Raw genomic sequence first — 72,089 nt, forward strand, 5'->3', positions numbered from 1 at the left:
TCTTACTTATTTTTTTTTCTTTGCAGGCCTTTCCAATGTCTTCACCATGAGGCCTCCATCTAGTGACAAGGATTTCCCCTCCGAGTCCCCTGCTCCGAGGCAGGGTGAGGAAAAGAAGAGAAGAAGGGCTCAGAGTTCTCCGAACTCGAAGAAGAAAAAAATGAAAATGAGCCTAGTGTGCAAATCCAAGGAAAGCACTCCCTCTATCGTCTGAGGGATGAGTCCGAAGAACTAGAAGAAGCTTCAGAACTGGTGACCCACGTGCAAGGCGACACCGAGCTGCCTCAAACCAGGGGGGCCAATTAGGAGGCAGTGGCCGAGGACTCCGAACCGGAGAGGGGTGAGGCTGTTTTTCCCCAAGCTAGGGAGGCCGACAAAGAGACCGCGACCGGTGCTTCTCGGGTAGAAGACAATGCCCTGAAGGACGTACTTGGAGTGATAGATCTCTCCAAGTCACCTTCGTTTACTAATTCCATGATCCATGAGGCATAGATGCTGAAAGGATGCCCCAACGAGGGAACCCAAGGGGTGGCAGACCCTTTTCATAATTGTTTTGATGGTTTAGACTCCACCGCCTCGGAGGACATCACCGGGTTGGGCGACTGACCTGTGCCAAGGAAGAGTCCATATTCGGGAACCAGCGGGCCTTCTTTTAGTTCGAAACTAGTCAATTGGTTCCTAGTCTATTCCAGAGGATGCCCGGGTCCTCTCCACCCCCGTAGGGGTTGCCAGTTATCTTCGGTGCCTGTTGACCGAAAGGGATCAAGCCAAGATGAACAAGTTGGACGCGCCCTGCCTGTTTAACGAAGCCCAACAAGCGTTAAATAGGGTAAGTTAGAATGCCTCCTGATGACTTCTATTATGTACTTAGATTAATTCATAAATAATCGTAGATTTTTTCCTTTATGTTTGTAGGCCTTAGTGCTCCATCACGAGACTTTTCTCCGATATCGGGAAAAGTTAACTCAATATGAGACCGAGACTCAACGGCTCACTTATAAGAGGGATTCTTACAAACTTCTTAGTGAGAAACGTGAGGGGGTGGTTAAGAAACTCCAAGCTGAGCTAGAGGCGGCTCGGAAGGAGCATGTCGACCTGGTCGAGCAGGTAAGAAGAGTATTTGAGGTTAGTAACGATGAGTCAGATACTGTGGCAAATGTTCCGAACCTGTAGGTCCAATAGAAGCTTGACCATATCGGACAGCTCCGGGCAGATGTGGATGCGGTAAAGGCCAAGGTCGAAGAATGGAAAAAGAACATGGGCCGTTTGGCCTCGAGAAAGGAGACCGTCCGAGCACAACTGGCTTCGGCTGAGGTCTAGCTTCGAGCTGTAAAGGAGAAGTCCTTTGTGCAGGCCAATAAGATGGAGGAGCTCCAGTCCCAGCTGAATTTGGCCGTCTCCGATCGAGAAAATCTGGCTAAGGAGCTTGAAACGGTCAAGTCGGAGGCCAAAGTAATTAAATTTGATGCTGATGAGATTGTGGCCGTTTATAAGGCCGATGCCGAGGTGTCTCAGGTTCGAGCAAAAGATATCTTCGAGCACGTGAAGTGGAAATCTTGAAGGGAGGACCTCGAGGAAATTCATGCTCGGGGGTTCGACTTATCGGTGGAGATTGAGAGTGACAATGAGCTCAAAAGCTGAGGCTAAAATATTGGCCTATCCCGAATATGATGAGGAGTCCAAGGGTGGCGGAGACCCCGAAGGTGATGATGCTACCCCCGACGAAGATTAGGTTACTAAGGCCTTTATTTAGATGTTTTTTTTTGTATTATCCTTTTGTTGAGGCCGTTTGTCCTCTGTACAAATTTGCATCGGGGCTGTTTGGTCCTTGTAAAAAGCATTTTTGATTATGTATATAAGGCTTTTTCCCTTCAATAGCTTTTGAATTTTCTCTTTGCTTTATTACTTATATTTGCAAAGATCTAAATGCCTTAGTATGAAATAGTTAGGTTATGCTCGAAGGTTCGAACAAATCTTGCCTTCAACTTTATTTTGTTTTAAGGCATCGCGGGGGTTCGGTGTGACCCAAAATTGTTCCCCCAAAGTACTTATACCTTTTTAGATCATAATCTGCTGAGGGTAGCCTTTAGAACCGGTTGAGAAATTTTAAGGCCTTGTTGTTTTTGTTACGGGTCTCGGACGTCTCTGAGCCATGTTCGTATGGCCGTAGCCTTTTTAGTTTGGGTGTTGCCCCGTGTTAATATCGTTATCCCTAGTTATCCGGGCTTGCCTAAGAATAAAGTCCCTGAGTGGGGGTGGCTGTAGCCATTAAATTTCAGGCGTTGCCTTATAGGTCTTATCCCCCCAGCTCTGATATCTCGGACCGTCCGAGTTTGGTTTCTGACGGCAATCCCCGGGTGGGAGCGATCGTTTGAACCCGAACTAAGGTGGCCCCTAGGCTCGATACCTATAGGGGGTCGGAAGTAAGAAATTACTTAAGAAATGCAAGAAAAATTTAAAAAGACACTATATTTATCCGCAAGGAAGAGACTGTTTTTTATTATTGTGCGTCATAATTACACATGTGTATACGATTTGTGTCAAGGCTCGAGCAATTTATTTGGGGACGGTTCATTTGCCGTTTGGACCTTACAATAAATCCTATCGATTGAAACCCCTCTATCAAGAAGTTTCTTCCCTTGCTAAAGTCTATATCCAAAGGTAATGTCCCACAGTATTGATGTCGCCCAAATTCACACCACTTATTGGAATTGTGAAACGGTCGATACAATTATAATTACCCAACTTTGAGTTGGGGTCGATTCCTTAGAGAGCTTATATTGGATTAAGTATATACTTAGACTAGGTGTATGACGTGCCTAAAATGTAGTTCCACATACTTGGTTGTTTCTTTATACTTCTAAAATTTATGCTATTGTTTGTAAATGTAAAGCTACAGAACGATATTTTTGATGTTGTTATTTTTCAAGTTTATAAAAGATCTAGGGTTGTGGCTTCCACCTAGGTGGTTACCTAACGGGTTGTGGGCTATAGGGCATGTTTCGTTAGTAGGGGTGTAATATAGCAATCAACACGCGATTACCCACTCGATACCTCTCGGTAAATAGAGTGGTTTTGCCCAATTTGGCCTTCGCATGTCCAAATGGGTAATTCACAAAACCGTTGATATATGCTCAAGTCGGGTCTTACTATCTCTAGATTCAACCCTTTAATTGGGGCTATCAAATTCTTGAGTTCACCCCAATTTCTTGTTAGCAAAGTTTTTCTAGACTTAGTCTCTCTTTTGCAACTAGAGACTAAGTCAATTAAGCATGAATCAATATTTGTAACCATTAATTCCTAAATTCAAGCAAGAACTAGGGTAAATATCATACACCCAACCTTAAACAAGCCCTAAATTAAACACCCATTAGGTACCCACACTAGGGTTGGGTCACAACCCTAGCTGGAGATTTAGCTACTCATAGGCAAAAATGAAGAAACTAAGGAAGAAAATAAGATTAAACTCATAATAGATGATAAAGGGATGAAAATCCGATGTTAAAATGATAAACTAATACAATATTTCCCAAAGCAATAAACGTAAAACGGCTATCTACTTTCTAAAGTTCAAACTTAGCCTAAATTTGACAAAAATGACTATTTATACAGAGCTGAAGTTATCGAACAAAATTGCCCCTGTGGAGGTTCTGCGGCCGCACAATTCTGTGTGCGGTCCGCACTTTGAAGCTGGGCTTAACAGGATGGACTTCTGCGGCCGCACAATTCTGGGTTGCGGCCGCACGTCTTCAGATTTGGCGGGCTGCATGTTTCTGAGTGCGGCCGCACTCTAGAATTTGAGCTTGACAGGAGGGACTTCTGTGGACCGCATATTTTTGAGTGTAGTCACATTCTTGAATTCTGCGGCCGCACAATAATAGTGCGGTCCGCACTTCTTTATGGACTCGGAACTCCATCTCTCTGAACCTCATCTTCTGCGATTGCACAATAATTATGCGGTCTGCACTTTGCAAAGGAATTCTGTCAGAAGTCCTTCATAGTCTGCAGCCGCACTCAATATTGTGTGGTCCGCACTTTGATATTTTTTCTTGGTTTTAGTCCTTGTCCAAAAATACTCCTTCTTGAGTTGAATTTGATCATTTTGGCTCTTTTTCAAATGCTCCTGCAAGTAAGCACATTTTATCAGTTTTCGGGAATACCTTTTAACATTTTTGAGCTAAAACTAAAGTAAAAGAGTGCAAATAAATAGTCAAAATCCCTACTTATCACCTCCCCCAAATTTAAGATTTTGCTTGTCCTCAAGCCAATAAGGTAATTCCCACCTTCACAAGAAAAGAGCTATTTCAGTAGGCCTAAGTTGAATCAAACACACATCAATTGGGACCAACAATTACCCACACACTCATGAATTATCAACAAGGCCATGTTTTGAATGTTAAAGCACAAATAGCTCTAATGTGACACTTGAGCATAAAGAGTTGACTTTACTCATCAAGGAAGTTCTCACTTTCATGTATGTCACTGTGGATCCCAAACTCCTCCTCCTATACTCTCCGTAAGCTCATCTCACTCAAGAATGTAGCACTCAATTCAATGATCGTGAAAGGTTCGCTCATCACTCTCAAAAGAATGCCACAAGTACGGCTCCAAGTACCATATGTTTGCCCTTCATGTAGATTACCACTAATGTAAGCTTACTCAGCTTGAAATCACGTGGGGATTTTTCGGCATATATTGAAGGCTTTTGGACTAAGGAGGGAAATGTTGGAATGGAATGGGTTCATCTTTCCTTTAGCACTCCATTTTCTCTTTTTGGCTCACACTTTGCCGAGTCTTTGAGTCATTTTCATTTTCCTTAGGATAACTACAGAGACTTGACATCAATCTTTCTTGGTCATGATATTCATATTCTCCTTCTTTGTTTTCTCCATGCTTTGCACTTTTTCTTTCTTTTGGATCCCTTTAACCGTTCACATTATTCAATTTCTTTTTGTGTTTTTGTTTTGTTCTTTCTTTCTTTTTCTTTGCCTTTCCTTTTCTTTATTTCTCTTATCTTTTTGTGCCTTGATACCACTTTCAAACTCCTCATCTCTCCCCCAAACTTTTGTTTTCTCCATTTGTTTCTCATGATGCTAAGGAAAGCTCAGGTGCCAAGAGAGGGTCACTATAAAATGGGTAAAGGATTGTACCGTCGTTATCGGATGAAAAAGGCTTTATTCTCAAAAGGGTTGAATACGGATAACATCATTGATGGGACATGGAAGGTTTCAAAATGGGTCAAGAAGAGCCTACAATCACTTCTCAAGCCAAGCAAACTTAGAATTTCGCCTAGAAACACATTCGGGGCAAGTTCTAGACCATTCGCACGAGTACTTGGACTTATAACAAAATATCTCACCTCTCACACAACCGGATTGTCAAAGAGGATAGAGTCGAGGGCCCACAACAACCGTATTCAAAATTGATAATTGCTAATGGTTCAACTAAACCACCCGATGATTGCCTAAGTCAACACAAGAGTCACAAGGTCACTAACTAGAGCCATTTCTTTCCAAAAGCTTATTTTTAACCATAAGCGTGTAGTTAAGTGTGTTGGTACCAAGTGGATCATGCTTGACCCTATTTTATTCATTAACACTATTGTTTCTACCTAAACATCAAAACAGACTCAATCCCTTAATAAGGTTGTCATGCCATCCATCGTTGGGAAGAGCCATCCGGTTCACACAAAACCCACCTTTGGAAAGAACTGTGGAGTTAAGAAAACCGAAGGCATATTGCTCACTTAAACATAAAAAGAAGCTATTAACATAAATGAGAAGCTAGACTACTAAGAAAACAAAATAAAGAAGCTATGAAATAAACTACTGAATGTAAGATAAATGAATATACAAACCGAGGGGAATAGAATATATACATCAAAAGAGAGGGAGGAATATATATACATAATGAAAGAGAAAATAAAGATAAAAGAAAAATAGTATTAAAGTTATCACAGGCCAATGTCATCAAATCAAACTCACCAAAATAGATCACCCCCCTGAATAAAAATAATCATTGTCCTCAATGCTTAGCAAAATCAAAATAAGGGAGGGTAAAGAGTAAAGAAAACTCCCTATGCGGTCTTAGGGTGCATGGAAGCATCACCACCCTCGCGCTCCTCCAACTAGATCTAATCATCCTCTGCTCGGGAAACAACGGGGTTAGTGAAAATTTGAAGCACCCACTCGGCAGTATGGGCAGCAAGGTCTGGCTCGTTAGACTAGCCAGCTGGTGCCTCTGCTGATGGTGCTGCTGGGTCTGCTGGTACTGATGGATCTGTCTCCATCAGTAGGTCAAATGGTAAATCACCAGCTGTTGCAATCTTTGTCACCTCATTTCTAAATATCTCCACTGATTTCTTTGAGGCCTGGGATTTTCTCATCTTCTTCACCTATTTGCCCAACTCCTCAATAACTCCCCCATGTGCCACCAGTGTATCCATAATGGTCTTCTAGTTGTGCAGGATATTCTTTAATGTTTCCTCCAGTGACGGAGGAACCTGTGGTGCTGCTGGTGTAGACGATTATGCTGCAACAACACTGGATATATCAGATAGCTTTGAGGTAGCTGTCTACATCTAGTTGTTGAGACTCGCCAATGTCTGGGAGACTCGCAGTGCAGTGAGTGGATATGTGGATGAGGAAGGTACTGGTGTTGATGCGATGGTCTAGAAGATGAAGGTGGTGTCATGTCAGCTATCTCGATGGAAGGACCGGCTGCTGTGGAAGGCATGGGAGCTGTAGATAGCTCAGCAGTAGAATCTGTAACCACCAACGATGGCTCATCAGACTGGCCAACGGTGGCAGTTGCCTTACCCTTGAACTTTGGGTTTCCCGGACCTTGCAAGGAGTGCCATGAGAAAGGCTTCTTGGCCCGCACTTTTGTATCAAAACTCCTCGACTCCACCTTTGCATCCGTGAGATATTCTGTAAGGGTGTTGGGATATGGGTAGGAGCTTTCACCTTTCCAAAAAACCACTGACATGTTGGCCTACATGATACCACCCACATTGATTTCTTACCCGGCCATGATAGATGCCACCAAAATTGCTCGAGGAATTGGAAGATTGTTCTCATTCTGGCTTGGGTCAATACGGCTAAACACAAAAGTTTGCCACCCCTTTGCTTCAAAGTTGAGGGTTCCCCGTGCATTTTTCTGCCAACATCTCTTCTAGCCAAGGATGAGATGCATCACCCATAGCAAGCTTCTCCAAGTACTGGATTGCCTCTACCTTCTCGAATCCCAGGTAAGTGTTCAAAGTGCTTGGGTCGAATCTGACTTTAAAATTTCTCACTTTGGTCACTTTGGTACCCTTCTTGATGTGTGCCACATTGGCATAAAACTCCCGTACCAAGTGCTCTTTGGCATCCATAACACTCTGGATGAACCAAATCCACCCCTTGCGCTCCCTAAACTATTTAAGGACATTTGGATTGTATTTATCCAAATCCTTCAACAAGAATTGTCGCTCAAATGTGAGCGATCTCTTGGGACACCACTCTCTGAACTTTGTGAAGGTAGTCAAACTCGCGAACCTGTCTTTCCACACTTCCTGCTTCTTCGACCTCTCTAGGATGCCCACTGTAGTGACACCTCCCCTACCATCATCAAGAACATCATCATCATCTGCTGCAATTGGTGCAGAGGGAGTGTGTATAGAGGAGGGCTCTGAACCATGGTTACCTGCATAGGAACCCTCAGAAGAACTTGCTATGTTGGAAGGTTCATTGCGCAGTTGGTATCTCCCAGTGAATTGTGGTGGTTGGGACTGAGCCTCAGGTTGTACCTCCACTGAGTGACCCTCGGAGGCTTCCCTAGACGGGACATAATAGCTTGATTATGAGGGCTATGTGGCCCTACCTCTCCCAGTGGTCGGTTTTTGGCTATTGCTTTTGATTGCACTTCCAGAGGTTGAGTTCCCTTTCCTCGGCCTTGGGAGGGTTCACCCCTTCCTTTAGATGTATCACCTCTGCCTTGTGATCGAACCATTGTCTGCAATACAAAGCACATAAGTAAGTTAAAGTTCAGAAGCATGTTAATAGTTGCAAGAAATCAGTTGTACAATAGAGACAGTGTGGACCGCACAGTATTGAGTACGTCCGTAGACTGTTTTGTGCGGACTACACAATTTCAAAGTGTGGTCCCACATGCTGAAGTGTAGACCGCACAATTTTGTGTGCGGCCGCACAAAACCAGGTTCAGACTACTGGTTCTCTAAAGTTCCAAAGTGCGGTCGCACACATTTTTCCGCGGATCGCACAATTTTGAGTGCGGTCCGCACTTTTCATGTATCGCATTTTGCCCTCACTCAAGATCTGTGGATCACACAATTTTGTGTGCGACCGCACAATTCAAAAATAAAATGGCACTGACTTAGGTTTTGTAATTTTTGCACAATTTAGACATGGTATTTGCAAATTAAACATAATGAATGATCTACCCAGTCCCCAATGAGTACACATGAAATTACCCGCACAATTTCAAGCCCACATGAAGAACATTTGGCAATTTAGGCCTAAAAATAACTATATTAATTATGAACAAAAAAAATTGAAAAATATAAACATAAATTGAACATACCAGTGATGAAGGATGCAGGTAAGAATCTACAATGATGAAATAAATGTGGAGTGTGAGGTACTTTGTGTGCACTATGCTTGCTTAGGTCTCAAAAGTTTAGAGTGTGTAAAGTTGTGAATAGTACAATGAGGTCATATTTATAGGTTGACCAAAATCGGTCAAAATTGAAGTTGAGTGCGGCCGCACAATTTTGAGTGCGGTCCGCACTCTTTCCCTACACATTGCTAGAGTTCTACGGTCTGCACAAAAGTGAGTGCGACCGTAGAAATTTGTGCGGTTAGCACAATTTTGTGTGCGGCCACAGAATGGCCATTTCTCTGCAATTCAAAACTTCAGAGAGTTGGATTTTTGGGTATCCAGTTGTGCGGCCGCACAAAGAATTGTGCGGCCGTATATTCATCTCTGTTGTGGCATAGAAAATTATGCGGTCCGCATAATAAATGTGTTGTCCGCATTTTGTCAACACTTGGCTAATGTTTTCAAACACAGTTCCTGTGATGCACACTCATTCCTGCAATTCACTTCAAAACCAGTTAGCTTAATACAAAACCTATATAAAAAAGAAAAAAATAGAAAATGAAAAGAAACTTGGGTTGCATCCCAAGAAGCACCTGATTTAACGTCGCGGAATGACGCATATTACCATCAATCACTTGAAATGAATTAACACCACGACGTGGCCATCAACATCTTTGCCAAGATAATGCTTCACCCGATGACCATTGACTCTAAACACTTCATCATTTTTGTTCTTCAAGTCGAATGCAACAAAGGGTGTCACATTCACAACCTCAAACGGACCACTCCACTTAGACTTCAACTTTCTCTGGAACATTCGTAACTGAGAATTGAACAATAACACAAAATCACCCTCTTTGAACTCCTTGTTCTGGATGTACTTGTCATGGAGGTACTTCATCTTGTCCTTATATAAGGACGAACTTGTATAAGCATGGTACCAGAATTCATTAAGCTCATTCAAATGTGTCACCCTTAAGTTGGCGACGACATCCCATTCAAGATTAAGCTTCTTTAATGCCCACATAGCCTTGTGCTCAAGTTCCTCCGGAAGGTGACAAGCTTTCCCGAACACTAACCGGTATGGAGGCATACCAATCGGTATTTTGTAAGCCGTCCTATAAGCCCAAAGGCCATCATCAAGTTTCTTTGACCAATCCGTCTGATTGGCATTCACTATCTTTGACAAAATACTCTTGATCTCCCGGTCGGAGACTTCCACTTGACCGCTTGCTTGAGGATGATAGGGGGTCGAGACATTGTGAGTGACACCATACTTGGTGAGTAAGGTATCAAAAGCTTTATTGCAAAAGTGTGATCCCCCATCACTAATAATGGCCCTTAGAGTACCGAATCTTGTAAAGATGTTCTTTTTTATAAATGCCACCACACTTCGAGCTTCATTGTTTGGTAAAGCCACGGCTTCAACGCACTTTAACACATAATCCATAGCTACCAAAATGTAAGTGTTCCCACAAGAACTCACGAACGGACCCATAAAATCAATGCCCCACACATCAAAAATGTCAATCTCTAAGATGGTGGTGAGGGGCATCTCATTTTTATTAAAAATCCCACCGGCCCTTTGTCATTCATCACATCACTTGACGAGATCTCTAGCGTCCTTGTAAAGAGTAGGCCAATAGAATCCACAACTGAACACTTTTGTTGTCATTCTAGCTCTACCATGGTAACCACCATATGGTGAAGAGTGGCAAGACTCAAGAATTTTCACTTGTTCTTCCTCTGATACACATCGTCTAATCACACCATCAGTACAAATCCGGAAGAGATACGGCTCATCCCAATAATAATCAAGGCAATCTCGTTTGAGCTTCTTCCTTTAGTTTGAAGAGAACTCATTCGGTACAATACCACTCACAAGATAATTTTCTAAGTCGGCAAACCATGGCATCCCGGTCATTGAAATGGCTAGAAGTTTCTCGTAGGGGAAGGAATAATTTATCTCAAGGCCGTCATGTGGCCTCCTCTCCTCCTCCAAATGAGACAAGTGGCCTGCCACTTGGTTTTCTCTACCTTTGCGGTCTTGAATCTTTAGATCAAACTCTTGCAATAGAAGCACCCACATCATTAACCTTTCCTTTGAATCCTTTCTGCTCATTAAGTACCGAAGTGCCCCATGATCGGTGTGGACAATCACCTTTGTACCCATCAAGTACGGGAGGAACTTCTCCATAACAAAGACAATAGCAAGTAGCTCTTTTTCTATCACTATGTTGTTAACTTGGGCATGTTTCATGGTCTTGCTAGCATAGTAGAGCGGATGGAATATTTTGTTGATACGTTGCCCTGAAACTTCTCTAACCACCACATCACTTGCAACACACATGAGCTCGAAAGGCAAGCTCCAATCTGGTGCGGTGATAATAGGAGTAGTAGACAATTTGAACTTGAGCAATTCGAATGCCTTCATACAGTCCTCGTTGAAATGGAACTTGGCATACTTGTTCAACATTTTACACAAAGGGTTCACCACTTTGGAAAAATTCTTGATGAATCGGCGATAGAACCCCGCATGACCCAAGAAGCTCCTCCCTCCATTCACTGATATAAGGGTGGCAGTTTAGAGATCACCTCTATTTTGGCCGAGTCGACCTCAATACCATGCTTTGAAATTTTTTCTGGCCGAGGACAATGCCTTCCTCGACCTTGAAGTGACATTTCTCCCAATTCAAAATCAAGTTTGTCTCCTCATATCTTGCCAAGACCTTATCCAAGTTGTTCAAGCAATCATCGAAAGAGTTTCCGGCCAAGGAAAAGTCATCCATGAAGACCTCAAGAAAATCCTCCACCATGTCGGTGAAGATGGCCATCATACACCGTTAAAAAGTCGTCGGTGCATTGCATAACCCAAATGGAATTCGCGAGAATGCGAAAGTACCATAGGGACAAGTGAAAGTAGTCTTTTCTTGGTCCTCTGGAGCAATAACAAATTGATTGTAGTAGGAATATCCATCAAGAAAATAATAGAAAGCTCGATCGACCAACCTATCAAGCATTTGATCAAGGAATGGGAGTGGAAAATGATCTTTCCGAGTGACTTTGTTGAGCTTCTGATAGTCCATACACACTCTCCATCTGGTCACCATTCTTGTAGGGATCAACTCGTTCTTGTCATTTGTGACCACAGTCATGCCCCCATTATTTGGGACACATTGCACCTGAGAGGTCCACGAGCTATCGTAAATGGGGTAAACAACCCCGACATCCAACCATTTTATGATCTCCTTCTTCACCACCTCTTGCATTGCTTCATTTATTCTTCTTTGATGTTAAATAGAGGGTTTGGCATCCTCCTCCAAAATAATTTTGTGCATGCAAAAGGTAAGGGCTTATACCCCGAATGTCCGCCAATGTCCATCCTATAGCTTTCTTCCTCGTTTGTAGTACCTCCAAAGTAGAGTCTACCTACACGTTAGTCAAACAAGAGGAAAGAATAACCGGTAAGGTAGAACATGGCCCAAAGAATTTATACCCGAGATGTGGAGGCAATGGCTTTAACTCCAAAGCGGGAGGCTCCTCGATTGAGGGCTTTGTTGGCGGAGTCTTCCGGTTCTTATGATCTAAGGATAATTTTCGGGGTTCATAAGTGTACGACCCCATTCCTGTCAATGCATTTACACATTCCACATAGCCTTCCTTCTCATCATCATCATGATTAAGCAATATGGCCTCCAAAGTATCATCAACATTCATCATGGCACTAGCATCATCAACAATCACCTCGGTCACTAAGGCCACAAACGAACAAACTTCATTGCTATTCGGTTGCCTCATTGATTTGCATACATGGAAAATCACCTTTTCATCGCCCACCCGGAAGGTGAGCTCACCGGCATCCATATCAACAAGATCCTTCCCCATAGCAAGGAAAGGTCTACCCAAGATAATAGGCACCTCATAGTCCACTTCGCAATCAAGAATCACAAAGTCCATCGGGAGGATGAACGTATCAACACAAACCAACACATCATCAATAATACCCAATGGTCTCTTCATAGTATGATACGCCATTTGTAACCTCATAGATGAGGGTATTGGTTATCCAATTCCCAAAGTTTTGAACATCGAGTAGGGCATCAAGTTGATACTTGCCCCTAGATCACATAGAGATTTGGAAAAGTCGGTACTCCCAATAGTGCAAGGGATTGTGAAAGCGCCGGGATCTTTCAATTTCGGAGGCATTGAGTGAATAATAGCACTCACTTGATGTGTCATCTTGATAGTCTCACAATTCATTGACCTTTTCTTTGTCACCAAATCCTTCATGAACTTTGCATAGCCGGGCATTTGTTCCAATGCCTCATCCAATGGCACATTAATAGATAAACTCTTCATCATGTCAATAAACTTCTTGAATTGGTTCTCGCTATTTTGCTTGGCGAGTCTTTGAGGGTATGGAGGAGGAGGCCTTGGCATTAATGTCTTGGCCTTTGGCACTACCGGTTTCAGTATGTCAATCATGTGTTCCCTAGAAGGGTTTACTTCTTCTTGAGTCTCCTCCACATTTTCATCAATATCAATTCTCACTTATTCATTAGCTTGAACCACATTGCTTGGAATTTCATCTTCTTGAATCACTACATCATCATACACAATTCTTCTTTGGTTTGAGGTTGTTGCCTCCCCACCTTTTCCAATCCTTGTGGTTACAGCCATTGCATGTCCCGTGTTGTTCTCACCCTTTGGGTTCACCACCATGTCACTAGGTAGTGCCCCCTTAGGACGAGTGTTTAAAGCTTGCAAGATTTGCCCTAACTGAACCTCCAAATTGCGGATTGAGGTGTTGTGAGAGGCTAGTTGAGCATCGAGTCGGTATTTTTCTCCATCATTTGTTTTAACATATTTTCAATATGTCCCATCTCATTATAGAAAGAGCTCGAACCATGAGACGGATAAGGAGGCGGGTTGCTTGGTTGTTGCTATATCGGGAGACTTTGAAAGCCCGACCCCCGATTCCCTTGGTTATTGTTCCAATACCCTTGGTTGTTGCCTCCCCAATATCCTTGATTTTTGCCACCCCAATTGCCTTGGTTGCCTTGATTATTGTTATTGTTCCAATTACCTTGATTGTTGTTACCACCACACCAATTGCCTTGATGGTTTTGATTTTTCCAATTTTCTTGATTTCCTTGAGATCGTCATTGTTGTTGATTCGGGCCTTGAGAGTTGTTTCTTTGCCCTTGGTAGTTGTTCACATATTGCACTTCTTACTCTTGCTCATTGTATGATTCGTCTTGGTCAAACCCACTATCATCTTACACAAATTGTTCCACACAGTTTTGCACTTGAAGACCCTTTTGCCTTCTCTTGTTCACCATCATGTTGACACCTTCCATTGCATTTAATTTCTTAGGACCTTGAACTTGTTGAAGTTGAGCTTTGGCTAATTGATTCATTGTTGTGGTCAACTCGGCAATTTCTTGCCCATGATCATGCAATTCTTTGTGTAGGTGAAACACATTTGGATCACCTTGAGGAACATTAGCTATACTTTGCCATGCCGATGAAGTATCCACCATTTCATCTAAAATCTCACAAGCTTCGCCATATGGTGTTGTCATGAAATTTCCACCGGCAAGTTGGTTGACCACGCATTGATTGGTAGTATTGATCCCCCTGTAGAAAGTTTATTGAATCATAGCCTCAGTCATGTCATTATTTGGGCACTCTTTCACCATAGTACAATACCTCTCCCAAATCTCGGGCAAAGGATCAATGGGTTCTTTCTTGAATGCTAGAATCTCGTCTCGAACGGTAGCCATATGCCGGGGAGAAAAGAACTTGGCAATGAATTTTTCTGCCAACTCATCCCATGTATGGATATAATGGTTTGGCAATCTTTCTAACTAATCCAAGGCTTTCCCGCGTAGATAGAAGGTAAATAGCCTCAACCTTAGAGCACCCTCGGAGACGTAGGTCTATTTACTCCCCCAGCAAGTGTCCACAAACCCTTTCAAGTGCTTGAATGCATTTTGACTCGGAGCCCCGGTGAAGAATCCCCGTTTCTCTAGCAATGTGAGCATAACATTGGTGATTTGGAAGTTGCCCGCCCTAATGCGGGGCGGGACTATGGCACTTGCGTACCTTTCGTTTGGAAATACCCGGTGTGAATTCGCTCTTGTTGGAGGTGGGGGGGGGGACGGGAATATTTTCACGAGGCGGTCGGCCTCGCCTATTTGCTTGAGGTTCAATAGGAACCTCATCACCTTGGTCATCGTCCACTTCCTCCCCCAAAGGAAAGTTTATGAGAGGATCATTGTTGAGTACCATTTTTGTACCGACAATCGATTCACAAAAAGGTTAGTAACCCGGAAGGAAAATAAGACATGTCACACACAAAACCAAATATATAGCTAAATTCGTTTTTAGCTCCCCGGAAACGACGCCAAAAATTGTTGTCGCCCAAATTAACACCACTGATTGGGATCGTGAAGCGGTCGATGCAATTATAATTACCCAACTTTGAGTCGGGGTCGATTCCTCAGAGAGATTATATTGGATTAGGTATATACTTAGACTAGGTGTATGACGTACCTAAAATGCACTTCCACATACTTGGTTGTTTCTTCCTACTTCTAAAATTTATGCTATTATTTGTAAATGTAAAGCTAGAGAACGATATTTTTGGTGTTGTTGTTTTTCAAGTTTATAAAAGATCTAGGGTTGTGACTTCCACCTAGGTGGTTACCTAACGGGTTGTGGGCTTTAGGGCATGTTTCGTTGGTAGAGGTGTAATATAGCAATCAACACGTGATTACCCACTCGATACCTCTCGGTAATTAGAGTGGTTTTGCCCAATTTGGCTTTCGCATGTCCAAATGGGTAATTCACAAAACTGTTGATATATACTCAAGTCGGGTCTTACTATCTCTAGATTCAACCCTTTAATTGGGGCTATCAATTTCTTGAGTTCACCCTAATTTCTTATTAGCTAGGTTTTCCTAGACTTAGTCTCTCTTTCTCAAGTAGAGACTAAGTCAATTAGGCATGAATCAATGTTTGCAACCATTAATTCCTAATTCAAGCAAGAACTAGGCTAAATATCATATACCCAACCTTAAAAAAGCCCTAAATCAGACACCCATTAGGTACCCACACTAGGGTTGGTTTACAACCCTAGCTAGAGATTTAGCTACTCATAGGCAAAAATGAAGAAAGTAAGAAAGAAAATAAGATTAAACTCATAATAGATGATAAAGGGATGAAAATCCGATGTTAAAATGATAATCTAGTACACAGTTTCCCAAAGTAGTAAAGGGAAAATGGCTATCTACTTTCTGGAGTTCAAACTTAACCTAAATTTGACAAAAAGAACTATTTATACACAGTTGAAGTTATCTGACAAAATTTCCCCTACGGAGGTTCTGCGGCCGCACAATTCTGTGTGCGCACTTTGAAGCTGGGCTTGACAGGATGGACTTTTGCAGTCGCACGTCTTCAAATTTTGCGAACCGCACATTTCTGAGTGCGGCCGCACTCTTGAATTTGAGCCTGACATGAGGGACTTCTGCAGACCGCACTTCTTTATGGACTCAGAACTCCATCTCTCTGAACCTCATCTTCTGTGGCCGCACAATAATTGTGCGGTCCGCACTTTGCAAAGGAATTCTGTGACAGGTCCTTCATAGTCTGCGGCAACACTCAATAATGTGCGGTCCGTACTTTGCTCTTTTTCCTTGGTTTTAGTCCTTGTCCAAAAATACTCGTTCTTGAGTTGAATTTCATCGTTTTGGCTCTTTTTTCAATGCTCCTGCAAGTAAGCACATTTTATCAGTTTTCGAGAATACGTTTAAGCATTTTGATCTAAAACTAAAGTAAAATAGTACATATAAGTAGTCAAAATATCTACTTATCAAGTATTCGAGGTTGATCATAGAGAAGCCTCGGATACTGTTAATGTGATCTTCGACACTGATTCATGACCGGTCTTCGATTCTATATTAGCACTATCCATTGTTGCCTCGTTAAAAACCTTGTCGGAACACACATTTGGGATAAAATCGGTTCAAGGTAAAAAGAGTGCAATCCATGTTTCAGGCCAAAAAAATTTTGTACTGCTCCTTGTCGATTGCCTGCAAGTGTTAGTCCAAAATATAAGTAAAAGAAAATGAATGGGGTTGTACCTTAGTAGTAATATCGTTTCAAGTGAGTTTATATTCCAATTGCTCGGTAGTTGTTCGTTGCTCATTGTTTTGAGTTTGTAGGACCCCTTTCCGGCGATTTCAATGATATGATATGGCCCTTCCCAGTTCAGCCCCAACTTCCCCCCATTCGGGTTTTGGGTGTTCAGCATGACCTTCCTTAATACTCGTCATTTGATTCCTTTATTGCATTTTGGAATCTGATACTTGGTTCTCCGACTTCGACCGATATTAGAGCTTCAATGCCGTAAACCAATGAGAATGGAGTGGCCCCGGTACTGGACTTCGAGGTCGTATGGTATGCCCACAGGACTTCGGGTAGGATTTCCTTCCATTTTCCTTTGGCGCCAGTCAACCTATTTTTAAGGTTCTGGAATATGGTTTTGTTGGTTGATTCTGCTTGTCCGTTCCCACTAGGGTGGTAGGGTGTTGATAGGATCCTTTTTATCTTGTGGTCTTCAAGAAATTTGGTTACTTTGCTACCGATGAATTATTTTCCGTTGTCGCACACGATCACGGACTGCATTCCGAACCGGCATATGATGTGGTCCCAAATGAAATCGATGTGAATTCCTTCTCCCTGACCTTCTCATATGCCTGGTCTTCCACCTACTTAGAAAAATAGACATTCATAAACAAAATAAATTGAGCCTTACTGGGTTCCCATGGAAGGGGGCCGACGATGTCCATTCCCCACTTCATGAACGGTGATGGCGACAAAATCGAATGTAGAAGCTCCCCGGGTTGGTGAATCATCAGAGCATGTATTTGGAATCCATCACATTTTTGTACGAACTCCTTCGCGTCCTTTTCCATGTCGATCCGGTAATAGCCGGCTCTGATCACTTTTCGAACCAATGATTTGGCGCCCTAATGATTTCCACAGGTTCCCTTGTGAATTTCCCTTAGAACATACTCGGTATCTCCTGGTCCTAGACATATCTAGAGTGGGCCATCGAATGTTCTTCTGAACAGGGTTCCGTCTTCGGACAAGCTAAACCGGGATGCCTTTGTACGCAGGGCCCTCGATTCTTTTGGATCCGACGGTATATTTCCAGTCTTCAGATATTCTACATATTTGTTTCTCCAATCCCAAGTCAGGCTTGTAGAGTTTATCTAGGCATAACCTTCTTCCACCACTGATCTTATGAGTTGTACGACTGCCTCTGAGTTGAGCTCATCGTCTTCGACCGATGACCCTAAGTTAGCAAGGACATCGGCCTCACTGTTTTGATCCCAGGGCACATGTTGTAAGGTCCACTCCTTGAACGTATGTAATGCTACCTACAACTTATCCAGGTACCTTTGCATTTGAAGAAGTGGAGATCGAAGAAGCAGTGGATCCGGGCAAAGTTCTACGCGAAATGAAAGGAGAAATGATCGAGGTCAAAGCACTCAGGGACTCATGAGCAAGAACGGCTTCGACAGGCCTATCGGGCCTAAAGGAGTACCAAGGTTATCGGAATATAACTTTAATGTTGATGCGGCTGCCATCGTATCAGCTATCGGAGGCATCAAAGATACCAAATGGCCCCGACCTTTACAATCCGATCCAGCCCAAAGGGATCCTAACCAGATATGCAAATATCATGGCACTCATGGACACAGAACAGAGGATTGCCGATAGTTGGGAGAGAAAGTAACCCCATTGTTCAACAACGGGCACCTTCGAGAATTTCTAAGCGACCGAGCCAAGAATCATTTCAAAAATAGGGATTTTAACAAACAAACCGAACTAGAAGAACCTCAACATGTCATTAACATGATCATCGGTGGCGTCGATGTCCCTCAATGGCCGATGTTGAAACGCACCAAAGTGTCCATCACAAGGCAAAAACAGACTCGAGATTACATACCAGAAGGAACCTTGTCTTTCAATGATAAGGACGTAGAAGGGATCGTGAATCCTCACAACGATGCACTAGTAATATTTGTACTCATAAATAAATCTCGAGTTAAGCATGTGTTAATTGATCCAGGTAGCTTGGCCAACATCATCTGGTCGAGAGTCATAGAGTAGCTCGGTCCACAAGATCAAATTGTGCCTACAGTCCGAGTTCTGAATGGATTCAACATGGAATGTGAAACCACTAAGGGGGAGATAACATTACCATTCAATCCCACCGGGACCATCCAGGAGGCCAAGTTTTATGTGATCGAATGAGACATGAGGTATAACGCCATGTTTGGGAGGACATATCTCTGTTTGACCTCGGTTCACGGTCGATATCTCTCTTGATTCTTTCGAGGGGTCTGACAGGATAAATGGACCCAGAAGGAGCCCAAGTTTATCATCTTCGACTCTGATTTTTGATTGATATCGGTTATGCACATCGTCCCAAGTAATAACTCGGTACTCTATCATATTCTTATTCAACTACTGTGAAGCCACCGAGCTTAGAATATGGATTCCTTGGGTGAAAGCTTGAATGACCCAATCATCAGCGACCGGTGGCAGGTCCATCCGTTCCATTTGAAATCGGGATACAAACTCTTTGAGCACTTCATTATCCTTCTGTTTTACTTTGAAAAGGTCTAACTTCCTGGGCTCGACCTTGGTAGGGTGTGTGCCTTCACGAAAGAGTGTGCAAGTATAGCAAATGAGTCAATAGAATTAGGTGGTAAATTTTAATACCATATCATAGCTCTCTCTGACAGGGTCTCCCCGAATTTCTTTAGCAAGACAGATTCGATCTCGTCATCCTCCAAGTTATTCCCTTTGATGGCGCATGTGTAGGAGGTAACATGCTCATTTGGTTCAGTCGTTCCATTGTATTTAGGAATTTCGGGCAAGCGAAACTTCTTAGGGATAGGCTTGGGAGCCGCGCTCGGAGGAAAAGGTTTTTGTACGAACTTCTTGGAGTCCAAGCCCTTCAATATCGGTGGTACTCCTGGTATTTGATCAACCCTGTAATTGTAGGTTTCCACCTTCTTATCATTTGCCTCGATTTTCTTCTCCTCCGACTCTATCCGTTTAGTTAATTCTTCGATCATCTTCATGATTACCGGATTGGTCCCCGACTCCTTCTCATTCGATCTCTCTAAGACCGGTTTATCCCTGTGTACAACTTTCCGGGATGGTTCGGGCTCAATCTTACTCGGCGCAGCTCTAGTTCTGAAGTTGGGCTATCACATCCAATTGGACCTGTAACATTTCAAATATTACCCGCAAGTTGATTCCACCATCTTCGGCGCCGTGTGTGCTTTGTGCAGCCGATCGAACATCTCTGCGGACGTTGTCCTCAAGATCGGTGGGCAAATTTGCGTCGATAGCCACATGTGAGCTAATGTCGATCGGGTCTGCGGCCGGGACTCTGCCGAGGTCGACCGGGGGCACCTCGTTTCCGGGTGCTACATTGTGGTTTTCGCCATGATGTTCGGACTCATTGTCAACATGTAAGGGTGTTGATTGAGAGTTCGACATTTTTAGTTTTAACCTGAAATCAGACACTTCAAAGAACAAGTGTAAAATAGTATGTGTTATGGAAATTTGTATCAATAACCACTATTATCCTTAGCCTCACGGTGGGCGCCAAACTGTTTACCCTCAAAATCGAATAGCAATTAAATTTGTAAGTGATTTTAACGATACGTGGATTAAATTTACACAAGGCGATAAGTTAAATTGTAATTGAGATTAAGTATGATAAAATAAATTCAAACCACACGAATTAGACAGTGACAACCTTGGGGGCAGGGCCGCCCTTGAGCAAAATGCACTTCGATTAGTGTCAAGACACAGTTGAATAAGGACTGAAAGAAGAAAAATAGCTGAATGATTGTTGCAATGTCTTTTACAAATAATCAGACCACCTCTATATAGTAGGGGCGTCTACTTTAGGTACAATTCTATAAAAGGTAAAAATTCCATGCTTTGCTAATTAGCCGGTTTCTTATTGATACGTGCCGAAATTTTCGACGTGATACCCGACCGATTGCGGATATTCCGGCCTTCCGTTATTCGGTCTGGCAATGTTTTCTCGAGCTCATTCGGGGTCAGGGTCAATTTCGGGGTCATGGACTCGATGTTCTCGAGGACGGTCATTCGGACCTCGTATCCTGGTTCAATAGAACCCGGGGTCGATCTTCAACCCATCACGTTTTAATCCCGATCTGTCATGCGGTAGACGAGCCCAATTTCGACCGTATACAAGTATAATTACCGCTTTACAAAAAAAGATAGGTTCCCATAGTACCTAGTAGAAATTGGTGCCCTGTGGTATATTCTGATTCCTTAATAGTATATATCGTGTACCTTTTTTTTTTTTTGGTAGGATATATCGTGTACCTGTTAAACTATACATCAAAACAATTCTTCCTAGGGTGAATATCTTATTTTATTGAAGAGAAACAAGATAGTATAAATCATAATTGAAAAATATATAGTATTAAGAAGTGTGCAATTAATCTCATTTATATAATTATTATAAGCTAGGATGCAAACATCAAAATTCTATATGTAGGAGAACTGGGGGCTTTCAGTTTGCAAGAATAAATTAAATGAAGTTTTAGCTCAAGATTATTGTGTACAAGATTTATTATATTCATATCAAAGACCATGTTGTTGCTTGCTTCTGGTTTCGACAAAACATTCTGACTTGATTTTCAAAAACTTAAATATATTTTTCAAAACAGACGATCTTTGGTTTTGTTTTGAATTTTTTTTTCTAGACCGACCACTGAAGCAATAACAACTTTAGAGAAAGTCAAATAAACATTACTTGTTAAGAATAACCCCCCCCCCCCCCCCCCCTTTTTTTTTTTTGAGATCCCTATTTATAGTTTCAGTGTATAACTTTCTATATTTAATCAGGTATACTAGAAAAAGGCAATTAACGCTTTCTTATTTATTTCCTTTTTTGCCCTTGCCAATATAGTCCCTAATGAATAAGGAGAGTAAATTTAAAAAGCCAATAGGAAAATGAAAACTGGAAATTCCAATTCCGAGTTATTCAAGGAAACCAAAAGAAACAGGAAAACAATTTCCAATTTCCAATTTCCAGTCACCTAAGGATACAAAATTCTCATCCTATAAATTCACTTGCAAAGCCTCAAGGTTCCTCACTTTTAATTCAACAATTACTCCGTGGATTCGCAATGGCCCCACCTAGAACCAAACCAGCTACACTTAATTTCGAGAAACACCAATTCAGAATGGTGATGCTCTCACAAACAATAAAAACATTAGCATTCAAGAAACAGCAGACAAGAAAAATATTCCAAAAGGGTGATGAAGTTGAAGTGGCAAGTCAAGAATATGGCTTCATAGGTTTTTACTACTGTATACAGTTAAAACCGGTTAGTCCTTCGTACGAACTGGTCGAAATAGTAATGCTTTGGATCGAAGAGCGTCTTCATAATATCAGGTTGAGGTCCGAAGTCAGGTCATCAAGCTACGAGCCCTAGGGACCGATCAATGTCGAGCGCGTTATCATTAGCGAGCTCGATTCCAAATCAAACTATGAGGCGAAGTGGAGTTAATGAGCTTATGAGGCAGAGACCGACCAACACTGACCCCGAATCAATACAAGAGTACGAGTCAGAATCGAGCTCGAGTCAAGATCGAGAGCTCGACTCGATATCAAGCTCGAGAAATAATGAGCTCATAGACAAGAGCCATTGCAACCACACTAGAGTAGAGAATCATGACAGGAATTATGGAAAAATTGATTTATCATGGGGCTCCTACTATGTATTTTTAATTATATCTAAAGTAGAATTCTTCCACTATAAAGGGGATGGTTATTATTTCTGTAAGGGACAAAGTTCACATACATTGTAACTGAGATATTATACACTCCCATATTGAAGAGTTATCCTTTTTAGCTTCATAGATTGATTCATCTTGCTTAATCCATAAATTATTTTCTTTCCAACTTTTCTTATTTTTCGTTTTCTACGGTCAACACTCGATATTTCTATTTACTCTTACGATTTGTATAAAGTTATACCACATACCCTTAGAACTACGTACAAATTCAACTCTATCCATTTTTCGGGTAAACAGTTTGGTGCCCACCGTGGGGCTAAGGATAATAGTGATTAGAGAAGGCACGGGAGAAAATATGTTATTGATATTGGATAATAAATACAATACAAGAGGTCCCTATTTATAGCTATACACTACAAGGAGATATTACTCCTCTTCCAATGTGGGACAAGAATACACTATACATATATATAAACTAACACTCCCCCTCAAGCCGGTGCATACAAATCATATGTACCGAGCTTGTTACACATGTAGCTAATACGAGAACCAATAAGAGACTTAGTGAAAATATCTGCTAGTTGATCATTTGACTTTACAAACTTTGTAACAATACCTCCCGAAAGTATTTTTTCTCTGACAAAGTGACAGTCGATCTCAATGTATTTAGTCCTCTCATGGAACACTGGATTTGATGCAATATGAAGAGAAGTTTGGTTATCACATACTAGTTCCATCTTGCTGATTTCTCTGAACTTTAACTTCTTGAGCAACTGCTTGACCCAAACTAACTCACACGTCACTATAGCCATGGCCTGATATTCGGCTTCGGCGCTATATCGAGCAACTACATTCTGTTTCTTGCTATTCCACGAGACCAAGTTACCTCCTACTAGAACACAATATCCAGACGTAGAACGTCTATCAAAGGGTGATCCTGCCCAATCAGCATCTCTGTACCTAATAATCTGCTCATGGCCTTGATCCTCGAATAGTAATCCTTTGCCTGGAGCTGACTTTATATACCGAAGAATGCGAACAACTGCATCCCAGTGACTATCACAGGGAGACTCCATCAACTGATTTACAACACTCACCGAAAAAGAAATGTCAGGTCTAGTCACTGTGAGGTAATTCAATTTGCCAACCAACCTCCTATATCTCGTAGAGTCTCTAAGAGGCTCCCCCTGTCCAGGCAGAAGCTTAGCATTCGGATCCATATGAGAGTCAATAGGTCTGCAACCCATCATTCCAGTCTCCTCAAGAATGTCTAAGGCATACTTCCGCTGTGAAATAATAATACCTGAGCTAGACTGAGCGACCTCAATACCTAGAAAATACTTCAATCTACCCAGATCCTTAGTCTGGAAGTGCTGAAAGAGATGTTGCTTCAGATTAGTAATACCATCATGATCATTGCCAGTAATAACAATATCATCAACATAAACCACTAGATAAATACACAGATTAGGAGCATAGTGCCGATAAAACACAAAGTGATCAGCCTCACTACGAGTCATGTCGAACTCCTGAATAATTGTGCTGAACTTACCAAACCAAGCTTGAGGAGACTATTTCAAATCATATAGTGACCTGCGCAATCTGCACACACAACCATTAAACTCCCCCTGAGCAACAAAACCAGGTGGTTGCTCCATATAAACTTCTTCCACAAGATCACCGTGGAGAAAAGCATTCTTAATGTCTAACTGATAAAGAGGCCAATGACGTACAGTAGCAATGGACAAAAAGAGACGAACATATGCTCACGGGAGAGAAGGTATCACTATAATCAAGCCCAAAAATTTGAGTATATCCTTTTGCAACAAGACGAGCCTTAAGCCGATCAACCTGGCCATCCGGGCCGACTTTGACTGCATAAACCCAACGACAACCAACAGTAGACTTACCTGAAGAAAGAGGAACAAGCTACCAAGTGCCACTCGCATGTAAAGCAGACATCTCATCAATCATAGCATGTCGCCATCCAGGTTGAGATAGTGCCTCACCTGTAGACTTAGGGTTAGAAACAGTGGACAAAGAAGATATAAAAGCATAATGAGGTGACGACAGGCGATGATAACTTAAACCGACATAGTGGGGATTAGAATTAAGTGTGGATTGTACACCTTTGCGGAGTGCAATTGGTTGACTAAGAGGAGACAAGTCTGCAGTAGGTGCAGAATCTGATACGGAGCGTGAATCACTGGGCCTGATGCTGGATGTGGACAACGATGATAAGTCAAGAGTGGTGGAGCTACAGAAGGTTGAACTGGATTATGTGGAGGAACTTGAGCTATAGGTGGTGGATCTACAACTGGAGTTGTAGGTGGTGGAACTGGAGCTATAGGTGGTGGAGCTACAACTGAAGCTGTAGGTGGTGGAGATGGAGTGACTGAATCTCCAAAAGAAAAACTGGTAGTACCTTAGAAATATCTAAGTGATGACCTGAACCAGTGAAGTATGATTGGGTTTCAAAGAAGGTAACATCAGCGGACATAAGTTACCACTGGAGGTCAGGAGACTAGCATCGATACCCCTTTTGTGTTCTTGAGAAACCCATAAATACGCACTTAAGAGCACGAGGAGCTAACTTATCTGTTCCTGGAATAAGGTTATAGACAAAACAAGTGCTTCCAAAGATATGAGGTGGAAGAGAGAACAAAGGTAAGTGGGGAAACATGACAGAGAATGGAACTTGGTTCTGGATAGCTGAAGATGGCATACCATTAATAAGATGGCAAGATGTAAGAACTGCATCCCCCCAAAAATGCAACAGAGCATGAGATTGTATGAGTAGGGTACGAGCAGTTTCAATAAGATGTCTATTCTTTCTTTCAGCTACCCCATTTTGTTGAGATGTGTACGGACAAGCTGTTTGATGAATAATCCCATGAGATTTCATAAACTGCTAAAATGGGGAAGACAAATACTCTCGGGCAATATCACTACGAAATGTGCAAATAGAAACCCCAACTTGATTTTGAATTTCAGCGTGGAAGGTCTCGAAAATAGAAAACAGCTCAGATCGATTTTTTATCAAAAATATCCAAGTGCACCTGGAATAATCATCAATGAAACTGACAAAGTAGCGGAATTCCAAGGTGGAACTAACCCGATTAGGACCCCAAACATCTGAATAGACTAAAGTAAAAGGTGACTCTGCTCGATTATCGAGATGCCGAGGGAAATGGGAGCGAGTATGCTTATCGAGGTGACATGACTCACATTCTAGAGCTGACAAGTGAGATAAACCAGATACCATTTTCTAAATTTTTGACAAACTGGGATGTCCCAACCGTTTATGTAATAAATCTGGTGAATGAGTAACAGGACAATTTGTAGATGGAAGACAAGATGTGAGTCCATGTGATTTAGCAAGGATAAGGTAATAAAGTCAGTTTGATTCACGTCCGGTACCAATGATCCACCCCGTACTGCGTTCCTGTATAAAAACATAGTCATCAAGAAATAAAACAGCGCATTTAAGTGATTTGGCTAAGCGACTAATAGCTATGAGATTAAAAGGACTATTGGGAATATAAAAGACTAAATCTAAAGGTAAGGAAGGAAGTGGGCTTGCTTGACCTATTGCAGTTGCCATGGTTTGAGACCCATTGGCCATTGTGACTCTTGGAAGAGATTGAGAATACGAAATAGTAATGAAAAGAGATTTGTTACCAGAAATATGATCTGATGCACTTGAATCAATGACCCAAGACTCAGAGGATGAAGATTGGGAGAAACAAGTTACGCTATTACCTGTTTGAACAACAGAAGCTATCTCAGAAGATGTCTGCTTACATGCTTTGTACTGAAGAAACTCAATATAATCTGCTAAAGAAACCATCCGACTATTCAAAGCATCGGTTCCCATGTCGCTATAATTTGTAGTAGTAGGGTTAACTTGAAATAGTAGAAATTCAAAACACTGGTTACAACAGTAAAAATAGAACACTGTTCACGACGAAACACTGTTCACACCGGAATCTACTGTAGCTGAAGGAAAAACTAAAAGTGGTCGGAATGAAACAAAACCAGTGAGGGTAGGATCGAAATTACCAGGCGATCCTACTGTTCAACTCGAACTTTTTCAAAATCTGCCCGGAACAGTGCTCACGCACCGGCACGTGGGTGAGATCTCGCCGGAATTTCTTTCCAGGGGCGTGAGGGCGCGTGGACGTGTTTTTTCCAGTGGGGTTGACTGGGGTTTGGTTGCCATAGCCTGAGGAGTCTTGTGGTGGTGTTGGTTTTTGCACCACACCAACAAAAAGAGATTTTCTTACGGACAACCTTCTAAGTTGCCGGAAAATTGCACGACGAAGAGGTCTTTCTTCCCGGAAGTCGCTAGAATGATGCACAGCGACGGGTTTCTCTCTAACGCTCTGATACCATGTGAGAAGGCACGGGAGAAAATATGTTATTGATATTGAATAATAAATACAATACAAGAGGTCCCTATTTATAACTATACACTACAAGGAGATATTACTCCTCTTCCAATGTAGGACAAGAATACACTATACATATCTGTAAACTAACAGTGATTATTTGATACGAATCTGCAAAAACACACTATTTTACGCTTATTTTCGGAAGTGCCTTTGATTACGGATTAGCAACGACGAGCTCTCTAAATTAAATGGTCTTACCTATCGACAATGAAGCTGGCCTTCAAGGTGAGAACAACAACTTGACGCCCAGGGTCGGAATGCCGCTCGTCGACGCAGTTAGAGATCGAGTCGAAGTGCCATTAGACGTTAATTCGCATGTGGTGAACCTACATTCTGAACTTGAAAATAGCATTCATGGTGGAATTCGATCTGCAGTTCGAGAAACCCATAACGTTAAGGAAAACAGAATCAGCTTGTGTATGATTTTCAAATGTTGCAAGCTCAACAGGTAGCGATAGCTCAGTTGCAGAGTCAAACCCAGGTATCGATCAGGCCGGAGCCCAGTTCGCCCCGAGAAGTCACCCATAGAACGGAACTGGCTATAGTAAAGTCAAATGAGTAAGAATCGGGGACTAATCCCGAAATTGCTAAGATGTTCGAAGAACTGACCAAACGAATAGAATTAGGAGAAAGGAGGATCGAGGCAAACGACAAAAAATATGGAGACATATAACTCCAGGGTTGATCATATCCCGGGGGAACAACCGATATTGAAGAGCTTAGATTCCAAAAAATTCATACAAAAGCCTTTCCCCCCAAGCGCGGCTCCTAAACTGATCCCAAAGAAATTCTGCATGCCCGAGATTCCTATATATAACGGAACTACCGACCCCAACGAACATGTCACCTCTTACACATGTTCCATCAAAGGGAACGACCTAGAGGACGATGAAATCGAATCCAAATTATTGAAGAAATTCGGTGAAACCCTGTCAAAGGGAGCAATGATATGGTATCATAATTTACCATCTAATTCTATCGATTCATTTGCTACGCTTGCAGATTCCTTCGTAAAAGCACACACCGGGGCCATAAAAGTCGAAACCAGGAAGTCGGACCTGTTCAAGGTAAGACAAAAGGATAACGAGATGCTAAGGGAGTTCGTATCTCATTTGCAAATGGAACGAATGGATCTGCCACCAGTCACAGACGATTGGGTTGTTCAGGCTTTCACTCAAGGTTTGAACGAACGAATTTCAACGGCTTCATGGTGGTTGAAGCATAACCCGATCGAGTACCCAGCTATTACTTGGGCTAACGTGCACAATCGGTACCAGTCAAAAATTAGAGTCGAAGACGATCAGTTGGGTTCTGAACCCGCTGCTAGAAGGTATGTCAATCCGATCAAGGACCGATACCGACCATATAGTGGAAACCACAGGATCAATGAATCGAGACGTAACCCCGGACAAGGCAATAAAAGGAGTGATCGAGGTCAAGGGTCTCGGGGGCTGATGAACATAAATGGGTTCGAGAGACGTACCGTACCTAAGGAAGAACCATAGTTATCGGAGTATAATTTCAGCATTGATGCATCCGCCATCGTGTCGGCTATCGGACACATCAAAGATACTAAATGGCCTCGAACCATGCTGACTGATCCTGCCCAGAGGAACCCCAATCAAATGTGCAAATATCATGGCACCCATGGCCATATAACGGAAGATTGCAAGCAACTAAAAGAGGAGGTAGCCCGATTATTCAATAAGGGGCACCTTCGAGAATGTTTAAGCGACAGGGCCAAAAATTATTTCAAAAACAGGGATTTCGGTAAACAAAACGAACACGAAAGAACCACATCACATCATCCTCATGATCATCGGTGGCATCGATACCCTTCAGGGGTCGGTGCTTAAACGCACTAAAACGTCGGTTATGAGAGAAAAGCGACCTCGAACTCAAGATTACGCACCCATAAGAACTTTGTCCTTTAATGATAAAGATGTAAAAGGAGTCATGAAACCTCACAACGATGCACTGGTAATATCTGTACTTATAAACAAAACTAAAGTTAAGAGTGTGTTAATTGATCTAGGTAGCTCGGCCAACATTATTAGATCGAAGGTTGTAGAACAACCCGGTCTACAAGACCAGGTCGTACCCGCGACCCTGGTTTTAAATGGATTCAATATGGCATGTGAAACCACCAAAGGCGAGATAATTATACCGATAAATGTGGTAGGGACCATCAGGGAAATGAAGTTCCACGTAATCGAAGGCGACATGAGGTACAACACCCTCTTTGGAAGACCATGGATCCACAATATAAGAGTTGTACCTTCGATCCTCCACTAGGCTCTTAAATTCCCAACATCGGAGGAAGTCAAAACAGTGTACGGAGAACAACCGGCAACGAGAGAAATATTTTCCGTTGAAGAAGGAATTCTGATATCCTCACTTTCGTCAACAAAGGAGTCGGACTCAAAAGGGAAACGAGATGCCAAATAACAATCACAGATGTCAGCTTCGACCCAACTAGAAAATTAGAAGATTGACGAGGATGATGATCAAAGGATCCCTCGATCCTTCGTGGTTCCCGATGATTCTGACGCTACCCAATCAACGATTGAAGAGCTGAAGCAAGTCATACTAATCGAGCATTTGCCCGAACTAAAGGTATACCTGGAAATGGGATTAACCCCCGAACTCAGGAAAAGGCTTATTCAATTTCTTATCGATAACATAGATTGTTTTGCTTGGTCCCATTTAGATATAACAGGGATCCCACCGGATATAACGATGCATCGGCTAAGCCTGGACCCTAGGTTCAAACCGGTGAAGAAAAATAGAGGATCCTAGTCCGAGGTAAAGCACGCATTCATAAAGGACGAGGTAACTAAACTTCTTAAATTAGGGTCCATTTAGGAGGTGAAATACCCCGAATGGTTAGCCAATATAGTTGTAGTCCCTAAGAAATGGAACAAACTTAGAATGTCTGTAGATTATAAGGATTTAATCAAGGCATGCCCCAAAGATTCTTTTTCACTGCCTAACATCAATCATATGATCGATGCCACAGCCGGCCACGAGATCCTTACTTTTGTCGATGCCTATTCCGAGTACAATCAAATCCAAATGAACCCGGAGGAAAGAGAAAAGACTTTGTTTATCACCAAGTGTGGAACCTATTGTTATAATGTAATGTCCTACGGGCTAAAAAAATGCAGGAGCTATTTACCAACGCCTAGTAAATAAAATGTTCGAGGAACAAATAGGTAAATCAATGAAAGTTTATATTGGTGACATACTATTTAAGTCCCTGTGCGCAGAGGACCATTTGGCTCATTTGCAGGAAACATGAAGCTCAACCCCGAGAAATGTGCTTTCAGGGTCGGTTCAGGCAAGTTTCTTGGCTTCATGATATCGAATCGTGGGATCGAGATCAACCTCAATAAAATCAAGGCCATCGAAGACATCACTATCATGGACAGTGTAAAAGTCATGCAGAGGCTAACGAGATGGATTGCTACCTTAGGCCGATTCATTTCAAGGTCGTCGGATCGAAGTCACTGATTTTTCTCTCTGCTAAAAAAGAAGAACGATTTCGCCTGGACCCCGGAATGCCAACATGCATTAGAGGAATTGAAATGATACCTATCGAGCCCACCACTGCTGCACACTCCAAAGGTAGACGAGAAACTTTGCTTGTACTTGGCAGTATCGAAAATCGCGGTAAGTGGTGTCCTAGTTCGAGAAGAGCAAAGTACGCAATATCCCGTTTATTATGTAAGTCGAACCTTAGGGGAAGCGGAAACTAGACATCCAAACTTAGAGAAATTGGCACTAACACTGATAAGCGCCTCTAGAAAGTTAAGACCATACTTTCAATGTCACCCCATATGCATATTAACCACTTACCCACTTCATAATATTTTACATAAGGCTGAAATATCAAGCCGATTGACCAAATGAGTCATCGAACTCAGTGGGTATGATATCGAATATCAACCCCGGACGGCCATCAAGTCTCAAATTTTAGCAGACTTTGTGGCTGATTTCACGCCAACCCTCGTACTCAAAGTCGAAAAAGAACTCTTGTTGAAATCGGGTATATCATTGAGGGTATGGACCCTTTTCATAGATGGGGCTTCAAACCTAAAAGGGTCTGCACTAGGCAGCATTTTAAAGCCGCCTACGGGTAGCACTATTAGGCAATCTATCAAAACTACTAGGTTGACTAACAAAGAGGCCGATTATGAGGCTATAATTGCAGGTCTCGAGTTAGCTAAAAGCATGGGAGAATTAGTCATTGAAGCCAAGTGTGACTCTTTACTGGTGGTAAATCAAGTAAAAAAAACCCTCGAAGTTCGAGAGGATAGAATGCAAAAGTATTTGGACAAACTACAGGTAACTTTGCACCGTTTCAAAGAATGGACTTTACAGCATATACCTCGAGAACAAAACAGTGAGGCCGATGCACTTGCAAATTTCGGATCATCGGTCGAGGAAGATGAGATCAACTCGGGGACTGTCGTTCAACTCTCGAGGTCTGTGATCGAAGAAATCCATGCAGAGATAAATTCTACAAGCTTAACTTGGGATTGGAGGAATAAGTATACTGAATACTTGGAGAACGGAAAACTCCCACTGGACCCTAAATATTTGAGGGGCCTGCGAACCAAAGCTGCTCGATTCACATCCACTACAGATGGAACATTTTACCGAAGGACATTCGATGGACCATTGGCAGTATGTTTAGGTCCAGGAGACACTGACTACATCCTACGTGAGATTCACAAGGGTACTTGTGGAAATCATTCTGGTGCCGATTGATTAGTCCGAAAAATAATCAGAGCAGGATATTATTGGATCGATATGGACAAAGATGCAAAGGAGTTTGTTCGAAAATGTGACAAATGTCAAAGGTTTGCACCGATGATCCATCGTCCCGTAGAGCAACTTCACTCAGTCCTATCCCCATGGCTATTCATGATATGGGGAATGGATATCGTCGGCCCTCTGCCATCGGCCCCATGTAAAGCTAAGTTCATTTTATTTATGACTGACTATTTCTCTAAATGGGTTGAAGTACAGGCGTTCGAGAAAGTAAGAGAGAAAGAGGTTATAGACTTCATCTGGGATCATATCGTATGCCGATTTGGGACACCCGCCAAAATAGTGTGTGACAATGGGAAACAATTTATCGGCAGCAAAGTGACAAAATTCCTCGATGACCATAAAATAAAAAGGATACTATCGACACTGTATCACCCTAGTGGGAACGGACGGGCCGAATCGACGAACAAGACTTTCATTCAAAACCTAAAGAAAAGGTTGAACGACGCTAAGGGAAAATGGAGAGAAATCCTACCCAAAGTTCTTTGGGAATATTGAACAACATCAAAATCCAGTATGGGGAAAACCCCGTTCTCCTTAGAATATAGCTCTGAAGCCTTGATTCCAGTCAAAATCGGGGAACCCAGTGCTAGGTATCGGTATACAACAGAAGAATCAAATCACGAGGCTATGAATACTAGCCTCGAATTATTAGATGAAAAAAAGAAGCTACTCTCGTCCAATTGGCCGCCCAATTGCAGCGGATCGAAATATACTATAACCGAAGAACCAATCTACGCCATTTTAAATTCGGGGACTTAGTGTTAAGGAAAGTCACCCTCAGCACCCGAAATCCAAATGAAGGAAAACTGGTTCCAAGCTGGGAAGGACCGTATCAGGTTCTGAAAAATGTCGGTAAAGGATCCTACAAGCTCGGTATCATAAACGGTAAACAACTGCCAAGCTATTGGAATGTGTCGCACCTAAAACGATACTACTGCTAAGGTACGACCTTCCCATGTTCGTTTATATTTCGAAACTAACCCTTGCCGGAGTTCGATCAGAAACAAGGATGGATCATTTAACACGAAGCCCTAGGTCTGAAAGCATCGATTGTGCTAACTTAGAGCAATTAAACAGTATCCGAGGCCTCTTTACAATCGATCTCGAATACTTGGGGGGGGGGGGGGCATTACCCCTCAAATATATGAAGTTCGATGCAGGAATGTTACTTTATAACAACAGGGTTCCGATAGGAAAATTTGTAAGAGCCAAATGGTCAAAACGAACCATGCTCATATAGTTGGCCCGATCCCTGACACAAAACATGAACACATGTATAATGACTTACAAAGAAAAATTTCCTCTTTACCGATATCTTATATCTAAGAAATATTCCTCTATTTCGAGATTTATCATGCAAACAGGCTTAAGGGACGACCATTACCCCATAAATCGGAGACTTCCAACCAAAAAATCAACGAGTCTGAGAAGCACTCACTCGACTACTAAGCCTACGGGCTACTCTTATTTTGAGTTTGAGAAATCACTCACTCAACCATTAAGCCTATGGGCTACATTACTTCGAGTTCGAATCACTCACTTGACTACTAAGCCTATGGGCTACTCTTATTTTGAGTTTGAGAAATCACTCACTGAACCATTAAGCCTATGGACTACATTACTTCGAGTTCGAATCACTCACTTGACTACTAAGACTACGGGCTACTCTTATTTTGAGTTTGAGAAATCACTCACTCAACCATTAAGCCTACGGGCTACGTTATTTCGAGTTCGAGAAAGCACTCACTCGACTACTAAGCCTACGGGCTACTATTATTTTGAGTTCGAGAAATCACTCACTCAACCATTAAGCCTATGGGCTACTCTTATTTTGAGTTCGAGAAATTACTTACTCAACCATTAAGCGTACAGGCTACGTTACTTCGAGTTCAAGGAAGCACTCACTCAACTACTAAGCCTACAGGCTACTATTATTTTGAGTTCGAGAAATCACTCACTCAACCATTAATCCTATGGGCTACGTTACTTCTATTTCGAATCACTCACTCGACTACTAAGCCTACGGGCTACTCCTATTTTGAGTTCGAGAAATCACTCACTCAACCATGAAGCCTACGTGCTACATTACTTCGAGTTCGAATCACTCACTTGATCATTAAGCCTACGGGCTACATTACTCGAGTTCGAATCACTCACTCGACCATTAAGCCTATGGGCTACATTACTTCGAGTTCGAATAATTCACTCGGTCATTAAGCCTACATGCTACATTGCTTCGAGTTCGAATCACTCACTCGACTACTAAGCCTACGGGCTACTCTTAGTTTGAGTTCGAGAAATCACTCACTCAACCATTAAGCCTAGGAGCTACATCACTTCGAGTTCGAGCAAGCACTCACTCGACTACTAAGACTACATGCTACTCTTATTTCGAGTTCGAGAAAATACACACTCGACCATTAAGCCTACGGGCTACATTACTTCGGGTTAGAATCACTCACTCTATCATTAAGCCTACGGGCTACGTTACTTCGAGTTCGAATCACTCACTCAATCATTAAGCCTACATGCTACATTACTTCGAGTTCGAATCACTCACTCGATCATTAAGCCTACAGGATATATTACTTCGAGTTCGAATCACTCACTCGATCATTAAGCCTACGGGCTACATTATTTCGAGTTTGAATCACTCGCTTGACTAATAAAGCCTACGGGTTACATTATTTCGAGTTCGAATCACTCGCTTGACTAATAAAGCCTATGGGTTACATCACTTCGAGTTCGAATCACTCGCTCGACTAATAAATCCTACGAGCTACATCACTTTGAGTTCAAGCAAGCACTCACTCGACTACTAAGCCTACGGTTATAAAGGCTACAAGGTCCAAATACGATCAAATTGCCTAAAGCCTTATGAAAATCTTCATAAGGCATGAATGAAACAAAATCTTCACGAGGCAGAGAATAAAACAAAGGAAAGTCGGGAAAAGAAAAGATCTTTATATATATACAAAAATGTTTACATTGTCCGAATAGGACCATACACAAAAAACACCAAAATGAAAACTAAGGGCTAAGTTTCTTGGTTAGCTACGGGGGCATTCTCTTCTCCATCTGGCTCCTCCCCACTCTCGGACCCACTCTTGCTCCCATCATCACCATCATCATCAGTGTCACCATCATCATCAACGGAAGCCAAGGCTTCAGCATCGGCTTTGAGCTCTTTATCCTTTTTTATCTCTTCGGTGAAATTGCAACCTCGAGAATGGATATCCTCGAGGGTCTCCTTTCGAGATCGACACTTAGCAAGTTCAGCAACCCAATGTGCTCGAGTGTTGGCGGTCTCGACTGCCTCTCTTGCTTGTACCTGAGCAGCTTCAGCATCGGACCGATAGAAGACCACGAATGCATCCGCATCAAGCTTTGTCTTTTCGGCGGCAGATTTGGCCTTGGCATGTTCGGAGGCCAACCAAGCCTCGAGCTCCTCTATTATTCTCACCTGAACCGAGCTTTTCTCCTTCATGATTTGAAGTTGGTTTTCGGCTGATGATAATTGGGCTCGAGCAGCCTCTTTCTCTGCAGCAAAGCGGTCCATACCTTCTTACCACTTCAAGTATTCTGCCTTTATCACATCGACCTCCTCACAGAGTTTCCCAATCATCTCAAGTTTCTGCTGCAGCTGTGAGACCAAAAAATTAGCCATCATTCTGATATTGAGCCCATAAGCTTTTAATAGTATCATTACCTGCTCGGACAGATCGGTATGATCTTGGTGAGCCTTGGCCAACCCAGCTCGAAGGTCTTTAATCTCCTCTCCCCTTTTCCCTAAGAGGAGTTTAAGGGCATTCCTTTCCTTCATGACCAATTTGAAGGTCGGCCTCGTATCGACGCAGCTCGGCTAGAGACCGAGAACATCAACTTTTGTGGCCTGAAAAGAAAGAAGAAACGAAGTTAGAAAAGAAAAACAATCATAAAGGTAATACCAATGAAGTAAGTTAAGGCTTACCCAATTCAAAGCCTGCTGCACTCCGAGGAAAAGATCTGATGCATCACTAGTGGAGGCAACGTCCTCAACACCGGTAAACAAATCACGAAAAAGGTCCTCTCCTTCATGAGATACATCTACCTTGAAGGCCCCCATTGCTTGGGCTTCCCGAATCGCCCCTTCGGAAAAATAGGGAAAGTGGGCGAGTCTTCGATTACTACTGCCCCAAGTGAGTCGCTAGGGGCGTTCTCTTTGGTTTGAAGAGATTCAGGGACGGCCCCTTCGGACATATCCACCATCTGTTGAATTCAATGGGAGATATCCTCGATTTTCAATGGCTCGGGGACTTTGCCCGTATCTTTCTCCGATATACCCTCAGTTTGAGGCGGAGGCCTGTAAACCACCACAGATCCAACTGCCTATGGGGCATCGATGGTATTCTTCACTAGGGCCACCAGTATGGACCCGTCGTATTCTTCTTCCTCGTCTTCATCCCTTAGACGTCGAATCGATTCTAAGGTTAAAGGGATGGTATTCTTCCTCAACTTACGAGCCTTCAGTTTTGGGCTTTCGAAAGCAGAGGCCCTTTTTCTCTTATTGTCCTTCGCTGGTTTAGAAACTGGGGCCAAAGTTTCCTCCTCACCGGACAAGGGTCTCAAAACCGCATCCATGCCAGACCTACACACAAGAAAATTGATTTGAGTGTATGGAAAACAGTTTGAACTATCAATGAGGCTGGAAATGAGGTTACCATGATTTTTGGCCTCCCATCGGCCCTTTGACAAATCGCGCCATGAGCGCTCGGCGTACGTAGAAGTCGAAGCCAGAGCCCGTACCCAGTCCTTGAGGTCGGAAACCGCACCGGGCATCCAAGGAATTGCTGCACTACAAAAGGGGATATAAGTAAGAAAGGAAACGAAGGGGCAAAACAATGGGAGATTACAGCAGAGTTACACTTACGCTTCATATTCCATTCTTTGGGAAATAGCATCTTCTCGGTCGGTATAAGGTCCGACGTCTTCACTCGAATGAACCTTCCCATCTAGCCTCGATCCTTGACCTTATCTATGCTCGAGAACAGATCCTTGGTGCCCTGGCATTGTAGTTTTATTAACCCGTTTCGAAAGACATCCTCTCGATTTTGTTCACAAAGAAACGAATCAAAATAATGATCCGCCAAAAAGAAGGATGGATTTGGCCTAAGGTTATTTGATATTTACGGAAAAAATCAATAATAATTGGGCCGAGGAGGCCTAACGTGAAAGGGTAAGTGTACACACATAAAAACCCTTTCACGTGAGTAGTAATATCCTCTTCGGGAGAGGGGACTACCACTTCTTTGTTCTCCCCGGTTCGAGATACCCCCGGTTATCGAACACATATACCTCGATACTGGCTCACATCGCCCAGGAACCGACGAGCCTTTGTCGACCTTAAAATTGGAGGTAAGAACACATGCCACGGGAACGCACTCCTTAAGCCGTGGATCCATCGTTGTTTTATCGGCAACAGACTAGGAAGAAGAAACTTTTTCTTTTTGGGGAACGATTTTTAATGTTTTCACCATTTTTGGATTTAAAGAAGGAGATATCAAAGATATGGTGCTTTAAAGAAAGATTTTGCAGTAGAAAACACAAAAGGAAAATTTTGTAGACTTACAGATGAATTCAAAAGGTGCGAGAAAGAAGTTAGAAAATTTAGAGTTTGGAGATATAAAAGTGATTAAAAATGAAAAAGGGGTTATTTATAGGTTGAGCAGTGGCAGTTCAATTTCGATAATGGCCGACCATCATTTGACACACATTAAATTCCTCGGTAAACTAAACCAATGGGACAGCTATCACACACGTCATGATCGGACTCGATGCAAACATCAGTATATATCTAATCGTACCGATGAAAAATCATGTCATTTCTCGCTATATCCTTCCCGAGAAACGAGGGGACTATCTGTATACGGTCAAAACTGGTTAGTCCTTCGTACGAACTGGTCGAAATGGTAATGCTTTAGATCGAAGAGCGTCTTCATAATATCAGGTTGAGGTCTGAAGTCAGGTCATCAAGCTTCGAGCCCTAGGGACCGATCAATGTAGAGCTCGTTATCATTATCGAGCTCGATTCCAAATCGAACTATGATGCGAAGTGGAGTTATCGAGCTTATGAGGCAGAGACCGACCAACATTGACCCCGAATCAATACAAGGCTACGAGTCAGAATCGAGCTCGAGTCAAGATCGAGAGCTCGACTCGATATCAAGCTCGAGAAATAACGAGCTCATAGACAAGAGCCATTGCAACTGCATTAGAGGAGAAAATTATGGCAGGAATTATGGAAAAACTATTTATCATGGGTCTCCCACTATGTATTTTTAATTATATCTAAACTAGGATCCCTCCACTATAAAGTGGATGGTTATTATTTCTGTAAGGGACAGAGTTCACATACATTCTAACCGAGATATCATACACTCCCATATTGAAGAGTTATCCTTTTTAGTTTCATAGATTGATTCATCTTGCTTAATCCATAAATCATCTTCTTTCCAACTTTGCTTATTTTTTATTTTCTACGGTCAACACTCGATATTTATATTTACTCTTATGATTTGTGTCAAGTTATACCACATACCCTTAGAACTACGTACAAATTCAACTCTATCCATTTTTCGGGAAAACAACTACACCGCAACTATTGTTTCTTTCGATTGCACTAATTTTCAGTACAGAGTCAAGTACAAGACTCTGTTCACTGATGATAAGTCTACGCCACTAGAGGAGACTGTCACAGCCGCCGAGGTCCGCCCTATGCCACCTGATCAAAATAAAACTATGCCAGAAAACGACTTTCGCATGTACGATATGGTTGATGTATTTGACAACGATGGCTGGTGGATTGGATTTATATATTGGAAAATTGGAACAAAGTGCTATGTCTACTTTCCTACTACTGGGGATAAAATTGCATATCTTTCTGATGTGTTGAGATTTCATCAAGAGACAAGAATGGTCTAATGGCAAGTGGAATTCTTCCATTAAATGGTAGGATGTTGACTTATATTGATTTTGCTTTCAAGAAATTAGCGTTTCTATTTTGAACAAACTTTTGATATACTGTAGTATAATATGAATGTTGCTTAATCACTCTCCTTGTGCGATATTGAAAAAATTCCAGTTTAGTCGCATAGTTGTTATGTATGTGTGTTGGTAAAGATTTTGATATGCTGTGGGCCTGTGTCAAGCATATGTTGAGGAAATAGCTGAATGAAATACTTATAGTGAAAAACGAGAACATATAATTCGTTATTGTTTTAGCCTGTCGTGTTATGCGTTTCCAAATTGTCCTTAATTCTGAATTTTACAATAACTTTTATTGTTCTAAATAAGATGCAGTGTTCTTCTTTCAAAACAAGGATCTGATGTATCCGGAGTTTATATTAAATCATATTAATTTAACATGATTAAGTAATTTAATAAGGTCAAATATATGTTACTTAAGCATGGGTCTTAGAGGTCTATATGTAAACAGGTATTATGCTTCTATAGTGGTTTGGTGTAATACCAGATAAATAGTAATATCCACTCACTTTGCAAAACTAATCCCCCTCCCTATTTCGATTCATCCATGAAAAAAATACAAAACTAACAGAACTACCACCTCCTCAGACATTATTTAAATACATTATTTTCCTTCTTTCTATTATTATTATAATCTTATTATTCTACTCTTTAGAATTTAAACCTAACGATCCTCTAAATACGTTAAACCATAAAGGTTTGCATGAACTATTCATCCTATTCCCTTGTTGCACCGACTCTCTCGCTCTCCCACTCCCACTTTCACTCCCGCTTACTTCTATATATATATATACATGATCCACGAAGATGTCAGGCAAATAAAATATATTGCGCAATTCAAATAGAAAACATTAAAAAAAATCAAAAAAAAAAAACTAACTAAAAGGGATAGGGGCTGAGTAAAATAATCTGTGGTTCTTTGTTAGATTTCCTCTGGTTGTCAATCTCAACACAGAGCCATGGTTAAGTTTTCCAAGAATTCCATGGTTCTGTGCTTTTGGTTAGTCATTGTTTTTGTAATCTCTTGTACAAATGCTGTTAGGCTTAAGAAATTTGATCACCCCACTAAAGGTGATGGCACTCTTAACTTCTTGGTTCTTGGTGACTGGGGAAGAAAGGGTACCTTTAATCAATCTCACGTAGCTCACAAGGTACCATCTTTTTTTATCTTTTGTCTTTCATCAACTTAATTTGGAGTTTCTAATATTTGAGTGTATAAACAACTCATCTAAAAGCTTAATCTATTAGAAAGAGTTCACTTTTATTTACTTAATTATATCTTCAATGTTTCTTCACGTGTCCGCTTGATCTTTTTATGGGCCTACACGTACATGGAAATTCAGGGGGTGGTGGTCATGGGCGGAGCTAGAAGGTTAAGTACGAATTAGGCCGAATTCAATAGCTTTAGTCAAAATCCTATATTTGTATTGAGAGATTTAATAAATATATACAAAAAATTAAATTTAGAACATAATGACATCTGATATCACTATCCTAGAAGTTAGAACCCTTAAAGTTCAAAGACCGACTCCGTCTTTGGTGGAGTGAAATTTGAACGCATGACTTATGTCTGCTATGGTACTATTTTGCATTAAATTGTTCGATAAGCTCGTCACACAATTCAATTGTTTCACTAAAAAGGGATCTAGGCAAAACTGAATATACTTCTTTTGGATGCAGATGGGAAGAATCGGAGAGGAGCTAAACATTGATTTTGTAGTATCAACTGGTGATAATTTCTATGATAACGGATTGACAGGGGTGCACGATCCAAATTTTGTAGAGTCATTTACTAATATATATACAGCAAAGAGCTTACAGAAACAATGGTATAGTGGTAAGTTCCCAAATATTATACTACAAATAAACACACTGCGATTTTATGACATTTTAATATGTCTGAAATATGTCTTAAAATTGTAATTTTCTGCAGTATTAGGCAATCATGATTACAGAGGAAATGTAGAAGCGCAACTCAGTCCTTGCCTTAGGAAAATTGATAGAAGATGGCTTTGTTTAAGGTCTTTCATAGTTAATGCAGGTGCATAATCTCTTCTTTTCTCCTCTTTTCTCAGTCTTAAATTTTCTATTTATTAAGTTAATTAATATGTCTGTAGTTCTGATATTAAAAAAAAAAAAAAATTATCCTTTTTGTTCTTTGAAGAAATTGCTGAAATATTCATGGTGGATACAACTCCATTCGTACAAGATTATTTCACGAATCCTAAGGATCATACCTATGATTGGCGAGGTGTGATCCCTCCACACACATACACTGCAAACATATTAAAAGTAAGTTGAATTTAGGCTTTTCTTATATATATGGATTCTGAAGATAATATTATAAATTTTAAATTATTTGTTTATAATTAGGATGTTGAAAAAGCATTGAGTGAATCAACGGCAAGATGGAAAATAGTAGTAGGTCATCACGCCATTAGAAGTGTTGGACATCATGGCGACACTCAAGTACTTGTGGATCGCCTTCTTCCTATGCTTAGGGTACATAACTTTTCTTTCTTCCCATTGCACCAATCTCGATATATATATATACACACACAGAATCAAACTCTAAATCCTGAGTTCGCATCCATTCCACTAAATTTGGAATTGGTCAACTTCCACCCATCATTTCTGTGATAAGAAGTGCAAATTTAATTTCTTGCCGCGCGAGTTTTTAACTTTGATTTCTCTCGTTAAATTGTCAGGCATACAATGTTGATTTTTACATGAATGGACACGACCACTGCCTTGAACATATTAGCGACACCGAAAGGTAAGAGTAAAGTTCAAATCTTGCAATACTTTGATATTCAACACGTTTCTTTCCTCTTATTTTTGTGACGACGTATTTTGGTTGAAATTGCAGTCCTATTCAATTTTTAACAAGTGGGGCAGGGTCAAAGGCATGGAGAGGAGATGTGAAAGGATTAAATAGAGCAGACGTGAACTTTTTCCATGATGGACAAGGTTTCATGTCGGTACAGTTAACACCAACAGAGGCTAAGATCAAGTACTATGATGTTTTTGGTAGAGTGCTACATAGATGGAATAGGTCCAAGTTGCTTCACTCAGCTATTTAGTTTTTCGTTTACTTTTAAAACAACAAAGCTAATATTGGCTGTAAATTAAATACTCAAGTTATTAGATGTAGAAGAGAACAGATCTCACAAAACCAATTTAGTTTTGTGAGAGTAGTTTTCTCCGACTTTTAGGTCTCATTTGGTTTGATGTATTAGAGGAAATAATCATGGCGTAAAATTTGATATTGCTTTATTCATTTGATATTACGATATTGTTTTATACCTACTATAATATAAGTATGAAATAAAATAGATTTAACACCAAAACAACACACCCTTATATATTTTCCTAAAATTTATCGCCAACACCCATTAAATTTTACTAAATTTAAAAATTAAACCAACCCCTGGTTACATTTCATATCAGCAATACATGGCACCAACCCCTGGATACATTCCGTTTTCAGTAATACAGGGTGCCAACCCCTGGTTACATTTCCTTCTCAGTAATACAGGGTGCCAACCCCTAGTTACATTTCCTCTCAGTAATACAGGGTGCCAACCCCTGATTATATTTCCTTCTCGGTAATACAAGGTGCCAACCTCTGGTTATATTTCCTTTTAGTAACATAGGCTATACCACTCCCTAGTTGATTTGAACTTAAATACAGGGTACACCACTCCCTGATATCTTTATTAATATAGGGTACACCATTCCAAAAAAAAATCATCTTCATGTTTTCCCAAAACACTGCTGAAATACCAGCGAAATTCCAGCAAAAACCAATCCAAAACCATGCTGAAAATAGTCCCAAAAACGTCATCTATCAACAACAAAAAATCAGCAATAAATCTTTGCTAAACATGCCCGAGAAACTGCCTGAATCAGCCCCAAAAATAACCCCCAAAAGCCAGCAAAAGTCTATTTTAACCCGCTGCCGAAACCGCTCTAAAACAGTCCAAAATACTCCAAACGATGCTGCCAAAAACCAACTGAAAAACCTAGTTGAAACAGCCCCCAAAACACCATTTAAACCGAGCTTCTCACCTCCAAAACACCATAAAAAAGTAGCTAAAATTTCTGAGTCGAGTTGAGGTCCGAGTGGAGTTCGAGAGGTGGGTCGTTAATGGTCTTGTTCGCTTTTGAATTTCAGAGCTGTAAAATATTGAAAGTTCAGATTCAAAACTTTGAGGTTCATTCCTGTTCTTAATCTTGATAAATGTTGACATTGATATTCTATATTATGGATCATGTGCTTGAATGAAGTTTTATTCTCGTCCTCGTGTTAATATTTTTAGTTCAATGCCTATATCACTTTTTATCTCTATGTTGTTCTATTGTGGAATCATGTTGATATAGGTATTTATTTGTAAAAATATTTCCATCACCACATTGCATTAACGTAGCACGCTCTGGGAAGAGGAATTTCGGGCACATTGTTAAAGAATTTAGGCTAAGAGTTAACTTCTTTAGCTTCTATTTGTTGGGACCAAGTTTGATGAGTTATGGGGTCTAGTTTCAAACAAAAGATTTGGGCCAAATAAGATAAGTTCTGTAGAGGCCCAATACAATACAAAGACGTCCAATTTGATTTGTATGCTGGTCAATTTGTTTTCTCAAAGGACAAATGTAGTAATTTTTTTTCAAAAGTAATAGCGTGCTAATAATCCTTTGTCATGACTGCGAATTCGCTTGCGTAGCGCTGTTATGACAAAATTAATAAATTTCGTTTCGATCACGCATTCGCTTGCGTAGTGTAGTTATGACATCTTATTATTCAAAATATTCTTGAATAATCAAGCATTAAAATCGGATAGGTAAAACATGAAAATCCATTAAAACACAGTTTGTTCAAAAATAATATAAGCCAAATATAGTCAATAAAGCGACCGTGCTAGAACTAGAATAAATGGGAGGGGCCAACCGAGACGGGCTGAATATATACAAATATTAAATTTAGAACTCAGTCACTAACACTCGAGGTCGTTGGTACAGAATAGTTTGTTACAATTTGAGTCATATAACCAGTGGTGGAGCCACATTCAATCAAGGAGTGTCAATCGACACCTCTTCACCGCAAAATTACACTGTATTACTAGATAATATTTTTTATTTTATGTATATTTATTATATGTAGACTCCCCTTAACTTTTCGATGTATCTAAATTTTTATACTTTGATACCCCTTGGTGAATATTCTGGTTCCGCCACTGCATATAACCACTGAACCAAGAATAGGGTGAGGAGGATTTGTTTTTTGGGTGAACAAATGGCGACCCTAACATTTAAATCTGGTAAAATAATTTAAAGTTAAAGTGGTAAATGTTGGATTTTTTCTAGAGGGTGTGAATGAGAAATGGAAGAGACACATTTTGAATTGCATCTCTTTATCTCACCCTTTCATTATCTATAAATTTAGAAGCTTAGCCTCATTTTTTATACATGAAAAATCTGAAAATTTCTTCCTTCTTCTCTATATTGTTGTATTGTTTTTCCAAATAAACAAAGTGTCAAGTGTGATTTGCTTCGTTTGTTGAGTTCGCCGAAGTTCTGTAATTTTGATTGCCAGTATTACAGAATAGTTTTTCCGTTTTATCTTGGAAGGAAGTAATCCATAACCTTAAACAACAGTGAGAGAATTAAATTCCTTAAGAACACATAAGCAACTTGTGGACTTGGAATTATTTTACAATTTGTTTATTTAACTAACTTTCTTTTTCCCTCTGATTTCGAACACAGGAATACTAACAATCTTGAGGAATTTAGTTTGTCGGTTGATAACAAAGAAAGAAAAAGACACGAAGTGGAAGTCGTCTATCAAATGATAGAGCAATTTTATTTTGTTTGTTCGTTCTAGATATTGACGCGCACTTTGCGGCTAGAATACAGAAATGGAATTGTTATACTCCAATTGTTAAAACTTGAGAATATGAGAAAGAAAAACTGAAGGATTTTAAATATTAAAAGAAATGGTACTCCAAAAATTATTTATGCCATTACAAAGAATGGATGCACATGGACACTTTGCTGCAACGTTAAGAGATAAGTTTGTGGTGGCCTATTTGATCTTTTGTTCTCAATTCCTGTTTTTCCACAACTTCTCATCATCGTTTATTACTGTGGTTTTTTGATATTTTGGTTCCTTATTTTCCTTACGAAAATGCAATCCAAGTTTTGCATCTTAAAGTATCATGGAACTCAGGGGCGGAGCCATAATGCAGTTTGTGGGTTCGACCGAATCCGATAACTTTTGTTCAAATCTTGTATTTGTATTTAAAAATTCAATGAATATGTACAAAATATTAATTTAGAACCCAATAACTTAAAATGATTATAATCTCGAACCCATAAGGTTCAAATCCTAGCTCCGGCTCTGATGAAACTAATCTGATGTAAACCAGTCAGTTTCTTTTCTCTTTGTCTTCCATCGTCTAATGCAAAGATATTGGTCAGACTATAACAAAGGTTGTGAGTTTGAACAGGAAAACATATATGATGTGCAATACAGATATTATGGCAAGTGTTAATGGCTGGAAAAATCAGAATTTAATCACTGTAAAATAAAAATAGTGAAGGTGACGATTTAAGAAGAAAGTGACAATATATCGGGTTCTACTTTCTTTACTCTTCATAATTTTAATTTTTAACCCTCTGTGATTTATGATATCTTGCTTCTATAAATATTAGGGTAAATGTTTATTATGTAATGATCTCATGTTACAAAATTAGAATTATAATGCATGATTAGGAATAACATGTGTTTGCGGTTAATTTTGTTATTCCTTTGACCAAATGAAAAACTATTAATAGTTGATATATAAATTTAGTAGCATGTATGAATTATGTAAAAGATTATTTCCAAAGTTTGTAAGTTATGAAGTACGCTTACAGTATTAATATTTGGAAATTATTTTGATCATGATATTTTATATGTATATTAATTTGGATCAATAAAGATATACATATGTTAGTTTGATAAGAATAATATATCAAATGTTTAGGGGCCGTAATGATTTAGTTGGAAAGTCATTTGAAAAGAAAATCAAAATACATGTGATTTTTCACCCATGTTTTGGAGAAAATTAAAATTTTCGTGATTTTCTACTCCCGTTATGGAGACTAAAATTTTTGTGATTTTCTGCTCCTGCTTCGAGATTAAAATCTGCATGATTTTCTACTCGTTCATTAAGTTAAAGTCTTTGTGACTTTCTACTCATTAGTGGGGATTAAAGTCTAAGTGACTTTCTACTCGGTTTGGAGATTAAAATCTTTGTGATTTTCTAATCCAATTTATTATTCGATTTGAAGATTAAAAATTTCATCGTTTATTAGATCCGATATCAGATATTACTCGGTTAGAAGATTAAATTTTTTACCATTTATTAATTTTGGTTGTGTCAGATTGGTTTGAAGATTAAAAACTTCACCATTTATTAATTCTGGCTCTATCATGACACGACAACAGTTCATGTGGTTGGCTCTACAAAGTAATAGGGGCGGCGAATGTGAATCTCTTTATGAAGAAATATGCTTGGAATATTGCATTATTCATCAAACAACTCCCCATACACACCCCAATCCAATGGGATTGCAGAAAGAAAGAATCGACCATTAAAGAAGATGACGAATGTCTTGTTGATAAGTTCTGGTTTACCCTAGAACTTGAAGGGGAAAGCTATTTTTATAGCTAATCGCATACTCAATCGGGTTTCCAATAGCAAGACGCAATCCATTCCATATGAAAAATGGAATAGAAGGAAACCCAACTTAAATATTTTAAAGTGTGGGGATGCTTAGCTAATGTGCAAGTTCCTCACCCCAAACGGGTAAAGATCGAACAAAAAATTATTGATTGCGTTTTCATAAGATATGCAACAAATAGTAAGGCATATTATTTTCTGGTTCATAAATAAAAAAATACCGATATTCATATATATACGGTAATCGAATCAGATAATGCTGAATTATTTGAGAATATTTATCTGTATAAAAAGGAATGTGAGTCGTCTAGTGGAATATCTAAGCGACCTCGGGAAGAAGCAAAGGAAAGTACACCTAATGAGGTGAATCCAAGACATAGTAAACGTCAAAGGACAACTACTTCCATTGGATAAGACTTTTTGGCATTCTTATTGGAAAATGAGCTTCAAACTTTGAAAGAACTTATATCTTCCTCGGAAAGAATCAGTCAATAGTAAAATGGAATCCATATTAAATAACCATACGTGGGAGTTAGTTGATATTACTCTAGGGAATGAACCATTAGGTTCCAAATGAATTCTCAAGAGGAAAATAAAATATGATGACATTATTGACATGTATAAGGCAAGAATTATTGTCAAAGGATATAGACAACGAGAAGGTCTTGACTACTTTAACACATACTCCCGGTAACGAGGATTACATCTATTTGGGTGTTGATAGCGTTAGCCGCCGTGTATGACCTTCAAATCCATCAGATGGATGTGAAGACAACCTTCTTAAATTGAGATTTAGAGGAAGACATTTACATGGAACAACCTGAAGGGTTCATGGTTCCTGAAGAGAAAAAAAAGGTGTGCCAACTTGTTAAGTCACTTTACAGACTAAAACAAGCACCCAAACAATGACATGCGAGATTTTACCAAATAATATTGTCAAATGGTTTCAAAATTAATGAGTGTAAATAAATATGTTTATGTTAAGAATACTTCAAATCATACAGTCATTATTTGATTATATATGGATGATATGTTGCTGAAATGTTTAAAATGTGGGGGATTTTAGCTTATGCATGATAAAAGCGAATGTTAGACGTAATGTCTAAATGATATAATTTTTGGACCCCAATCCTTAGTGGATATTGATATGATAGTCGGTGAATTCATTACTTGTTCACTCTTATTGGTAACTAGTGATGAAACTACAAATTCGAAAGTTATTTACATGCCTTTCCAGAAATGATTTGTTCTTTCTTGACATTTATAATGTTTAGTTATTTTATGAAAGGTTGTCAATTGGAAGGCTGTGACTTTTCATGAAAAGTGCGTTTGTATGTTTTGTATAAACATGACCGTTTATGAACAAATGTATTAATACGTTGGTCTATAATAAGGTGAACCAACAGATGAACATGACCAAAATCCATTGCAAGTTGGATTTATTTCATGAATTAAGGTGCTATAATTTGCATATCATATAGACGTATGAATAAATAGCATACAAATGCTTGAAAATGGCAGAGTGGTTGCGAAATATATAATATATTAAAAGATTGTGGCCACAACTTATGTCAATAATTCCAGGTGTTGTTATAATATACTATTGCTACATTAAGTGTAGTCAATAATCTGATATGCAATAGAAAGTCGAGACGTATTAGTCTACGACATAAGGAAGTTCGCATTGAACTGTCATGACAACAAAATGAGTTTTGGTATATTTGAAATATATCCAGGACTATGCATTGCACTATAATAAGTATCATACGGTTATTGAGGGGTATAGTGATGCAAATTAGATCACCGGATCAACCTAAACTAAATCTACAAGTGGATATATTTTTACAATCAGTGGAGGAGCAGTGTCTTGAAAATCATCCAAACAAACTTGCATTGCCGCTCTACAACGGAGGTTGAGTTTATAGCCTTAGACAAGGCCGGTGAAGAAATTAAATGGTTCCGAAATTTCTTGAAGAAATTCCATCTTGGCACAAAATATTGGCACCTATGTGCATACCTTGCGATGGTCAAGTAGCAATAGGAAGGGCTGGGAGCGTTATGCATAATGGAAACTCTTATCATACACGACAAAGACATAGAACCGTTGGACACTATTCTCTAAGGGAACTATCATAATTGACTACATAAAGTCAAGAGATAAAGTATTGGATTTACTTACAAAAGGTCTAACGAGAGAGGTAGTTGAGAGATCATCGAAGGGAATGAGACTATGGCCGATGACAAGTCATTGTGGCGGTAACTCTACCTAGAAGATTGGAGATCCAAGATCTAGGTTCAAGGAGATCAAATAAAGTCATTAATGACTGTTCAACATTACAAAATAAAAATTTGGTCCATTCTCATGATGAGATAATGTTCAGTATCAAGGATAAAGCGTTAAGACTTTTTAATGATTTTTAAGTTTGATACGAGGTATATCAAATAGTGTATCTACAGGATAACACGTTTAGAAATCACCTATGTAAGTGTGAAGTGTAAGCCGCTTCAAGGAGGATTCTGTAAGGCCAATTTTCTATGCACTTATGAAACCAGGCGGTGTTAATGGATGAAACGAACACAACAATAAAAACCAAATACGGTTAAAGATTGATTGTGTGACTTATGGTTGTCTAGGTATACACCAATTTCGACGGTTCAAAGATATTAAATTTTCTGATTGACCGAGTATATCCGACATAAGTTCACTACGGAAACTTCAAAGGAAAACCTACTTATCCAGATGCGATTAATCCTTTTTCTTCTCCAAAAAATGTGTCCAAACCTAGAATAACTCGTTTGGGGAGTATTTATGTCAATCCCTGGTCCAAATCCGGGTTGGGGTCTTTTTAACCCGCGACCTTTAATTACCGTGCTATAGACCTCGCGAAGCCTGGTCTATAGCGCGGTCGAAACCTCGCGAAGCCTGGTCTATAGCACGGTCAACCTGGCTATAGACCTCGCGAAGCCTGGTCTATAGCGAAGTCAACCTAGCTATAGACCTCGCAATGTCTTGTCTATATCACGGTCAACCTGGCTATAGACCTTGCAAAGCCTGGTCTGTAATACGGTTTGGATACTTGATGCTTTTGTGCTCTTTTCTTGTATTTTTGTCCTCTTTTTGTGCAACTTTTGTTCGACGATTCCTTCTGATGTTCCTGCACATAAAACAACCCAATTTAGCTCAAATGTCGCACAATAACTCATTAGAACAACAAAATATAGTATGAACAATGTGCTAAAAGTATAGCATTTTGGTCTCACATCACCACCCCACACTTAAACGTTGCTCGTCCTTGAGTCAACCACTAATTCCTAGAGCACTTTTATTCTCTTTTAGCACATCTGAAGCGCACCATACCTATGACTATGGTTGATAGCAACAATTAAACCTTAGCATATGCCTTCAAACTTCCCTTTACTTTATGCCATACTTCAAATCTTTATTCAACAAAAAGACAAAATGTTTCTAATGATCCTAACCTCACAAACCGACTCAATATCACAATGCATTCATTGCTTGAACACTTAACATCATAGAGAAATCTAATAACGTCATCTTGCGAAATCATGTGCCCTCACAACAAGAACAAGAGGGTAAGTTGAATCTACACATTCGAATCAAATGCTCAAATATATTTTAAGGACTCACATATATCAAAGAATCCCTCACTCTCACAAAGAAGTCACATACATGCACAAAGTACTATAGGCTTGCCCATTATGTAAACCTATGCTAATGTAGGCTTGCTCGATCTAAAATCAATTAGGACTTTTTATGGATGTAATGTGGGCAAAAAGGAAGGGTAGGATAAATTTAGGAATCGTGACTAACCCTCCTAAGCACTTTAACACATCACAAAATTAATTATAAGCGTATTTTGCTTCCACCAAAGTGCAATTTCACAAACAATTTCATTCCCAAAGTATTTTCTCTTTTTTTAAGTACTACTTTAATTAATACACACTAGCAAGGACAAGATATGCCTATTTTCCTTTGCTACATATTTTTTTTCTTTTCAACAATAATCTTTTTTTTTCTTCTACCATTCCTGCTAATGGTGTATTCCTTACAATACAAGTGCACCTTTCTTTCTTTCATTGGTTCCACTCAAAAGCTACCCAAGTTCCATCCTTACTTTTTTTAGCGCTTATTTTATAATTAAAGTGCTTTAAGAGGTAAAAGAATCAAAACAATGATAAATAAGAACAAAGGGGTATAGGCTTGTAATGTGGTTGCCAAATAAAAGTTTATAGGCTCAAAAGGGTTGACTAGGGATAATTTTTATTGTGGTAAGCATTAAGCTCAAACAAATCAAAGAAATCCTAAAATTATTTTTCAAACCGAGCAAAACCTAAAATTTCGCTTCAACTCACATGCCGGGCAAGTTCTAAACTCTAATGCAATGACATGGACTATACACTTTCTCACCACACATGGCACATGACTCACTAAGGACGGTTCCATTCCGATTCTCAAACAATTGCAAGTATTCACGGAGCGACAAATTATTAAACATCAAGCACAAAGTGACACCAACCAAGAAAATGAGATATAGGCATCAATAACATGTTATCTACTCAACAAGGCATCATAAGCATTTTCAAACCATAGGGAAGGTACTACACATGCTAGAGCCTAAATATGCTACTATCAAACAAGTCAAAAGGGCGCCTAAAAATTTTATCTTCCTTCTTTTATTCCATAAATTCTATTCTACTCTAAAAATAAAAAACTATGACCCGGTTCAAACTACATCCCATGAAAAAGAATCGAGGCACAAAGAAAAACCACGAGGGATTATTACTACCAAAAAGAATAAAAAGACATATTTTTGGGTTTTTCTATTTTTTTTTATTTTCTCTATTTTTTTTGTGTGTGTTTTTTGTTAGACTTAGAAAATTGTCTAGTATATCCATCGTCAGAAAAAGTCCAATCTTTTTCTATTTTTCTAAAAAAAAGCATTTATTCAATTAAACTAATACAATTAAAATAGCATAGAAAGTCACCCATACAATCTCCTCACCCCACACTTAAAATTGTGCATTGTCCCCAATGCATACCCATAAATACAAGCGGGTAAAAGAAACTCCCTGGTAGGCCAAAGGCCGAAGCATTAGCATCTCATGGAGTACTCAGACTTCTCCCATACTTGGTTCTTTGTGCGGGCACCCCACACTTAGTTCCAACCATCTGGTTTGCTGTTGGATCCTTCCAATAGCTTTGCTTTCCATTCTCCTAGAAAATAAAAAATCGACACTACAAAAATAATATAATTTAAAAATAAAAATAAAAATAAAAGAAAAAAAGCAGTAAAGCTGGGTTACTTCCCAACAAGCGCTTGATTTAACGTCGCGGCATGACGTGAATCAACTTTACCACTTTTCTCTCCACTTCAAACTTATGAATTGGACCCCAAGTTTTGCTTCAAGCTTATGATTATACTCCTAGGGTGGTGGAACGAATCTAACCGGCCCAAGAAAATAATGTAGTATTCTGCACTTCTTGGCCTTTAGATGAGGTGTGTAATCCCGACTTTCTGGTAAGAAGAATTCTAGAATGTAGGCACCTTCTTCCTCATTCCTTGACTCCTCAAGTGGCACGGATGGCTTTATTTCTATATCATCATCCAAATACAATATGCAAAAATGCTTAGAGTGTGGACCAATGCGCTCAACTACATGAACAATGGGACTGTCTACATCCTCAATAACAATGACACTAGAGTCCACTAAATATGTATCATCAATATCCTTGGTTGACTCTAGTATCTCTTCTACAACATCGGCATCCTCAAATTCTAGTTTGATTGATTGTTGGTGTTCTACTCTGACCTCCTCAATTGGAACCTCAATTTCGGTATCTAATTTATGCTCTTCTTGGCTACTATCCACAATATTGGCTTGTTGAGCATTAAATGTTTCAACAAGTTGACTCACTTGTGCCTCCAAGTTGCGAATAGTAGCATCTTACCTTTGTATGTGCAGTTGTTGCTCATTACAAGGCACTTTAGCATATCCTTGATCTCTTTCAAGTCCTCATCCATGGGTTCTTTGTTCCTATTAACTTCACAAGAAAAAGAAGAACCATCAAAGTAAGGGGTTGGGGGAAGATAAAAAAATATAAGCAGAACCATGAAAGTGACCATCTTGACCACCACACATATCACCCACATTCCACACATAAGATTCAGTTGGTGCACATAACTCGCTCTCGGAAATATTTTGATAATTTTGCCATGGGTGATTTCCTCCACAATATGCATAAGGAGGATCAAAAGTAGAATTACCAACATCAAAACTCTCATAATTCCAAGATGTCATGTTTCTAAAATCAACAAGTAAAATAAAAAATTAAATCAAATACAAGAAAACAAAAATAAAACTTCAAACTTGCAACCTAGCAATATGTACACCAACAGCTACACCGTTAGTTCTCCGGCAACGACGCCAAAATTTGATCACGCCCAACTATGCCTTATAAAAAGGACTAAGCGGTCGTTGTAAATATAATCCGATTTACAAGTCCGGATTCGAATCCCACAGAGAATTAAGGCTTAGCTACATTTGTTCAATATTGCTAAGAAACACAAGTCCAAACAATTTCTTAGTTAAAAAGATTTAATTTTTATTTCTACTAATTAACTTACAAATATTATAAAGCAGTAAAATTATCAACTAATAAGGATGAAATTGGAGACAAGCCTAAGGAGATCTAGAGTTATGATTTTCCGAATTATCGGAATCCTGCCCGCTACGCTTTCTATAATTTCACCTAATTATTCTCTACCAATCGTGAGTACTTTGATTATCGTAGATCTCTCTCGAGAAACTACCACAATTAACTAGACATATTCTCTTGAACTACGCTAGCTGATACTAATTCACTGCTCACTAAGATCGCACCAAGGTTTCGTTATCTCTAATTCCACCTTTAAATCCTCCGTATCGATCTCTCAACTACGATAGGAGTGGTGTTGTTCAACAACTACCTAAATGTGTACTCTCTCTCGAGCAATATACACACTATATAGGCCCAGTTAATTGAGAGCTCTTCAATTAACAACAATGAAAATATATTTGAAAAAGTAGAGAAAAATCAAGGCTCAATTATATAAAAACATAACAAGAATTTATCCTACAAAAGGTTCTATCAAAACTCTAGATAACAAATTAATTATTCATAATAGTATGCAAAACTACAATCTTTGAATTCATAACCAATAATGAAAATACGAAGACGGAAGTGAAAAACTCATAGAAGAAATCTCTGCCTTGCTCCTGGTGTGTTCTTGCCTCCTTAGGTCGAAATCTCATCTCCAAAAACGCCCTATTTGGTTGAATCTACCCTAAAATCGGCTCCTCCTATGCTTCGTAGCCTTTTTCTTCTCCAAAATCATGTCCAAACCTAGAATAACTCGTTTGGGGAGTATTTATGTCAATCCCCAGTCCAAATCCGGGTTGGGGGTCTTTTCAACCCGCGACTTTTAATTACTGTGCTATAGACCTCGTGAAGCCTGGTCTATAGCACGGTCAACCTCGATATAGACCTCGCGAAGCCTGGTCTATAGCGCGGTTAACCTGGCGATAGACCTCGCAAAGCCTGGTCTATAGCGTGGTCAATCTGGCTATAAACCTCGCAAAGCCTGGTCTATAGCACGATCAGCCTGGCTATAGACCTTGCAAAGCCTGGTCTGTAGCACGATTTGGATACTCGATACTTTTGTGCTCTTTTCTAGTATGTTTGTCCTCTTTTTGTGCAACTTTTGTTCGACGATTCCTTCTGATGTTCCTACATATAAAACAACCCAATTTAGCTCAAATGTCGCACAATAACTCATTAGAACAACAACATATAGGGTGAGTAATGTGCTAAAAGTATAACATTTTGGCCTCACATCAGTTAACCTTCCTGATAATTCTTGCTTATGCAATATATTCCTTAGTGGGAAAGTAGTTACAACCGAAATAGGATGACATTAAAAGTAAGGTCGTAACTTCTTTGATGCAAAAATTAAAGCTAAAGCAAGTTTTTCTAGGTGATGGTACCGTGTCTCAGCGTCTAGTAAAGACTTACTAACATAATAGATTGGAGATTGTTTACCTTTGTCTTCACGTACCAGTACTGCGCTTACCGCCACTTCTGACACAACAAGGTAGATGAGCAATCTCTCTTCGTCCTTTGGTTTTGCTAACAAGGGCGGATTTCACAAATACCAATTGATCAAGTACTCCTTATGTCGGAACATGAATTAATATTGGTTAGTATTATTTGTATGAAGTATAGTGTCAACAAAATCAACAATTAAGTTAGAGAAATGCTTACAAATATGTAAGAATTTGAGTAGAGATCACACTCTAATTAAGTGAAAAAAGATCCCAAGAGATAGATACCTTACAAATATCAGTTATGAATTTTCACAAGTGTATCGAATTACTTTATTATTCTCTTATGATATACTATACTTTTTCTTTTTTTAACTATTCTCTCCATATATTTCACTAATTAATTTATCCAACCTCAACACTCTCATTTCTCTTACAATCCGTTAATGGAACTCGTATATAGTTCTAATTATATTGGTAGAAAAAAGACATGACACGTGGATCATCAGCAAGGTGACAAGTGGCAATTTCAGCTAAGTAAATTAAAGGAATTGAAAGGTCACGAACGAAACACCCCCGATGTTCCATCAGAAAAGATACCGGCCCTAACAACTGAAAAAGAAGGAATAGGCACGAGATGAATGAAGACCATAAAAGGGAAAGGTTCATAAATGTGTTATAAATAAGGAAGGGAAGTTGACATTGATCTTGATTACGAAAAATCATCCGTCAATAATATAATTATTACAATTATATATGGTAACGGGCAATCAAGGCAATTGAGCCATTAACAAGCCAGAATTAAGTAGAAAAATTGTTATAATTATGTATCCTTATACAAGGACCTGATCCTCATTTGTAAAGGCATCTGAATTTTTATCAATATATGCAATTTGTCTTTTACTTTATTCAAAGTGTTCACACAGCAATTCTGGGAGAGATTAGCAATCTACATTAAGCTTTCTTTTCTTATTATTTCCATTATTCTTTCTATTCTTTGAATTACCAAGAAAGTGAAGTAATTTTGGTTATCAGTAACCCGATTTTTTCTTGATATTAGCTTTGACCGAGAAATCTATTTTTCGATTAAACAAATTGGTTTCGTTAACGAAAACTGATAAACTGTTCACTTTTCAAATTTTATTTTTAGCAACAAAACATGTCTATTGTTAATGAGAACAACCAGTTGAATCAACAAGGTGGAACTCCACTAGATCACACACCCACAGCTACTCCTCAACACTCACGAGAAAGTTCACCTGAAAGGTCTGCTTCATGTACTGATGGACAATAGGGAGGTGACCAAACCGTCGAGCAGGATGTTTTGAAGCAGTTGATTGCATAACACGTGAACGAAGCACTACTAGCTTTTGCTAGTGGATTACCCAACACAATATAAACTCTACCACCAGTTAATACCAACTTGGAAAAATCGCGTTTAGGACTCGATAACTCTAGATGTGGAGAAATGTCAAATGAATCCCGCGATGGAGGATCAAGTACACAGAATAATTTTAATTTATAAAGTTTAGTACTAACTTTGCAAAAATAGCTGAAGGAACAAAATGAGCGTATAAAACAAATACCTGGCGTGCCTCCTGTGATTAAAGGTGTGGATATTGAAAAATATTCACAACAACCCTGGAAGCCAAGTGCAACACTTTTGCCAATTCTCAAAAAGTTTAAAATGCCTGATATCCCTAAATATGACGGGACATCCGACCCACGGGATCACGTTACAATGTTCACCATAGGCGTGAAAGGCAATGATTTAACCAATCAGGAGATTGAATCTGTCTTGGTTAAGAAGTAACTCTCACGAAAGGGGCGTGAACATGGTACTCACTCTTACCTAAGAACTCTATTGAATCTTTTGCTGAGCTTGCAGATTCATTTATAAAGGCACATTCGGGGGCTCAAAAAGTTGAAAAAAGGATGGAAGATATCTACAAAGTTAAACAGGGGAGTACATAATTGTTTAGAGAATTCGTAGATAGATTCCAACGTGAGAGAATGATGCTTCCACAAGTACCTAATAATTGGGCGGCTATGGTATTTGCAAGCAATTTGAATGAGAAAAGTTCAGAAGCCACGAGGAGGTTGAAAGAAAGTTTGTGGGAGTTTCCTGCAACAACTTGGAACGATGTGTACAATTGATACAACATGAAGCTGCGGATAGAAGAAGATATGGTTATACAACCAAGGGCAGATGAAAGGCCAGGGTCAAGACGCTCGGAATCAGAGAGAACGTCTGATAAGAACAGGTACAAGCCTTATATGGGATCTGCAGGGAGAGATTCTCGACCTAAACAAGAGAATGAACGTTTTGATTCAAGATCAAGGCAAAAAGAGGCTAGTTCTTCTTTCTGATTCAAAAAGGAGCGGGACACCCGAAGCAATGATTCCAGCACTCAAGCAAGAACAAGAGATTATAGTTTTAACATCAACACTTCTAAATTGGTGGTTGTTCTAAGAGGAATGGGAGACAAGGTACGATGGTCAAAAGAGATGAGATCGGACCAGAACAAAAGGAACCCAAATTTCTGGTGCGAGTTTCACAATGATCATGGCCATAGAACAACAGACTGCATGATTTTGCAAGGGGAAGTTGAATATCTGCTGAAGCACGGCTATCTTACTGATCTGTTCAGTGAGAAAGGAAAACAATCATACATGAAAACAGGCAAGAACCTCCAAAGCCTCCATCTCCAAAGAGAACGGTAAACGTTAGAACCGGAGGAGAAGAAGTTAATGGGGTAACGTACATGCCTGCGAAAAAGATATCAAAGGTCACTATCACTCACGGGAAACGAGTTCACCAAGTCTTGGAAGGTGATAATATAGTGTTTTATGACGAAGACGCGGATGGCTTGATGATTCCTCACAACGATGCACTGGTAATATCTACTTGTACATGATACTAATGTTAAACGAGTTTTGATTGACCCAGGTAGCTCAGTGAATATCATTTTACTGAGAGTGGTAAATGAAATGCAAGATAATGATAAGATCATACCAAAATCACGATCATTATCTGGGTTTGATAATTCAAGCGTCGTTACGAAAGAAGAAGTTGTACTAGATATATTTGCAGAAGGAGTTATCAAAGACACAAAGTTCCAGGCAATAGACGCGGACATGGCCTATAATATAATCTTGGGTAGGCCATGGATTCATGATATGGATGTTGTACCGTCCACATTACATCAAGTCATTAAATTCTCACCACAATGGGGATCCGACAAATCCGTAGAGATCAACAGGCATCACGAAATATTAATTCAGTGGTGATTGCAAATACAATAGCCAACGATGCAGATGCGAAATATCAATTAAAGAATTCAGTTGGGAACATTTGTATTCACACCCCAACTGAAAGCCCACAAGGTCAAACTAATAGGATTTGAGACCTGATATGATTCAAGAACCAGAAGAAAATGATAACATCAAAACAACCATGGAGGAACTCGAAACCGTGATATTATTTGTCCACTGGCCAGACAGAAAAGTTTACATCGGAGCAAACTTGAGCACGGAAATGAAAGGTAAGTTAATTAAATTTTTACGTGCTAACGCAGACTGTTTTGCTTGGTCGCATTCTGATATGACAAGTATACCACCTGAGGTAATGACTCATAAGTTGAATGAGGATCCATTACATCCACCTGTTAAACAGAAGAAGGAAGCAATGGGTATTTAAAAATGAAGTGATCCAGGATGAGGTACAAAAACTTATGAAAATCGGTTCAATAAGAGAGTTAAAGTACCCTGACTGGTTAGCTAATACTATTGTGGTTCCAAAAAATAATGGAAAATGGCGAGTCTGTGTAGATTATACCGATTTAAATAAGGCTTGTCCTAAATATTCATTTCCTTTACCACACATAGACCATCTAATTGATTCTACCGCAAGTAATAAGCTTTTGAGTTTTTAGATGCTTACTCTAGTTATAATCACATAAAAATGGTCCCATTAGATGAGGAAAAAATCTCATTTATCACAGACAGGGGGACTTATTGCTGTAATGTCATGTCATTTGGCTTGAAAAATGCTGGAGCAACGTATCAAAGATTGTTGACCAAAATATTTCAAGAACACTTGGAAAAAACCATGAAGGTCTACATAGATGATATGTTGGTCAAGTCAGCACAGTCATGGGATCATTTTCCATATTTAGCCGAGACCTTTGAAATTCTACGCAAATACAACATGAAGTTGAACCCGGAAAAATGCGCTTTTGGCGTGGCTTCGGGTAAAGTTTTGGGCTTTCTTATTTCTAATAGGGGTATTGAAGTAAATCACGCACAGATCAAAGCTATTGAAGAAATACTTGATGTATTCACAAGTAAGAAAAAAATACAGAGATTAACAAGTAGGGTAGCGGCTCTAGGAAGGTTCATATCCAAGTCATCGAAAAAATGCTTTAAGTTCTTTTCAGTATTGAAAAAGCAAAATCAGTTTGAATAGGCTAACGAATATCAACAAGCTCAAATAAGCTGAATTTTGAAACCCAATATTTTTAAATGGAGTCTCCAATATATTTTTTACTAAGCTCTAGTATTTTTCATGCTACGTTTCTCACATACATAGAGTTTCGCAACTCCAACACATTATGCTAGAATTTCATACCTAGGAGGTTTGAACTCTAACATATTATTCTGAATTTTTTTTGTATCTCAACTATGGGTATTTTTATACAGATTTTAACTTTACATTAAATAGTGGCTACTTTTTCTTTGTAAATGGTTGTAATTTCTCAATTATCAATATGGAAACTTGCCAGCCCACACTATTGTTACTAACAAGATAACCTGGATCTGGAGATATACTAATGGGTTAGTTCAACATGGGTTCAAAATCTAATAAGGTTTGTCGGCATTACAATCAGTTGGCCCAACTCATAGGAGGCCAGAGCCAGAATGAGGAAATTTCTTATTAGGCCGGGACATTTTTATATAGGAATTTTTTCATTGCTATACACTATTTAAAATCTTATTACAAAAAATGTCCATGGTTTGATATTTACCCGATCTAAACATATTTTAGTTATAAAATATATACAATCCATCTTAAAAGGCTCCCAAATCTATTATTTGTGCTTTCAATCAAGGGATTTAGTTACACCCTTTTTCTTTTTTTTCTCCTCTTCTCTTTCCTTATTTTTCTTCTGTCCTATTTTTCTCCACCCCTAAAATAAATATCAATAAATTACGTAAGTGATTGATGCAGAGGTTTTACTGCTACTTTATCCTTTGAAGGGTGAGAATTAATAAGTGTACCTCAATGATTAAGCTTCTGCTTCTGCATCTCTTCACAATGATAATTTGTAATGAGAAAACTAATGTCGTATCCTTGAAATATAATGTGCCCAGCAGAATTTAGATGACTAAAAGTTGGTCAAGAAACAAGTTATTTACCTTTTTTTATAAAGAAACAAATCATTCACATACACCTAAAAAAGTTCATTCAACCATTTGTGAAACATGTCAAATATTCTCAACCTAGGTAGCCTTTTAGACAAGGTAGATGCTTTATTTTATCCAGGAAAAACTTGACCATACTCCAAAGATGCTTCTTCCAAGATATTGCTACTCTCCATCTAGGTCTAATACATGAATACACATCAAGACTAAACAAATTTTATGTCTCAACCGACTCTAAGAAGCAATCACATAAATATTAGTAAACAAATTTCATACAACTAATTATATATATACAATTTATCTATAACTTATCTATAATTTTCATACATTATTTATACCCAGTTATATACAACTACAATATCATACAACTTAAATATAATTTTTATACAATATATCTTTTGTATATTTTGTATCTGATTTATACATAGTAAAAATAAATTTCATACAACTAATTATATATTATACAACTTATCTACAACTTTCATACGTTATTTCTACCCAGTTATATATAACTACAATATCATACAACTTAAATATAATTTTTATACAATATTGTTCAACTTTCATACAATATTTAAATAAAAACAAATATATAAACAACAGAATATAATTTTTTTACAACTTTATTATAATTTTGTAAGTATAATGTATATCATGTCTTCTTCTTCTTCTTCTTCTTCTTCTTCTTCTTCTTCTTCTTCTTCTTCTTCTTCTTCTTCTTCTTCTTCGAGTTTCAATCTGAAATTCAGCCAAAATCAAGTCTAATCTTCACCAAAACACCCTCAAAAATGAGATATAAACTCCAAACAATATTTTCAATTGTTTGGAATAACACCCAATCCAAACAAATATGATTTTTGAAAACCCAAATTCGAATTCAAAGCTTCAAAGCTTTTTAATGACTGTCAATGGTAGAATTGTTGCTCTCTTTTCCTTTGCTCTACATTACTGAAATTAGGGATTGAGAGATAGAGAGAGACGGAGAGAGAGAGAGAGAGCATAGGAGAGAGAGAGAGAGAGAGAGAGAGAGAGAGAGAGAGAGAGAGAGAGCAGGAGGGAAAGAGAATAAGGATGGGAAATAATTGATTCATAATATAAAGGGATACTCATTTAATTCCTAAAGTGTATATAATTGGTAAATTTCTATATATGATATAATTAAATTGAAACTTGAGTAAGGAGGGTAATAAAGTTTCAAATAGTGTATAGGAATGTAAAAATTCCTTTTATATATACTTACGTTTAAGGCCATCGTTGAAGCTATATTCGCATTGCATAAATTTTTGCAAAGTGTACCTACTTGGATCTTAAATAATTCAATCTCTTCAATGCAACTTCAGAAATCAAATCTAAAGTTCTTCTATCTTTCAAATGCAACTTCAAAAATTCAAAATCTTAAGTAGTTCAATGTCTTCAATGGAATTTTAGAAATCAAATATGAAGTTATTCTATCTTTCAAATGCAACTTCAGAAGTTCAAATCTTAAGTAGTTCAATCACTTCAATGCAACTTCAGATTTTGAATCTTATGTTCTGAAATATAAACTTGCTCTTCGTATTTCAACAATCCAATACACGATTCAATGCCTTAAACTACTCCAAATAAGCTTAAATTTGAAAAATAACTTTCAAATTTCATATCATCAAATTGTCAAAAGAATTATAAATTTAACAAACCTATTTTGCAAAGAAGAAGAAGAAGAAACCTGAAGCATAAAAAAGAAGAAAGCAACATCGGAAAAGAGAAAAATGTATGTATCTGAAGTTATCCAAAATTTGGGTATCAGTGAAATATTTTTTAAAAGTAGGTACATATTCAATGAATAGCACAACATTGCGTGCCACGTGAAAATTTTTAGAGAAAACTATCTTGTATGGCCATCGAAAAAAATTATTAGCCCAAAGTTTTGCACGTAACCCGAAATATCCAGTTGAATAAAATTAATATCAAATTATAGCCCATCGGATAAAACCAATAGATAAAAGACAAAAATAAATTTTGGTACAATTTTTTTTATCTTCCCTAGATATTTTTCCTTCCCAACACCAAGTTGTTTTCTTTTTCTTATGTATCAGACTTACTTTTTACTCTTTATATTTTTTTTTACTTCTTTTCTTCAATTCTTTTAATTCTAACACCTTTTAGTATCCTTAGTGTATATTGAGCCTATCTCGAGTGTACTTGTGTAACTAAAGTGCATATTTAGTATATCCCAAGTGTATTTGGTATCATGAATGTATAATCTGTCTAAACAATGTATCAAAATTGTATACATATGTGTATTGTCTAATATGTAAACATAGTGTATATAAATTATATACACATTTTTTGTGTAATGTGTGCACACCGTGTATTTAGAGTGTATCGTGTATTTTGAAATGTATTCCCAATATGTCATTAATATATTCTGAGTGCTTTTGTGTATTCAAAGTGTATAGTGACAGTCTATTTTGTATTGTTACATCTATTTTATATATTTTTTATATAGTGACAGTCTTTTTTGTATATATTTTATATAGTGACATCTATTTTGTATATATTTTATATAGTGACATCTATTTTGTATATGTTTTATATAATGATAGTCTATTTAGTATATAAATTGTATAGTAATAGTCTATTTTGTGTATTTTTTGTATAGTGGCAGTCTATTTGTATATTTATTTTGTATAGTGAGAGTCTTTTTTTGTATAGTGGGAGCATAAGTAGTAATGATCACTTTAGTTTTGTTATAAAGTATTAACCATACCGCTAGAACAATGAGTAGGGTGTTTTTGCCGACTCCATTCTTATATTTTCTATGAAACTTTAATATAGACCAAAACAAAGGATGTTAACACAAGGCTTGTTCTGAACTAGCCGATATTGTTAATATCTCTTTTCCAATCAATACATATTGCTCTCTTTCTGACCCTATAGATATAGCATACTCGTCGACTCTGTCCTACCATATGCACACTTAATAATAGAAAATCCTTCTTGAGCTTCTGGCCGTTCTAGATCTGTTTTTCATCCCCTTATTTGACATATGCATCAACACAATTATTTTGAACTGAGGACTTTTACAATAGTGCACTTCAACAATTTCGTGTCTTTACTTAAAGAAGTCCGAGATGGATCAAGTGACACTAATTACTCCTTTATTCTTAGACCTGATGGTATATTTTGCTGCATACCTAATTGTATTGATTGATTTCCTTCTATTTTTTTGACCCATTGGTATCCCAGTTTCTTACGCACTAGTTATAGATTTTTTTGCCTGCGACTACTTAAGTAAATGATTTTGTGTTTTCTAACCTAAAAAGTTCGCATGAAAACATGAAAAGTAGCCAATTTACTTCGAATTTCTCTAAGTAGGTGGCAGAGTAAGGGGAAGGTATGAATTAAAGTAGGTTACGGAGTTGAAAAGCTTAAAATTTGAAAGGGGAAGAGTGGCAATGATTTTGGGCTAGCCCTTGTAATTGATTTTGAGCTATTAATTATATAGTTTATTTTGTGGCTACTTATTGTCATTAATTTTTCCAGAATGATTTCAAATGAAGTTTGCTCAAAATTTTACAAATAGGTACCCTCCCTAGTAGTCCAACACCGCGAGAAACTGGGCGTTAAACACATCGTGTTCTTCTTTTTTCTTTTACATAATTATGAAGGAAAGAGAAAAGCCCAAATTATAGTAATCCCTCCGGTCAACTTTAATTGATATTTTAATTATTTTCACATATATTAAAAAATTTATTTTTTAGCATTAATTTATAATAATTGAACATATTAACCTTAATTTATTCATTGAAAATATAACAAATACTCCTAGTCTCTTTACTCCAAGGGTAATTTTGAAAAAAAAAAGTTAATTCCTTTTTGATATCTGAAAAAAATCAAATATTGTGACTATAAAAAATCAAAAATTAATTAAAATAAACCGGAGGGAGTAGTTTTTAAGTGACTCAAGTTTCCTTGTCTTTTTATTGTTACATAATTATTATGGAAAAAGAGAAACTCAACTGCACAGTAGTGTTGATTGTTTCGCCCAGGAGCGAAGAAATTAGAGGTGTTTATTTTTCAAAAAGAAAAATACTTATTTTGGAGAGCGTTTGGCTAAGATTATACCATAAATAAGTGATTTTGAGCAACAACAATAATAACAAACCCACTATAATCCCACACGTTTTTATTGTTGTTGCTCAAGATCACTTATTTATCATATAATCTTAGCCAAATAAGTGATCTTGAGCATTTGTCGAAATAGTTTTTTTTTTGGTGGTGGTAAGAAGCAGAAAACTACTTTTTGGACTAAAACTCTTATCAAAATATATATTTACTAAACTATCTTTTCATAATTTAATCCATTAGTATCTCTCACACTCATTTCTTGTGAATTTATTTTTTTTCATTTTAATTAAATAAAATTTGAAACACTTAGTTAAAGTATTTGATAATAAATATTAAAAATTATATTATATTAAATAATAGTAATTCTAAAATGAATATTTACATATTATTTTCTTTTTATTTTATAATTTTACGCACAGAATCACATTTTAAAAATGATTAACACAAATACAAGCTATTTGCTAATATTGGTAAGTGTCGCCCAAATGATTTGCTAACACGAATTGCTATGGCCTATTCTCCTAATGCAGACTGCAGCGACGCCCCCATCTAAACTATTAATTATGTTTTAATTTTGAAAATTATAATTGTAACTGTTTCATACTAGCTTTAATCTAGTCATTTAAATTGAAAAGCAGTTCAAACTTATCACTCATTTACATGTTATGAATCTACTCTAATACTATAGTCTGTAGAAGACTGAAGTAGTGTCCATTGAAATCGTAACTCCATATGTTTGATTAAATTTTAAAGCGTAACTACCATATCCATAAGCGAAGAGCTCTCGTTTAATTTTTAGTCGTCAATACATGAAGTTATTCGATGCCATGCGAACGGTTCTTTAATTAAATATATCCATTGACAATATAATAAAATTTATCTTATCAGTCTAATTTAATAAATTATAATATGCTACGTAACTTTTTTTTTTTTAAAGTAACCAATCAATGTTAATTGTAAAACGTAACCGGCAATTGCTATGCAAGTGAATAAAGTATCTAAATATCTTTTTCATTGTAAATACATAAAATTTAAACGTTTTGAAAAGTGGAACATGAAATAAGCTGAATGCCATTATTTAACCCATTATTTTCCTGCTAGGACAATTTTTGGAGACCTCTAAATTCAAGGAGATTAACTACGCATGCAAACTCTCCCATTAAATGTGTTTAACATCATCTCATCTCTCTCTTTCTCTCTCCCTCTCATCCTTGTGAATTGTGATTAAGGCTAGTTTCGAATGTAAATCTGATTATATAATCAATCTTCTGTCATTGGCTGGAGACCTATCAAGTTATTGCATTACTGATTTACAGATCTTATTAAATTAGCATTCATTTCTATGGCCTGTTGCTAAACTTGTCGACTTAGGTATCTTTCTAGTTTCTCCTCCTTGCTTCTTTTCTCCAATGAATTCTTAGATTTAAGGTGGCCTTTAATTAACTAGAGAGAAGATCTAACACCAAAATAACCATTTTCATTTGACTTAGATTTTTTGAATTAAAACATTTATATTTTGATGTGACCATTGGCCTCCGCCGGTTCAGTAATTAATATGGCAGACTAAAGTGAATTTTTGTAAAGAAAAAAAAATTAAAATCCCATTTTCTCAAATCTATTTATTTTAATGTAAAAACAAAAAGAGAGATTCTTTCAAGGTTTTGGTTGAAATCCCACTTGATAATGAGATTAAAAACAATACAGATATACAATTTAGGTTTAATCATAGCGCGCTGCTATACTTATTAGATTAGTTAAACAATCATCTTCGAACTGTGACATGTTCAAGTCGTACCATGGCGTGTTAGATTAACCGACACGTTTATTAGGTGAATGAGATGCTAGTTCGATACGCCTTAACAACTCTCTTATTTTTTAACTTATAAAACTATTACTTACATTTCATTCCATCTCTGGCTTATTAATTAACTGGTCAATTAAAAAAACGAAAAAATTAGATATTGAAGTGTACCATCTCATTTAAAAGTTTAAACTGTGATCCTGACATGTCTCAGTTTAATTCTTTTTCAGAAATTAACCATACAAGTTTCTTTTTCTTTTTTTACTTTTTTAGTGGATGTGATATTTGAACCGATAATCTCTATCTGCTTGACCTGCTATCAATTGAAGTATGATCATCTTATCTAAAAATAAACTTTAAGAAGAAAATAGTCACACACTTCTAACATTTGAAAGCCTAATTTTCCAAAAGTGTAGGGCTTCTTATTGGTAAAGTTATTTCCTATTGAAGAGCAGCTCCAAATATTTCACGAAAAGAAAATAGAAAGAAAGCTAGATAGAAGAAGAAAAAGAGAATATGACTTCTATCTAAAAAACGGATGGAAGACGATTTCAGTTTCTTCACGAGATTAATTGGTAACCTATAATAAATAAATAGAAGAGAATGAAAAGCGTCTTTAGGCTAGCAAAATTAAGAGGTAGTTTGATTTGATGTATAGAATGAAATACTTATGGTATATAAGAGTTGTAATAGTTAATACATTAATACTTGATTTTTATTTTCCGTTCATATGTATAGTTGACTTTTGTACAAAGTTATACAATAACTGTGGTATAACTTCTATATTACTATCAACATGGAATAACTAATCCATGTACAACTTATATATGGATAAAGCATAAAAAGGATAAAATTATTCTTGTTTTTTAGAAGCCTATAAAAGTCAAGCATCCAAGCTTATAATTGTAGAGTCTTTGCATTTTAGTTATAAAAAAATACACAAGTATTTTAAATGGTAGGTTGTATATTTAGTTTTAGTGCAATGAATCAAACAACTAACAAAAAAATAAATTTTACTTTATTAATCTATATAACACTAATCTCTACATTACTAATCTATGTATTATAATTTATGTATAACTTATTTTCGAACGAAATGACCCCGAAGAATTTTGGCCAAACCGATTGCAGTGACGTTGAAGTCTGCAAAACTGCCATGCAAGTGCTTTGTTTTATCCATAAGCCTACTGCAGTTTTGAGCAAGGCTGCCTTACTCTTCTCCCCCATCATCTTTTTTTTTTTCCATGCATTTGACGAGCACAAAAATTGATATATAAAAATTAAATCTCGCTAGTCTAGTATAAAAAATATAATGTTCACTTTAGAGGTATAATTGAGTATTTCGAATGCAATAATTGTATCAAGTATTTAATTAAAGTAATACTCTTCTTCCAAAGAAATCCGTTCTATTAGATAGGGTGATAAGAAAATATGTAAATTCATATCCAAAAAAACGTCAACAATTATGTGTAGAGAAGGTTTACGTACGCACTACCCTTCCTAGACCCCATTTGTGGGAATATACTGATTTTGTTATTGTTATTGTTGTTGTTATTGTTTGAAGTGTGTAATTAATAAATCTTGTAAAATTACTTATCAAGAATAAAAAGGAAGATAATTTACTTCATGAATTTGAACTAAAGCAATTGATGAATTCTTAAAATCTAGATAAAAACAACACAATATAGTCGATAATCAACGTATCATCTCATGTCCAACACCTAATTAAAACTACTCCACAAGGGGGAGAAGTTCATCACAAAAGTATTAAAAAAACGAACCAAATTTTCACTCAAACTTATGTATTGAATGGACTTAGGTTGAGTTCTCCAATCGCTTGTTTTTTGTGTTTTTTCTCCAAAATCTACTCAAATATTTTAGGATACCCTAAGTTGGGATGAGCTTAGTTCTTATATAGGTTAGGGGAGACACCCAGAAAATTACAGAATTTACCCCATTTAAAATTTCCGTGAGGAGGTGTGACAGAGGGTTGTGCAAGGATTGCAAGGTGATTCCGGGTGAGATACTCGCGACGCAGCATAGGCTCTTGGTGATGGACGTTGGTATTATATTAAAGAGGAGGAAAAGGTCTCCTCGAGGAAGACCGAGAATCAGGTGGGGAGCCTTAACTAAGGATAAAGCCCAAGCGTTGGAGGGGCGGTTATCAGCTATGGGAGCTTGGAGGAGCAGTAGTGACGCGAGCACTATGTGGTCAGCGATAGCAGACTGTATTAGGGAGGCTGCGAGAGAGGTGTTTGGGGTCTCGACGGGCATCTCGGGTGGGCACAAAGGAGACTGGTGGTGGAATGAAGTAGTCCAAGGTAAAGTGGAAGCAAAGAAGGCGGCGTACCTGAAGTTAGTGGGGAGCATAGGTGAGGAGGAGAGGTGAGTATGCATGGAGAGGTATAAGGCAGCTAGGAAGGAGGCTAAGCTGGCAGTCACAGAGGCTAAGACTGCGGCTTATGGTCGTATGTACGAGGAATTGGGGGGGAAAAGGTGGGGAGAAGAAGTTATTCCGGCTGGCCAAGTTGAGAGATAGGAAGGCTCGGGATTTGGACCAAGTGAGATGCATCAAGGATGAAGATGGTAGAGTATTGATGAAAGATTCCCAGATTAAGAGGAGATGACAGACTTACTTTCATAAACTTCTGAATGAAGAAAGGGATCGGGATATTGTGCTAGGAGAATTGGAGCATTCCGAAAGTCACCGTGACTTTGGGTACTACAGGCGTATCGAGGTTGACGAGGTCGTGGGAGCTATGCATAAGATGAGTAGGGGCAGAGCGACCGAGCCAAATGAGATTCCGGTGGAATTTTGGAAGTGTATGGGGAGAGCAGGTTTGGAGTGGTTGACTAGGTTGTTTAATATTATTTTTAAGGGAAAAAGGATACTGAATGAGTAGAGGTAGAGTACGGTGGTTCCATTGTATAAGAACAAAGGTGATATCCAGAGTTGTAATAATTATAGGGGTATCAAATTACTGAGTCATACCATGAAAGTGTGGGAGAGGGTGGTTGAAGCGAAGGTGAGGATGACAGTGCCTGTATCCGACAACCAGTTCGGGTTCATACCGGGTCGTTCGACTACAGAAGTTATACACCTTGTTAGAAGGTTGGTGGAACTATACAGAGAGAGGAAGAAGAATCTGTACATGGTGTTTATTGACCTAGAGAAAGTGTATGACAAGGTTCCTAGAGAAATTCTCTGGAGATGCCTGGAGGCAAAAGGTGTGTCGGTTCCCTACATTATGACGATTAAGGACATGTATGATGGGGCTAAGACTCGGGTTAGGATAGTAGGAGGTGACTCTGAGCATTTTTCGGTTGGAATGGGGTTACACCAAGGTTCTGCGCTCAGTCCGTTCTTATTCGCCCTAGTGATGGACGCGTTAACACACCATATTCAAGGGGATGTGCCATGGTGCATGCTATTCGCCAATAACATAGTTCTGATTGATGAGTCGCAAGCTGGTGTTAACGAGAGGCTGGAAGTTTGGAGACAGGCTCTTGAGTCTAAGGGTTTCAAGCTGAGCAGGACGAAGACGTAATACCTGGAGTATAAGTTCAGCGCTGAGCCAGGGGAAGTGGGCGTGGATGTGAGGCTTGATTCGCAGGTCATCCCGAGTAGAGGTAGCTTCAAGTACCTTGGTTCGGTTATCCAGGGGGAAGGGATATCGACGAGGTTGTCACACACCGTATTGGGGTAGGATGGATGAAGTGGAGGTTAGCATCTGGAGTCCTGTGTGACAAGAGAGTGCCACCGATAATCAAAGGTAAGTTTTATAAAGCGGTGGTTAGACCAGCCATGATGTATGGGGCTGAGTGTTGGCTCGTTAAGAACTCACATATCCAGAAGATGAAAGTAGCAGAAATGAGGATATTGCGGTGGATGTGCGGGCACACTAGGATAGATAAGATTAGGAATAATGATATTTGGGAGAAGGTGCATGTGGCTCCCATTGATGACAAGATGCGGGAAGCGAGGCTTAGATGGTTCGGACATGTTCAGAGGAGAAGCCCAGATGCTCCGGTACGGAGGTGTGAGCAGCTGGTTGCGGAGGGCACGAGAAGAGGTAGAGGGCGGCCTAAGAAGTATTGGGGAGAGGTGATCAGGCAGGATATGGCGAGGCTCTGGATTTCCGAGGACATGACACTTGATAGGAAGATGTGGAGGTCGAGTATTAGGGTTGTAGGTTAGGAGGTAGTTGAGTCGTGCCTTACTTCGTACCATGGTGGGACTAGCCATGTAGGGTTTTTGTCTAAGATAGCTAGTGGGAATGTTGTGGCTTACTATTTTGCTTTTCAGTGCATGTCCTATTTACTAGCTATCGCTTTTGCTTTGCATCTTTCTTCTAGATTTCATGGTGTTCCTATTTTTCTTATGACTGTTGTGGTGATACTAATATTTACTAATATTGTCTCCCTTTGCTTTGCATCTTTCTTCTGGATTTTATGGTGTTCCTATTTATCCTATGATTGTTGTTGTGATACTAATATTGTCTCCCTTTTTGTCCTTTTGTCTTTTTATTTTTTGAGCCGAGGGTCTTTCGAAAATAGCCTCTCTACTCCTTCGGGGTAGGGGTAAGGTCTGCGTACACACTACCCTCCTTAGACCCCATTAGTGGGATTTTACTGGGTTATTGTTGTTGTTGTTGTTGTATTGCTGCGCTGCAGCACAACTGGGATCATGGCGCGCATGCCATCTAGTGTTGCTTCCTCTTCTACCTTTTCTGCGCTCTCTCGTGCTCTCTAAGGCTTCAGTTGTGCTACAACACAGCTCCCAAGTGAGCTTTTTCTTCCTTTTATTCTTCTTTTTTCATCCATCTTCATGCTCGCCTTGACCTGCAGCAAAATGCAATGCACTCGAGCATTATCTAAGAATAATTTTTTACTAAATCAACTATAATCAATATCAAGACGACCTAGTAATACCAAATAATATTTAGCTCATCAAATACCCCACACTTAAGTTTTGCTCGTCCCGAGCAAGTCAAAAACTAAACTCACTTGGACTTAACTTTTCAAGATAATGGACAATTAGAATCAATCAAGAGTTACATATGAACACACACAACTTTAACCCCAGTCATGCTAACCTATCGGAATCAGAATCAAGCTGTCATCCAATTCTCAATACAACTCACTACAAAGAAAGTGCCCTTATATCACCCAATATAATCATAAAGAACAAGAACGGACAATCATGCAACATGCTATCCCCTCTCAAAGAAGTAATTCATGTATTCAAGAATATCATAAGCTTGGCAATCGTGTGACTCTCCACTATTGTAGGAACAAATGTGTCAAGATCATATATGGCTTTGCATTTGGTTGTAATGTAGGCTCGGGTATAGACAAGGATATGTCACGACCCTAATTTCCCACCTTAGGATATCGTGATGACACCTAGTTTCTAAGACTAGGTAAGCCTAACACATGCTGATTTAATAACAGAATTGAACTATTTAATCATTTATCATAAACTAATAAATGACATACATAGCCGCAAGCAGCCAATAGTTATACATTTCCCAAAATCGGTAGTACGAAGTCATAAGAAGTACTCAAACACACTAGAATTTCTAAACACAATACAATTTTGAATTATAATTTTAACAATAGTATAATGAAGTAAGATGGTGACTTCGAGACATACGAACATCAAGCAGGTATACCTTGAAGTCTTCCGCCGTACAGACGTAACTCTCAACAACACAATCAGAATACCTAGATCTACACAAAAATGTGCAGAAGCGTAGCATGAGTACACCAAAATGGTATCCAGTAAGTATCAAACCTAACCTTGGTAGAGTAGTGACGAGGCTAGGTCAAGACACCTACTAGACGTAGAAACTTGTTCAAGATATACATAAGCTAACAATGAAAAGAACAACAATGCAAGACCAACGACGAAAAAATTATTGATTTACAACCAACAATGAAGTAACAGAAACATAAATGGAAGCATGTAGTAACCGAGTAATAAAGAAACAACATAATCAGAACACCGATGTGATGTAAATGAAATCAAATAAGGAAAAATAGATGATAACGCAAATAATCAAAGCGCTCCCAACGCATGGACTTACAACAAGAATTACCCCGAGGCACCGCATCTCATAAACCACAAGTCAT

The 72,089-nt window shown here is 38.8% G+C and overlaps 2 protein-coding genes across 3 annotated transcripts; one reads left to right on the top strand and one right to left on the bottom strand.

The window, feature by feature from the left end:
• Positions 1-34,806: 34,806 nt before the first annotated feature.
• On the bottom strand, positions 34,807-35,328 carry LOC138894145 (uncharacterized). The gene has a single exon (XM_070178826.1). It carries the CDS (start codon positions 35,326-35,328, stop codon positions 34,807-34,809), a length of 522 nt encoding a protein of 173 aa, XP_070034927.1.
• Positions 35,329-39,596: 4,268 nt separating this feature from the next.
• LOC104100305 (purple acid phosphatase 17-like) lies at positions 39,597-42,068 on the top strand. 2 transcript variants are annotated; one of them, XM_009607514.4, is made up of 7 exons: positions 39,597-39,943; positions 40,473-40,629; positions 40,726-40,833; positions 40,957-41,084; positions 41,166-41,294; positions 41,501-41,568; positions 41,662-42,068. In XM_009607514.4, the coding sequence occupies exons 1-7, from the start codon at positions 39,752-39,754 to the stop codon at positions 41,873-41,875; spliced, it is 996 nt and encodes a 331-aa protein (XP_009605809.1). In that variant the 5' UTR covers positions 39,597-39,751; the 3' UTR covers positions 41,876-42,068. The 2 variants fall into 2 exon arrangements, with proteins under 2 accessions (XP_009605809.1, XP_009605810.1); XM_009607515.4 differs by lacking the exon at positions 39,597-39,943 and adding an exon at positions 40,046-40,370.
• Positions 42,069-72,089: the final 30,021 nt, after the last annotated feature.

This window comes from Nicotiana tomentosiformis, chromosome 6 (assembly GCF_000390325.3).
Source record: "Nicotiana tomentosiformis chromosome 6, ASM39032v3, whole genome shotgun sequence".
Classification (NCBI taxonomy): domain Eukaryota; kingdom Viridiplantae; phylum Streptophyta; class Magnoliopsida; order Solanales; family Solanaceae; genus Nicotiana; species Nicotiana tomentosiformis.

Excerpts from the sequence above, each read along its gene's own strand:
- LOC138894145 (XM_070178826.1), bottom strand. The coding sequence starts at position 35,328 with ATGGACCGCTTTGCTGCAGAGAAAGAGGCTGCTCGAGCCCAATTATCA.
- LOC104100305 (XM_009607514.4), top strand. The coding sequence starts at position 39,752 with ATGGTTAAGTTTTCCAAGAATTCCATGGTTCTGTGCTTTTGGTTAGTC. Across the intron at positions 40,834-40,956 it reads GTCTTTCATAGTTAATGCAG|AAATTGCTGAAATATTCATG; the intron begins GTGCATAATCTC and ends TGTTCTTTGAAG. Across the intron at positions 41,569-41,661 it reads CATATTAGCGACACCGAAAG|TCCTATTCAATTTTTAACAA; the intron begins GTAAGAGTAAAG and ends TTGAAATTGCAG.